The sequence below is a fragment of the Camellia sinensis genome, chromosome 11 (genome assembly GCF_055761805.1).
Source record: "Camellia sinensis isolate YWXY chromosome 11, ASM5576180v1, whole genome shotgun sequence".
Lineage (NCBI taxonomy): Eukaryota > Viridiplantae > Streptophyta > Magnoliopsida > Ericales > Theaceae > Camellia > Camellia sinensis.
The window spans coordinates 165,026,139-165,098,227 of record NC_138971.1 but is presented as its reverse complement, the minus strand read 5'-3'; the positions used below and the strand labels follow the sequence as shown (position 1 = coordinate 165,098,227).

General features: G+C 39.1%; 2 protein-coding genes and 2 pseudogenes across 9 annotated transcripts; 1 reads left to right on the top strand and 3 right to left on the bottom strand.

Moving 5' to 3' along the window:
• Positions 1–33,611: 33,611 nt before the first annotated feature.
• On the bottom strand, positions 33,612–35,309 carry LOC114324075 (flavonoid 3'-monooxygenase CYP75B137 pseudogene; annotated as a pseudogene).
• Positions 35,310–35,526: 217 nt separating this feature from the next.
• Positions 35,527–39,131, top strand: LOC114324125 (uncharacterized). 8 transcript variants are annotated; one of them, XM_028271862.2, is made up of 7 exons: positions 35,541–35,905; positions 36,246–36,369; positions 36,796–37,495; positions 37,578–38,062; positions 38,230–38,332; positions 38,407–38,556; positions 38,686–39,131. In XM_028271862.2, the coding sequence occupies exons 5-7, from the start codon at positions 38,236–38,238 to the stop codon at positions 39,063–39,065; spliced, it is 627 nt and encodes a 208-aa protein (XP_028127663.2). In that variant the 5' UTR covers positions 35,541–35,905; positions 36,246–36,369; positions 36,796–37,495; positions 37,578–38,062; positions 38,230–38,235; the 3' UTR covers positions 39,066–39,131. The 8 variants fall into 8 exon arrangements, with proteins under 8 accessions (XP_028127666.2, XP_082752135.1, XP_082752134.1 ...); XM_028271866.2 differs by having other exon boundaries at positions 35,544–35,905; positions 36,328–36,369; XM_028271864.2 differs by having other exon boundaries at positions 35,544–35,905; positions 36,282–36,369.
• A 4,486-nt stretch (positions 39,132–43,617) lies between these two features.
• LOC114292149 (serine/arginine-rich SC35-like splicing factor SCL30) lies at positions 43,618–47,433 on the bottom strand (annotated as a pseudogene).
• Positions 47,434–57,865: 10,432 nt separating this feature from the next.
• Positions 57,866–70,918, bottom strand: LOC114324124 (flavonoid 3'-monooxygenase CYP75B137). The gene is made up of 2 exons (XM_028271861.2): positions 69,796–70,918; positions 57,866–58,754 (listed from the first exon to the last, which is right to left on the bottom strand). The coding sequence occupies exons 1-2, from the start codon at positions 70,768–70,770 to the stop codon at positions 58,131–58,133; spliced, it is 1,599 nt and encodes a 532-aa protein (XP_028127662.2). The 5' UTR covers positions 70,771–70,918; the 3' UTR covers positions 57,866–58,130.
• Positions 70,919–72,089: the final 1,171 nt, after the last annotated feature.

Below are 72,089 nucleotides of genomic sequence, written 5' to 3'. Positions count from 1 at the left end.
CACTTTGTGAGGGACTGTCCAAAAACGAAGGCTGGGAAAAGTAAGAAAGATGAGAATACTTTGGGCTCCGTGCAGAAAGGTAATGCTGGGAAAGGACCAGTGAGACAAGGCAGAGTTTTTGCACTAGTACCAGGGGACACTCAAAATGCTGAGGCGGTGGTGTCAGGTACACGTTCAATTTGCTCTCAAAATGCATATGTATTGATTGATTCGGGTTCTACGCATTCATTCATTTCTGCTAAGTTTGCCGAGAAGATTAATAGGAAAGTAGAACCCCTTGATTTTGTATTATCTGTGTCTACTCCATCCGGGAGATCTATGAATGTTGCATCCATCTATCGAGCATGCGTTGTTATGATTGGGAATGTTGAACTGTTAGCTGACTTGATGCCATTGGACATGACTCATTTTGATGTTATATTGGGGATGGATTGGTTAGTGGCAAATCACGCATCCATAAATTGTGTTTCTAAGAGTGTCACGTTAAAACCCCCAAACTTAGCCGAGGTCACGTTTCAGGGAAAAGGTGTAGTATCCCCACCTTACTTAATTTCATCCATGAAAGCCTATAGGTTGATCCAAAAAAGGTGCCAAGGTTATCTGTGTATCATATTAAGTAATTTGAATGGAAGGGTTGAGTTAGCCGACGTTCCAGTGGTTAATGAATTTCCCGACGTCTTCCCAAATGATTTGCCTGGTCACTTAGTCGATAGAGAAGTAGAGTTTACTGTTGACATCACATCGGGAACCCAGCCCATCTCTAAAACACCCTATAGGGTGGCCCCTGCCGAGCTTAAGGAATTGAAACTTCAACTACAAGAGTTGCTAGATAAGGGTTTTATTAGGCCGAGCACTTCACCCTGGGGAGCACCCGTCTTGTTTGTTAAGAAGAAGGATGGCACACTTCGTCTTTGTATTGATTACCGGGAACTGAATAAGGTAACCATTAAGAATAAGTACCCATTGCCGAGGATAGACGATTTGTTCGATTAGTTGCAAGGAGCACGAGTCTTTTCCAAAATTGACCTTAGATTGGGCTACCATCAGCTTAAAGTCAAAGCCGAGGATGTTGAGAAGACCGCTTTTCGGACGAGGTATGGCCACTACGAGTTTTTAGTGATGCCTTTTGGAGTGACCAATGCCCCTACAGCCTTTATGGATTTGATGAATAGAGTCTTTAAGCCATATCTAGATGAGTTTGTGGTTGTCTTCATCGATGACATATTGATCTACTCTAAGAGTAAAGCCGAACACGAGGAGCATTTGAGACTTACCTTACAGATTTTGAGGGATCGGAAATTATATGCTAAATTTAACAAGTGTGAGTTTTGGCTTTCCACTGTTTCATTTTTGGGTCATGTAATTGATGAAGAGGGTATTTCGGTCGATCCTAGTAAAATCGAAGCCGTTGTGAATTGGCCGAGGCCGGTTAATGTGTCCGAGGTTCGTAGCTTTCTGGGATTGGCTGGTTATTACAGAAAATTTGTAAAGGATTTCTCCAAGATTGCAATCCTGTTGACGCAACTGACTAAGAAGGGAGTGGCTTATGAATGGACTAAGGATAGGGAAGCAGCTTTCCAGGAGTTGAAGACGAGGTTAGTTGCAACACCAATTCTTGTACTACCCTCCGGTAATGAAGAGTTTCATGTTTACAGTGATGCCTCGCATAAGGGTTTAGGTTGTGTATTAATGCAAAAAGGTAGGGTTATAGCATATGCATCTCGCCAGTTGAAGCCACATGAAAAGAACTATCCCACCCATGATCTAGAATTAGCAGCCGTGGTAGTTGCTTTGAAGATTTGGCGCCACTACTTGTATGGAGCTTCTTGTCAGGTTTTTACAGATCATAAAAGCTTAAAGTACTTGTTCACTCAGAAGGAATTAAATATGAGACAGAGAAGATGGCTTGAGTTGTTGAAAGATTACGACATGCATATTTAATATCACCCAGGAAAAGCTAACACCGTAGCCGACGCTCTGAACAGAAAGGTGGTTGGAAATTTGGCATGCCTAACCGCAATCTCAGTGGAGCCGACTATTGTTGAGGAGGTAAAGACAAGGCAAATGGAGGATGAATTCTTCAAGAAGGTAGCCGATGAGATTGTCGCAAAGCCGAGATCCGGGTACACCTTAGAAAATTAAATACGCAAGTTTGAAAGAAGGTTGTGTGTGGCCGACGTCCCAGAGTTGAAAAGGAAAATTTTGCAGGAGGCTCATGGTTCCAAGTTTGCTGTTCACCCCGGGAACACCAAGATGTATCAGGATGTGAAGCAGACGTTTTAGTGGCCAAATATGAAAGGAGAGATAGCTGAGTTCGTGTCCTAGTGTCTGTATTGTCAACAAGTAAAAGCGGAACATCAAAGGCCAGCAGGACTTCTTCAACCATTGCCGATTCCTGAGTGGAAGTGGGAGCACATCTCCATGGACTTCGTGGTTGGTTTACCGAAGGCATAAAAGGGTATGGATTCGATTTGGGTTATTGTGGATAGACTAACTAAGTCAGCGCACTTCTTGCCTGTTAAGGCCACCTTCAACGCCGATAAACTTGCTTCGTTATATGTGAATGAGATTGTTAGACTTCATGGAGTACCGATGTCAATTGTGTCAGACCGAGATCCGAAGTTGGTTTCCAGATTTTGGCAGAGCCTACACAGAGCTCTCGGAGCCGAGTTGAGATTTAGCACAACTTTTCATCCCCAGACTGATGGGCAAACAGAGAGGACGATTCAGACACTTAAAGATATGCTTAGACTATGTGTATTGGACCTCCAAGGAAGTTGGGGAGTACATTTGCCTTTGGTGGAATTTACCTACAACAACAGCTATCAAGCTAGCATTGGCATGACGCCATATGAGGCACTGTATGGAAGAAAGTGCAGGTCACCGATATGTTGGACCGAGGTAGGAGACAAAGCTCTGCTTGGTCCCGAGTTAATTCAAGTAACAACCGAGAAGATTAAGCTCATTCAGCAAAGAATCAAAACCGCACAGAGTCGACAGAAGAGTTATGCCGACCAGAGAAGAAGAGAGTTAGAATTTGAAGTCGGGGACCACGTGTTCCTAAAGATTTCGCCGACGAAAGGAGTTACAAGATTTGGGAAGAAGGGTAAGTTAGCACCCTATTACATCGGGCCTTTTGAAATCCTTGAGAAGATTAACCTCGCTGCCTACAGACTTGCTTTGCCGCCAGAATTGAGCCAAGTCCATAATGTATTTCATGTTTCGATGTTGAGGAAATATATTCGAGATCCACTACATGTGATCGACTATTTCGGAATTGTAATTAATGAAGATTTAGGCTACGAAGAGAAGCCGATACGGATTGTCGATAGGAAGGTGAAGCAGTTGAGAAGCAAGTCGATACCAATGGTGAAAGTTGAATGGAATGAGCATTACGGGGAGGATGCTACATGGGAAATGGAAGAGGAAATGAAAGTCCGACATCCAAAATTGTTTTTGGAACAAGGTAACTCAAGTTTGGGGACCAAACTTCTTTAAGGGGGGTAGGATGTAACAACCCTTATTTTGAATTAGTCATACTTGCATACATTTAGGGATGATCTTGTTTTAATATGTGCATTTGCAAATCTTGTCTTGTTTTGCTTGAATGATTGATTGCATGCTTTGTTCTTGACTGGTGTGTAGCCGAGGTCATCTTAAGCCTAGACACCTTCGAAACCTTTGTCACTTAGAACTATCTTGGAACCCCGTTGGTTGACATCCATCTTCACCCTGGCATATTGGCCGAGATGTCACCATCTAGGCCGAGGTGCACGTCGCCTAGGCCGAGATGTGCATCATCTGGGCCGAGATGTTAATATGTAGGCGTTCTAGATCCTCGATCCTTGCATGAGTGATTTTGTTCCTGGAATGGTATGACCTAGACCGAGGTGTGGCACATCTAGGCCAAGGTGTGGCATAGCTTAGTCAAGTGTTGTCCTTCCAAGCAGATGTCCTTGCCCCTTGGTTGCTGTAGTCTTGTTGTTAGCCGATGTCGTTACTTGCCGGTGTGTTCTTGCCGCCTAGCTTGTTGAGTACACTTTGTCTTGGTCTTGTCTTGTCAAGTCAGTCACCTTTTTGAGTTGAGCGAATCAGCCGATGCCACGTGTCCCGACATAGGGATTAAGTCAGTGATTGTCGTGAGGAACATATCATTTGTATCAAGTCTTGCCTTTTAGAGAGAGAAACCCAAGGAAGAAGAAGGAGAAGTTTGAGCTAGAGAGAGAGTGAGCTTCCAAGCTTGATCGTTGGAGCTTGAACCGTTAGATTCGAGTTTTGAGGACTTAGACTTGCCTTGACCCCGACGTTTGAAGAACTAGGTGAGTGGTATTTTTGATAAAGCTATGTTATACGTTTTGATAAAGACTTTGCTTTGCTTTGTTTTGAAAGTATTTGTTAAGCATGAATGATTGTCCTTAGTTTTGTATCTCGTATTATACTTGCTTGAATGACCTTCTCGTTTGAAAGTCCCTTGTGCTTGAGGACTCTAAACTTTCGCAGCACATCTTGTCTTGAAAGTCCCTCGTGCTGGAGGACTCTAAACTTTCGCAGCACATATTGTCTTGAAAGTCCCTCGTGCTGGAGGACTCTAAACTTTCGCAGCACCCTTGATTTGTACTCTAGTGTTAAAGGGCTACTGGCCTTTGTAACATAGGTCCCTCGTGCTAGAGGACTCTAAACTTTCGCAGCATATCTTGTCTTGAAAGTCCCTTGTGCTAGAGGACTCTAAACTTTTGTAGCACCCTTGTTTGAGATGCCCTTTTCGCTTTGTCTTGATTTGCCACGGACGGTTTACCGCGTGGACATGTTTTCCGAAATGTTATCATTTGTAATATATGTTGTTAGCATGTATCCCTTGAAACTTTGAAGATTTGCTTAATGGGCGAGGTCCATTCCTTATAGAGGTTGTCTTGTATTATTTTGAAAGGATTTCGGCTATTATTCATGCAAACCCCTTTATTATTTATACCATTCACTGAGTATCCAAGCTCACCCTCTCTATATATATATGTAGGTGATGAACAAGAAGGCGGTGACGGCTAGATGTGATTTCTGGAGCTTGTTTTAGGTTTTGAATATGTCGGCTTAACCTGCATTTATGTCGGCAGTCTTGAAAATCATGCTTCTCGACTTGTAATATTTATATTTCGAACACGTCGGCTGAGAAGCCTTTTGATCAAGATGTATGTTTTTGTATGACTGTTATGTCGGCAAAGAAGATGTCGGCAATCTGGCAGACTGTGCTCTTAGACTTGTAATTCGTACAATTTGTTCATGTCGGCCTGTGGAGCCCTTTGCTAAGATGTAAAATGTAATTTGTACTTTGCTTTGTTTGTAATTAAGTTATAACCCATATGTAAATGGTTGCTACCTCATTTGACTTCTGCACAGCTCTTATGGACTAATCTGTTGTATAAATCGCTTCCGTACTTGTTAGCCCCACATAATTTTACTCTCATGGTGTGTGGATTTTGAAAGTTGGCCTTGGTAATCTCGGATTACTGGCCATCACGGCACCAAACTACTAGGGGCGGTTTGGGGTCGTGACACGGCACACATATACTCTGCTTTACACTGACTGTATACTACACACACTGTACACTCTGCTCAATACACTGCACAATACACGGTCCTGCAATTTCTGCTTTATTTTGTGTTCTGCTTTATCTGATAACCCTTCTGGTATTGGCTCTGCAGTTGTGGGTCTACACCTACTTCTCGAGACTCGCCCCAGTGCCCGACGCAGAGACCCCTCTCGTCGTCCTATTTTCGCGTCGTTTTGACGTGAGGTGCGTGCAGAGGCCCCGGGAGACATTCATCTTTTTCCGCCGCAACTTCGACACTATTACCCCCACAGAGGTATGTTTTACTTGCAATTCATTTAAGCTTCACTTTACACTGTATTGTCAATAATAGTAGATAACAATCTGTATTTCATTTTCAGATCACCTGGCAGCCTTGGGCTCCTCTGCCAGCCGTGACTCGTGATCGGTTTGTCGGTGCAGAGGAGACTGTACATTTTCGGATTTTGCTGGAGGGCCCGGTCTGTCGGGCTTGGTACTTGGGTGAGCGTTTCCTACGCCAGACCCTGGGCTTGCCAGAGCAGATGGTTCCGGGTCCGCCTCCTACCCATATGAGGGACACCGAGAGGTTCACCGCCCAACAGATGGCCGATTACACGATTGGCTGGGACGCGGAGGACTTCAGGGGCGAGGGCCACTATAGAGAGTACGTCCAGACCTACATTATGCAGCCTCTGAACAGTGGCCGTCGAGCTGAGAGAGGGAGACCGGTGGCGTCAGCAGCTGGAGCTGGAGCTGGGGCAGGGACGTCGAGGACAGCTCGTGTCCGTGGCAGGAGCGGAGCTCGGAGGGGTCGGGGGGTTAGCTGGCCAGCGCTACCCACGATGATGACATGCCGAGGGCAGGGTGAGGCGACGTACCAGATCCCCTTTGCTCCTCCTCCGGCTGACCATGAGTTGGTCGGTTTCCATGACTTGCCTCCGGTATGTATTACTACATTTTATGCATCTTTTATTGGCATTTCATTTCAGTTTATTTTGATATTCCGTAGAATACTGATGCATTTGATACTTTTGCAGGCTTCTTCCGAGTATACCCGGGAATCCTTGGAGCTGAATGCCTCCATGATGGGAATGTTGCAGCGAACTTTCGACCTCCTGGCCCTCTACAGCATTCCGATATGTTTTTCTGATCACGACCTCAAACCATACTCATAAGTTGCTTCACATAATCTAGTGCACAACACAACATTTGATAAGTTGCTCACGTCATTCATACACTGTACTCATACACTGCATTCTGCACTGATAAACTGCTCACGGCATTCGCACACTGTACTCATACACTGCATTCTGTACTGACAAACTGCTCACGGCATTCGCACACTGTACTCGTACACTGCATTCCGCACTGATAAACTGCTCATGGCATTCGCACACTGTACTCATACACTGCATTCCGTACTGATAAACTGCTCACGGCATTCGCACACTATACTCGTACACTGCATTCCGCACTGATAAACTGCCCATGGCATTCACACACTGTACTCATACACTGCATTCCGTACTGATAAACTGCTCACGGCATACTGATGCGTTTGCCTCTTATACTTTTCAGCCTCCTTTCCAGATTCCCACTGTGGGAGGTGTTCCAGCTGGACCTTCTATTCCTACCAGAGGAGATGGCAGAGCATACCCCCGTACTAAGGCGGGGCGCACCCATGTTGGGAGTAGCTCACGGGCACCTGTCCCTGATGATGATGATGATGATGATGAGGAGTCGGAGTCGGAGGCGGAGGCAGAGTCGTCGTTGGAGGAGAACAGAGACGGCTCGGACTCGGACTCAGATGACAGCGCTGATGATGTTCCTGGACCTTCGTCCAGGAAGAGGACGAGGACGGACCCCTAGACCTACGGCCTTTTGTCATTGATCCAGTCTTTTGCTGTTTTTCTTTTTTCTTTTTCTTTTGTACTTTTTGCTGGTAGTTAGAGTACCTTGTACTGCCGCAGACAGATTTTTATTTCCAAAACTATGTACTTAAAAAAAAAGATGAAATGAAACAAACTTTTTCTGAAAAAGTGTTGCATTTGTACATTTCATATATTGTATTGCATTGCATCATGTTGTACCTCAATGTAAATGAAATTGATCCGTTGTCTGAAAATTGAACACTTGCATTGTAATAATCAGATAACGAACCAGCCAACAGCAAAACAAACCGTACCAACCACTGCACATTCTGAACACTCGGCTCATACTCTACTGGGGATTAATCTACATACAACTCATAACACAGTGCTTGGTTCATTTTGTACACAGCGGATCCTCAACAAACAGCCCAAATCTGACAAGACGGACCATAAAGGTTGAATCTACTGAAGTTGAAGCCCACTCAGATGCGATCTGAAATCCAGAAGCTTCAAAGAGGCCCAGGTTTTCCTGTCCACACTTGTCGAGGGTGGACCCTGCAGTTGTATGAAAGAACCAAATCATGTTTTTGCACAAATGTGGAGAATGGCACAGCATTCTGAGCACAAAATGATTAATTCTTGAAATTGAAGATGGTTTCTTCAAACCGGGGTATTGAGCCTACAACTGAATTCAGCGAGAAAGACTCAACAGGGAAGACAAAAGGGTAAACAACCTAAACACAACGAGACACACTCGGAAAAGACTCAAAACAAAGGTTGAGGTAAACAAAACAGAAGACACAACATACAGACACGTTAACGGAGACGGGGGACCTCAGATCACGAGGAGCCAGTTTCTCTGGGTATTGTTTCCCACCCTTTCCTCATTTGTGATTCTCACATCACTCTGGCACTCAAGCTCGGTTTTTCTCTCAAAACCCCTTTTTGCTCACTCTTTTTCTCAACTTACACCTCTCTATTCTTTATTCTCTCATTTTTTATCCCTCCCCGGGGGTGTTTAATGGATGAATGGGAAGTTGTGGGTTCATGCCCAACATGGTTAGCTCACGGCTGTTTCTTCCGGTGGCGCTTGGTTGATGCCCTAGGTAAGGGAACGAAGTACCTTGATACCTTCAGATTCGTGCTTCGCACTTGGTTCGATAACTCGTTGCTCGGAGGTTAAAAGAGCTTTCAGCCCTTTAATAACAGCTCGAGTTGTGCCCTGCTTGGCAAGTATGTTGGCGATGGTGGAAAAACAGGAAGCCCGACTCAACTGTGCCCCTAGTTCATCATTATGACCATTTTTTGTTTTGGTTTTCTACTAAAACAATTTTGACCAATATGAGAGTTAGATTAACACACTTGTTCGATTTTTGATTTGAAAATCATGCAAGTCAGGCTATGAGCACTGAAAATTCTCCTTTTTGGGTCCAAGAAAATGGTCTAGTTTTGGAAAATAAAAATGGCCAACCTCAGTAAAAATTTTCAAAAACTATTTTTGCAAATGGCTAATGCTCAACGAGCACGGAACCTACGCTTGAGATGCACAACCTCGAATCCGAAAGAAAATGGAAAATTGCCCCTTGTTCGAAGGATGCTGTATGGCAACAGAAAGTTGCCCCTGGTTTGAATGGCGACTCATGGCAACGGAAAGTTGCCCCTTGTCTGGATAACGCCGCAGCATACTGTAGTCAGTCCTCATTAGTGATGATCGCAACTGAACTCTCGGATACAGAGAAGACGAAGATGGTCAAAACCAATATATGGACGCAGTCACTTTGAAAGTGTTGGTGGCTGGACTTCAAGATGAAGTTGCCTACGTATCCCAAACATGGGAATCAAGCCTTACGTAGTTCGGGTTAAGGTATACTCGGGTATTTTAACCTTCACTTTTTAGGCTCTAACTTTTGCCAAGGCGCCCGATGCGGGTTTTCGACCTTGCGAGCTTTTCTTTCCTTTTTCTTTCTTTTTTCCCTTTCTTTTTTTTTCTTTTGTATATTTTTTTTCTTTTTGTATTTTTCTCTCTTTTGTATATTTTTTCTTCTTTTTTTTTGTATATATTTTCTTTTGCTCTAACTTTTGCCTGGGTCGCCCTTCCGGGTTTTCGGCCCAGCAAGCCGCTCAAAGGGTAAAAGTGTAACAAGTCCATGCCAAATGGTTTTAGGGTTTTGAAGCCATCCGTATCCAGGAGAGTGGCTGTTGCATTGACTTACTGAAGGACCCATCTTCGGCTCTTCGAGCAAATCAGACATTTTTGTCCCTAGTTTGGAGGGGTGCTTCTGTTCTAGCTTTACAGGCTTCTTCTGATGAGATCTAATCTTCTTGATCTGGCTTTGGTGCCTCTTGTTCGAGGGCTGCTTCCAATCTGGCCACACAGGCCTTTCTTGATGGTCGATCGTTGAACACTTCGAATTGTGGTTCAAGGCTTTAAAACAAGGGCTCGAGTCTTGAGGTTGAGAGCGATCCTAAGCTGCACAATCTCAAGAGCGATTCCACACAGGTCTTCGCAGGACTGCGCAAAACATTTTGTTTTTGAAAGTTTTTAAAGAAGCGACGAATCGCTTGTGCTGAAGATAGTGTGGAACCAGTCTGGATCAAGCCAGGGTCCTTCTCAGTACTCACGCTGACAAGCATGATTTCAATCATTAAGGGCTTAGCACGCCTCTCTTTCTCTCAATTTGATCATAGTTTGCAAAACCCGAGGAATTCTTTCCTCTTTGTTTTCACCGCAGTGTTCAAAAAGTTTTGAAAAACTTAGGTCAATGCAATGATTTTCAGGGCATAAGAGAACAGGTGGAATGTACTGCTGTTCCATTCAAGTCCCTTGGCACAACTAATTCAGAATAGTAGTAAGCATGGAAACATGATAGCCGCAGCTGTTTCATTTAGATTCCCTGGTTGCAATTGGCTCCACGATAGAGACAGACTCAAAAGAAAAGTAAAAGGATAACTACAAAACAAAACGGTGTTCGAGGCAACAGTTCCGGAATCACCCGACATTCTATACAAAAGGGACTGACTCGCTACAACAAGACAGACCCATAAGCAAAAAGACTGACTCAAGACAATGAGACAGACTCAAAACAAAACAAAAGACTGACTCGACACGCAAGCCAAGATTTACAAAACTAGTATTCGCAGATGCTCCAAAAATGCGTGTCAGACGCCACATCCAAAATACACCGAGTGCCGTCCGCAGGTGGTCCAACCCCTGATCACAAATTTGCAGATCCTCGAAGTCCAATAGCTCAGTAGTAACAGACTTTGCTGAGGTAGGCGGGAGGATGACCTCATTGTCGATCAAATCTTGCACTTTATGACGAAGGCAGAAACAACCATCGGTACTGTGACCGGATTGTTGGTGGTACGCGCAGTACAAGGTAGCATCATGCGAGAGAGGGAGATTCTTCGGAAGGGGCCGAGGCTCGAGGGGTTTAAGATGCCCCTTTTTAGCCAATATTTGAAATGCCCTAGACAAAGGCATGTAGAGGGCATGAAAGGCTCTGTGCCCTCGAGGGAGGTACTTTGAAGTTTGAGGGTTCTTGCTGGACGCACTAGCGAAAGGGTCGGCAGGCACTGCCTTGGCTCTCTGATCTTTTCCTGGTACATGGTTAGGGATGACAGGGACTGTCTTGGCATGACGGGGCCCATCCCGATTTTTCGCCCGGCTCGAATCGCCTTCGGTTGAAGCGGGGAAAGCATCATCCACAGCTTTAGTCATGACTGCGAATACTTGTTGCTTATTCATCCCCCTGGCTTTCAAAGCCTCGGCTGCCCATAGCAGTTGTTCAATGGGATCGGCATCTGCCTTCATTTTGTTCTTGTCTCTGACCTCAGCCTGATCGGGGGTTTGGGTTACTACATCAGAGCGAAGCCCGGTTGTTGCTGACACGTCGTCGCTGTAGCTGGAGGCAACCTCTGGCTAGCTGAGCTCGATCACAATTCGCCCCAGTAGTGGGGGCTCCTGTGGTATGAAATTCCCGACATACGGTGCCGCTGGTGGCGAAGCCGACATTCCATAGGCCAGATCGGCCACAGATCTCTGGAGGTCGCTTATCATTCCCATCAATTCAAACGTGGTGGGCTCACGAGCCTGATACAACTGGGGGGTCCAGACCGGGTGCGCGACAGGAGACCTGGGTGGATGCGGTACATCGACATTGGTCTCGCTTTGCAGAGTGATTCCTTGGTCTGATGCGGCCGTCATAACCACAATCTCCTCTGAATTCTGCGTCATGATAAGTTTGTTGTACTGAACGGTGACTGACGAATCAGATATCTGTCTTGTCTCAGCAAGGAGAAACACTAGCTATTCTGTATCAACTCTCTGAACCTTGAAAGAGAAAACACGCAGTATTTGGGACCAATCAGAACAGACGCTAGTATAGCTGAATAACTGTACTCTACTACTGATCACTTTTGCCCGAAATCACTGCCTCCAAAATACTGAATCGGATACCCACAGATATAACTGATTCTCATAAACTGATACTGGTGCCCTCAGGTCTGATACTCAAACTTGCAAACTGATATGTATGTTCCCTGTAGAGATGCACTCTAAAAACACATAGCAAGTAAAGAGAACCAAAACACCCCTATGGAGGGGTAGGGTTTCCCTGTCCTATTTTTGTCAGGAGCTAGGGTTTCACTATGCACGCAGCAGTTTTCAAACAACCTAACATCGGGTAAGCAACCTGTCCTAGTTTGGAATAGTCACTATGGATTTCGATATGCACTAGGTCGAATGGTCGAAAAGGGTGCCCCGGTAAAATCGGGGTTTGTGTTCCCATACTGTCAGAGCCCACAACCGGTCAGCCTTATGGCATGCTTTGAAAAAGTCAAGCCTCCGGCAAACCGTTCAGGAATGGCAGATGGCAAACACGGTGTCCTAGGCGCACCAATGCACATGCAATGCAAAGAGACACATAAATGAAATTAAAACAGGATATCACGAGTTCAAGTCAAGCTCTCTAAATCCCCAGCAGAGTCGCCAGAAACTGTAGACGCGCCCGTGGGCCTCGCTACAGTTCGGACTCAATTTGTGTCACGGTCCTTAATCTAAACCAAAGAGTCCAAATCCGGCAAATCCCTTTGAGAAACAGATTTTTGAAAAGAAGTGCCAAACATGGACTGCTTTGTCAGATACAGAGTCGCCACCTAAATATTTTTTATGGGGGAATTTAGGAAACCCTGACTCGGTGCCAAAGGCCACGTGTCCGTCATCACCAAAGTTGCCTCAGCTCGGGAGCTTGGGTACGATTGGGGAAGGTCAGCTATGAGCACCCCTTCTCGCCCGATCCGAAGATCGGCCTCTACTAACCGTGATATCCATTTTTGAAAACGTTATGTGTTCTTATTCCATTTATTAGCCTAGAATTACTAAGTTATGAGTGCAGCAAACAAGTATAGACCAAATCGCCTAAATTGGAACAAAATATTGCATATCCGTTTGTTTGGAAAACGCTTTGGAATTTGCTACTCACAAGTAGGCTAAAATACCGATTTCAACGAGTTATCCCAACTCAAACAATCCAACCTTCACCGACGGGAATTCAAGCAGTTTATATCACATAAGCATCTAGCCTCATGGTAATCATGCTATCATGTTAACGTTCACACTCATGTGAGATGCTAAAGCATAAAGAGCTCACCTAGTACTCCGTGCCAAAACAAGAACATGTTAGCAATCATGCATGATCCAAGTCCATGTTTAAATGCCTAATGCAACGCATACGGAATGTCACTAGAGTAGGCTCGGCTAGTCTATAAATGACATGTGAAAATGCACAAGTAGCACGTATTCAAGTTAGATTTGAAATACTTATGCAGTTAGTATGATGCGCCGAGCCTGGTGCATGCAAGACTAATGAATGATGCACGCATGTATAGCATAAGGTGTGCTAAAGTAAATATGTCCTAGTGCTAACCACCAAAACAGGCAAGTAAAAAGGAGAAAGAAGTGGGGGTTGGAAGACAAGCACACACGCACCCACACTTATTACAAATTCACTCTCGCTCGGAGGGACCAAAAGAATAATACAAATTAATTAACCTACAAGCTAATTAATTATTACAGACCACCTAATTAATTAAGCAAATTAACCAAGCTAAGAAAGCAGTAAAGGCCTCGGGAAGAGGATCCAATGCGCGCGTGCTCGGGTTTGCTCGGAAATCCAACGCCATGCACAAGTTTGCCTCTGCTTTGACTGTTCTGCTTCTCTGAAAATTGCACAACTCCCAAGGTTGCTTTTCTGAGTGTTTTAGAACACCACCGGCTGAGTGGGATCATCACTGGCCATTTTGAAGTGGTCATCGACCATAAATTGAACTCTTGGCCAAACATTCTTTGCCGATCGGCACTCAAAACTGCCGACCAGCCAATTCTTCCTGCTGAATCTGTTTTGACAGCAGCAGAGGACAGAACTTGACATGGCAATGTATCTCAAGCAATGTATGCACCAATCACACCTCTTATCATATTTATGACTCAAAGGGATATGATTTTCGATTCTCGGACCACCAATCGTGCATTTCCATGCATGATAGCCCAAAGCATCAAGTGTGCATTTTGATTTCAAATGAAATGCAATGCACATAAACAAGTCAAGGGGCTTTCAACCTCTATCATGGCTTGATCAAGAGGTGAAGCATGCATGCAAATGCAATGCAACCTAAGTATGTGAACTAGCATACAACATGACAATACAATGCGAATATGCAAGTATGCAAGCAAACATACAGGGTGAGCACACAATCAAGCAAAGGGGATGGACTTAAACTAATTTAGGATGGTTCGCAAGCATGCCAAAATCAGTGGCCAAAGTGCTCAAACATGAGGGCCAACACACACACACACATGCACATGTTAATGGGCCGACACTTAAACATCAAAAGGCAACTCTCAAGCACACTTGGAAGAGACTAAACATGGACTAAGGGCATGCAATGTAAGCTCTGAAAACCATGCTAATGATGGTGCTAAACCACCTTAACCAACACAAACATAGCGTGCAATTGGTCCGAGTACTTGAAGCTAGTCAAGGAGACTTAAACCATGGCCAAGCCAACCAAGCCTCACAAGGCCAAGAGGGCTTAAAACAGGTTCAAGGTAGGCCTCGACCATGCAAAGGGAACACCTAGATGGTATCCAAGTGGCTTAAACATGGAAGCATGCAAAAGAGGCTAAACATGGAGCATACAACACAAGCTTTTAAGGCATCAAAGAGGCATCAAAGGCATGCATGCAAGCATGTTATGAGAGCTGAAATAGCATGGTAAGTGGTTCCAAACCACTGAAAATGATGCAAGCAACACACACTACACACTCACACACTCACACACTTGAGGCTAACAATCCAAAATGCAAAGGGACCATGCAATGCATGTCTTGGTCGACCAAAACAGCCAAGGACAGACCTTAAGCATGGCAAGACAAACATAAAAGCTTCACAAAGCTAGGCCTAAACATGCTTGAATAAGGGCTCAAAGCATAGGACATGTTAAGGCTAAAACAAGGCATTACAAGGCATGTATGCTGAGCAAGCATGGTGTACCAAAACCAACATACAACAATGCTATATTATGACATAATAGGCATGAAAATCAGTCAAGGCATGGTCAATACACACTCAAACTATACGCTCCCTCAAGAGGCTAAAAATGGCCCTTTTCAAGGACAACAAGGAGAGAGGATGGCCCTCTCCTTCCTAGGACCTCAAGGCACGATCCTCATCACTGAAATCCCTCAAGATTTCAGTGGTGAGGAGGTCCAAACACAATGGTCCCGGAGCTCAACCGAAATGGCACAAAACAAAGGCCAAACAAGCCTTAAGAGGGGTCAAATAACCCCAAAGCTTAAAACACCCTTAACAAACTATTTGGAGCACTCAAAAACAAGACTTTTCTATGTTATATGTTAAGCTCAAAAATAGTTACAAATATGGCAAAACAAGCTATGAAAACAAGGCTTAAAAGAGGTAAAAAGCTCACCCTTGAAGCACAGCAGCAAATCAGCAACTTTTGGACCAAGAAAAGGCTTCAAATCACCCCAAAAATCACCTCCAAGGATCTCAGCTCAATAAAGGGAGTAGAGAACTAGGTGTTTGTTTGCAAAAGTGCAAAGAAAATGCACTTTTGAGCACAAACATGCCCTAAACCTTAAAGAGAGAGGCAGCAAATGTAGAGAGAGAGAGAGATTTTTTTGCTCCAAGTTGTATCTCTCCTCCTCTTCCTCTTGTATATCTCTCTCTTTTGAGAGAGCTTGATTGATATAGATATATCAATCTGCAACCCCCTCGGAAGTCCCACATCCAGGCATGGGCTGGAGTATGGCCTGGAATGACAGCTGCCAGCTGTCTACAGAAATATCTGTTGAAAATCACATTTGGCCGGCCGGCAGTCAAATTGGCCGGCCGGCCATCACATTTGGCCGATGGCAACATAACACAGCCGGTGGCCTCAAGCCATGGCCGGTGGAGTGTGGGGATGTCCCAAAAGCCATTTCCTGCCCTCCAAGGCAAAAACACAAGTGTTTGGTGCAAAACTAGACACAAAACGGTCGAGTCGAGAGATCCTGAGGCAAGGCACGTAGCCGAGGCCTCCGGGAACTCAAGATGAACACAAACATGGATGATCACCGAGTGTTCAAACGGTGATGTCCAAGTCTTGAGGACGGTCAAAAATGGGGTGTCTACAACGTTGATTCAGCGTCGCCATTATACTAGAGTCATCATTTTCCTTTTGCGGCTTTCAAAGTCGAGAAAAGCGATAATGAGGGGGATGCCGAATAAAATTAAATATATTGTATCGCTTTAACATAAATTGGGAGCAAATTATGTATTAACGATTAATTCAATAAAACATATTATCTTAAAAGTTTGCATGTTGTTTTAGTTTATGTTTAAACATGTTAAGAATCATCTTCCATCATTCAACTGTGTTGATGCTTGTTAATTAGAATATTTATGCTTGTTAATCGGAGGCTTTTACTTGGCCAATCGTGGCATCTACGAAGGGGGCTCCGAATCCGGAGGCTTATTCGGCCCAAACGTGTCATTCACGGATGGGGCTCCGAATTCGGAGGCTTTCACTTGGCCAATCGTGACATCCACGAAGGGCGCTCCGAATCCGAAGGCTTATTCGGCCTAAATGTGGCATTCACGGATAGGGCTCCGTATTCAGAGACTTTTACTTGGCCAATCATGGCATCTACGAAGGGTGCTCCGAATCTGGAGGATTATTCGGCCCAAACGTGTCATTCACGGATGGGGCTCCGAATTCGGAGGCTTTTACTTGGCCAATCATGACATCCACGATGGGCGCTCCGAATCTGGAGGCTTATTCGGCCTAAACGTGTCATTCACGAATGGGGCTCCGAAGTCGGAGGCTTGTTCGGCCCAAATGTGGCATTCACGAAAGGGGCTTCAAATTTGGAGGCTTTTACTTGGCCAATCGTGACATCCACGAAGGGCGCTCCGAATCTGGAGGCTTATTTGGCCCAAACGTGTCATTCACGGGTGGGGCTCCGAATTCAGAGGCTTTTACATCGAACTAAAATTCAATATACTGAGACAAGAAGTCTTTTTCATTATAAAAGTGAAAGCTGTACATGGCGAACATTCAAAACAAGTCATCATGCCCACATGCCGAGTTAATGATAAAATTTACGTAAATGCGTGGAATTCCAAGGACGTGGCAGACTTATCCCAGACATGTCTTTGAGCCGATATGCCCCTATACCTGCTATTAAATCAATCTGATAGGGGCCGTCCCAGTTAGGATCTAGTTTTCCGTCAGCCGGATTCTTGGCAGTCGGAAGTACTTTCTTAAGGACCAATTCTCCTAGTGCATAGCGGCGTAGCTAAACACGTTGATTATACGACTTAGCAAGCTGTTGCTGATACTGTGCCATGGACGCAAGGGCACGGTCTCGTCATTCTTCAATCAAAGCCAAATCCAAGGCCAACAGCATGTCATTTCGGCCCATGTCAAAAAATTTTGATTTCAAGGTTGGGAGGCCGATCTCCAGGGAGATGATTGCCTGGGTTCCAAAGCATAGAGCAAACGGCGTTTCCCTAGTGGATCGCCTCGGCGTAGTGCGATGAGCCCATAGCACACTCAGCAATTCCTCGACCTATCTCCCTTTAGCTTTCTCCAACCTCTTCTTGATGTCGTCCAAGATCGATTTGTTAGAAGCTTCGGCTTGACCATTGCTTTAAGGGTAAGCCGGCGTGGAGAAATAAAGTCGGATACCATACTTGCTGCACAGCTCCCGGTAGACGCCACAATCAAACTGGGTGCCGTTGTCTGAAATAAGCGCTCTTGGAATGCCGAATCGTGTTATGATATTTCTCCATACAAAGCGCTTAACATCAATATCTCTAATGTGGGTTAGTGCCTCCGCTTCAACCCATTTTGTGAAGTAGTCTGTCGCGACAATAAAAAATCGCTTGTTGCCCGAGGCATGAGGTAATGGTCCGACGATGTCAAGTTTCCACTGGGTGAACGACCAAGGGCTGGTGATAGAGCTCAATTCTTCGGCAGGCAAATGGGTTAAAGGGGAAAACTTCTGGCACTGTTCACATTTCTTGACGTAATTCTGGGCATCAACTCTCATTGTCGGCTAATAATACCCTTGTGTCACAGCTCGATGAGCCAAAGAACGCCCGCCGGAATGGGCACCACAACTACCTTCATATATTTCAGCCAGGAGTTCTTCAACTTTATCTGGATGAACGCATTCTAGATATGGACCAGAAAGGGATTTTTTGTAGAGCTTTCCTTGCGGATCCAAGTAATATCACATGGCTTTGTTTCGTAGTTTGTGTGTTTCTTTCTTTTCCGCCGGGAGCTGTTCAGAAGATAGGAATGCAATGATAGGGTCCATCCAGCTTGGACCTGATTCTATGACATTAACTTGAATTGACTCTAAGGAGGCAATGCTCAGCTCAGGGATAAATCCCACTTTAATTGTCCGTTTGATATCTGAGTTGATAGCGGAGGCTAGGCAGGCCAGGGCATCTGCATGTGTGTTTTGATCCTAGGTTATTTGATTTAGATCATGATGGTCGAATTTTTCCAGCAAAGAGTTCGTCATTTTCATGTAAGCTGCCATTCTGTCATTTTTGGCTGCGTATTCCCCTTTCAATTGGTTGATGACCAGCTTTGAATCACAAAAGATAAGCAGGCACCGAGTACCAAGGAGATGTGTATTCCGTAAGCCGGTTAACAATGCTTCGTATTCGGCTTCGTTGTTCGATGCATCGAAGCCCAGTTTGACAGCCTGCTCGATTATTGCCCTGTCGGGAGCCATGATCACTACGCCCGCCCCACTGTCGTGTTGATTGGACGTGTGAAGCCCCTGAAAAATGTATTTTCTTTAAAAACCCTTATGTTTGAATTAGTTCCTTAAAAGCCCCTCAGTTTCTTAAATTATTTCGAATCTTGCCAGTTAGCATTTTTTTTTTCGGAATAGAAATATCCTAGCCGAATTAGATTCCTTAGCCTAATTTAATTTAATTCTACATAAATAAGGTTCCAGTACATGAGTTTAATTCCAAGTCCTCACTTCTTTTATTAATTTCAAGATTTGCCCCAAACTAGTACATGTACTTTTTATGCTATAGTACCACCAAATCAATTTGTGGATCTATATATACATTGGGAATATATCCATAGCACTTATATATTGAATAAAATATACCCCGTTTCCCTTCCCCATGGCCAGCCAACCTAAGAGAGTGTGAGGGATCAATTTTCAAGGCTTGTAATCATGGCAATCTAGAAGCAAAAGTACCAAGTACCCCTAAATCTAGGGATTTTGTCCCCAACCTAGTTCCATTCCAACTAGAGACTAACTAAATCATGTCTAATCACATAATTAAGTCCATTAATCACTCCCTATTCCATTAGACTCCAAGTAAATCCAAACTTTTCAATCCAATTCCAACTAATGGGCCTTTGTGTCTTTTCACACCAAATTTGGCTATATATACAACCACCCACTTAGCATAGCATACACAAACAACACACACACACATACATTCGGCCTAGAGGAGAGAAAGGAGATCAAGAGAAAAGTCTTGAGAGGGAGAGGAAGGAAGAGGAGAGCAATCTTGTTCAACTTGGCCTAGCCTAGCAAGTAAGCCATAACACAACTCTTTCTTTCATTTTCCTTTTTCAAATACATGCTCTTAAGGGTTCTAAACATTGTTTTCAGATATGTTTTAATGATTTCCTTTAGTTAAAAATGAAAAGAGTTGAGCCATGATTCTACTCTTCTTGTAGTTTCCCTTAATCGGTACAAAACTATATTTTTCATATCAATCTCTCAAACTTTCCAAAGACACACCTTCAAGATAAATTTCTGAGTCTAATATCTATTATTTAGCATGTTTTCATCACACAAAAGAAATGAAGAAAAATTTCCCTTAGTGGATCTCTCTTCTCAGAAATCCTCTTGTTTTTTAGTATTGTGCATTAAAAATTCTGTTTTTACAACCAACTTTCAAAAATTTTAGAAAAATGTAGAAAAATATTCTGGATCTTATTTTTATGCCAAAATCTTCCTTAAGAATTTATTTTTCAAGGAAAATTGGTTTCATTGAAAAAAAAGTGAGCGGTTTGAAAGAAAATCAAATTTTCGCAACGGTCGACGAATCTGGACAGTGCTGGAGTGTTTCTTAAATAACTAAGAATCTAGAAAAGCTATCCCATTTCCGAAATATGTTCTGGAAACTAGATTAAATTCTCTACGAACCATAGGAAGGCCAGGTTTCGGTAAAAATCTAAAATAGCCCTTTTTATTTTAATCTTTAAATAGTACTGAATCTGGAAATTTAGTTTTGCATTAGTGTTTTATGCTATTGTTTTCATGAATATGCTTATTAGTTTATGATCATGTCTTGGTATGATATTGCATGTGTTATGGTTATGTTCCTTATCTTCTTCATTTTAATGATGCATGCTTACGTAGATATTACTATCTTGTTAAGTTGGTCTAACCTTAAGTTAAAACATTTAACTCAATGGAAAACTTAATTGGGATGGTATTGGGTTTTTGATCACTTGAATAATGAAGAGATGATAATGTGTTATGTATGGATTGTTGGGATGCGTTCCCTATTTGGAAGTTAAAGTCTTGCGCAAGTGGTTTTCAAAACCCTTGAACGGAGCGGTTGTATTCGGACCCTAGGTATTTGGTGTGAGAAAGGATTTGGGCAAAGCTTATTATTACCGTCTCTTTTGAGGCCCTGCGGTTGGCGCTACGCGGTACATAACCGTTGGTAGGCATCCGAGGTAAGGTCTGCAACAAAGCGGCAAAAGAAGGGGCATATCGAATAATCCGCGTCCGATTCTTGTGGTTGGGAGGACGAAATCTCTTTGGGGGATTTCTAGTTTACTAATGTCTAACTTTGTAACCCTTTGTTATTTAGTTGAAAATCATGCTTCATTACTTGTTGTCATATTTGTGTTTGTATATTGGACTGGGGAAAAGGGACGGGGTGTGTGTGCGTTTACTGGGCATTCAAAGCTCACGGCGTATCATGCCAGGTGCCGAAGAGGAGCTTATAGTTGGGGACGACAAGCCGGAAACCTTCAAAGACTTTTGGCTATCTTAAAAAAGTTAGAAATTTCCCTTTTGATATTTTGTAAGGCTCATATGAAGATTTAAATTTTCTTTTGGGATGTAATGTAATGGAACGAGCTTTTGTAATTAAGAATATCTGTGGTTATTATGTACATATATTCTAACAGCAATAAAACCCCTAACGTTGTTTATGAGACCTTGTGTCAATACCTCTTAAGATCTATCAAAAAGGTAGTGCGCTGCCTAAGAAAGCTGGACTTAGAAGGAAGGCTAATTTTACTCCTCCGGCGATCTGGGATCTTACTTGGTTATTGACCATAGGACTCATTAGTGACTTTTCCTTGACTGCAACCAATAGTGTAGATTCGAGGTGTCACAGAACAATCCATCACAGTACAATTGCCAAATGTCCCCAACATAAATTCTCCAGTTCGGCTTAGGTTGAGTTTGATCAGACTTGAAGTCGGCAAGACCCCCAGTGAATTCGGCCACAAAGTCGGTAAGAACTTGCCCCTTGATTGAGGTTTTAGGAAGAAATTGAATATCGTACTGGCCGAGTTCAAGAGCCCATTTTGAAATGCACCCTGATGCTTCTGCACTACGGAGTACTGATCGGAGGGGGTAGTGGGTTAATACCCCAATAGTATGCCCTTGAAAGTAATGCATCAGTTTTCTTGCTGCCATGACGAGGGCTAGGATGAGTTTTTCCAATGAAAGGTAACGTGTTTCGGCGTCAACCATTGCCTTGCTCACATAATACACTGGTCGCCGCTTCCCAAGCTCTTCTTTTAACAGTACGGCGCTGACGGCCCTGTCAGAAACTGCCAGATACAAAATCAGCTGATCACCTGCTAAAGGTGTTGTCAAGAGTGGAACTGATCGGAGGTAAGTCTTCAGACAGTTGAAAGCGGCTTCGCACTCAGAGGTCCATTCAAAATCTTTACCCTGCCGTAGGGTATGAAAGAATTGTCGGCAGTGATTTGTGGAATGACTGATGAACCTGTTGAGTGCGGCAACCATCCCCATTAACTTTGAACCTCCTTCATCGATCGAGGGGAGCCGAGTTCCAGGATTGCTATGATTTGCCTAGGGTTGGCTTCGATTTCTCGGTGGTTGACAATGTAGCAAGGAATTTGCCAGATCCGATCCTAAATGCTCATTTGGAAGCATTCAGCTTCATTTTGTACTTGCGTAAAATGCCGAATGTCTCTTCCAGATAGGCTAGAAGAGTTTGCTCTTCTTTGGATTTGACCACCATATCGTCAATGTACACTTTCATAGTACGGCCGAATTGCTCCTTAAACATGGCAATGACTAGTCTTTGGTAAGTTTCCCCTGCATTCTTCAGCCCAAAAGGCAGGTTCCTCTTGGGGTGAGGAATGCAATTTTTTCTTGATCCTCCGGATGCATGGCAATTTGATGGTAGCCTCTGTAGGCATCGAGGAAGCTCATACGTTGAGGACAAGTCGTGGCGTCTACGAGTTGGTCAATTCTGGGGAGAGGAAAACAATCCTTGGGGTAAACTTTATTTAAGTCCATGAAGTCCACACAGACACGCCAATTCCCATTTTTCTTCTTTACAACCACAGTATTCGACAACCATATAGGATAGGTCACTTCCCGGATTGTCCCGGCATCAAGCAACCGGTCAACTTCTTCAACAACGGCAATAGTGTGTTCTGCGGCTGACCACCAGCTTTTCTAAATAATCGGCTTACATTTGGGGTCGACATTTAAATGGTGTTGAGAAACAGATGGATCTACCCCCGGCATCTCATATGGTGACCATGTAAATACATCAAGGTTGCCAAGTAAGAAAGTAATTAGCTGCTGCCTGTCGATTTTATTCAAGGATGCGCCGACCATGAAGAACTTGTCAGGATTCTCATCAATGTCAACTCGATCCAGGGCTTCTGTGGCCTTTTCAGTTGGGAGCCGTCCAACATTGTTAAGGCTCTCTCGATCCGGCACCTCAATAGAATTCACTTCCAGCTCTTTTGATGGCTTTGCGGCAAGAAGATAACATGCTTGTGCCGATTTCTAAGAACCACGTATTTGTTCAATGTCGCGTTCAGTCGGGAAGCGGAGCAGTTGATGCTAGGTGCTTGGTACGGCGTGCATGGCATGCAGCCAAGTTCGTCTCATGATGAGATTATACGGCGAAGGCCGTTTGACAACCAAGAATTCCACATCCACTGTTCGGGAGCTCGCTCGAACTGGCAGTGTGATTTTGCCCAACGGGTATTCGGGATTAGCGTTGAAACCGAATAACGGATAATGAGCTGGAGACAGGTCCGACTCGGTGAACCCAAGTTTGATGAAGGTCTTGTAGTACATGACTTTTGAAGTACTCCCCTGGTCAATAAGAACGCGTTTAACGATGAATCGACTTACGCATAGTTCGATGACCAATGGATCGATGTGGGAGAGCGTTATGCCGATCAAATCAGAATCGTCGAAGGTAATACTCGGAGCTTCATGGGGCCATTCGGCTGGTGTGACTTGCTTTTGGGGGTCAGGATTCCACTGAATTATATGAATCGCGGATGCCGTCGGCAGGCTGTATATCATATGGATTACGCCAAGTGGAGGTGAATCCTACCTTAAAGCTATTGTTTTGGTTGCGTTGTCTTTGCGGACGTATTGCTTAAGTCGACTGTCTTGTACCAATTCCTTAAGGTGATCCTTCAACGCATAACAGCTCTCGGTATCATGACCGTGGTCCTTATGGTATTCGCACCGCCTATCCCGTCTCCTCGCGTCGGGAGGTCCCACCATTTTGGATGGCCATTTGAAGAACGAAAGGTGTTGAACTTTAGACATAATCATGCCAATCGACTCAGACAGCTCTGTATATTTCTTTTCCGCGTGCCTGCCATCCACTTGAAGTTGTTCATTAGCTCAGTGGGAACATTGGTCATCTGATCAGCGCGAATCTTGCCTTTTGTCTTGTTTAGTCTGATTTCATGGTTTAGGGCTCCGCGATGGTACAGAATTTATCGGCTGAACAATTTCTAATGAGGCCGTCTTATTGGCCTTGTTCCCGACTTTAACCCGCAGGGCGTCATCTTCCACTTTGCAGTATTCCTCGACTTTCTTCATTAACGACCAGACTGTTTTGGGAGGCCTTCTGGTCAAGAAACTGCAGAGGGCACTATCAGGATGCAACCCCATTTTAAAGGCGATGATGGCCATGGAGTCGTTGCAGGCATCATCCACAAGATTAAAGCATTCCCAATAATGCCGAATATGCTCGTAAGGTTTCCCCTGGTTAGATTTGCATTGCCTAGAGAGAGTTGGTTTGCTTCGGCTGGACCTCATTGGTGATGAATCTTGCCTTGAAGGATTTCTGTAATTGATGGAAGCCCTTAATCGACGCTGGTTCCAACTTATAATACCATCTGACAGCCAATGGTCCCAAACTGCTCAGAAATATCCGACACATGAAAGCCTCGTCTTCTGCATGCAGCGTTATGGCTTGCTTATAATAACGAATATGGTTAGTGGGATCCGATTTTCCGTCGTATAGGGTGAACGATGGAGCCTTGAACTTTTTGGATACTACTGCCCTTGCGATCCGTTACACAAAGGGGTCGTGTTGGTCCTCTTCGTCTGAATCATTTCTTTTTCTCTTACTCCGTGCACGCGGACTTCATTTAGAAGAACTAGAGATTTTGACGCGCCCCTTCTTTTTGGGTTTTGGGGATGAGGAGTCAAAATCACTGCCACTATCTTGTCTTCGAACTCGAGGTCATCGACCATCTTTTCTTAGAGGTTGTGGAAGATCTTGGTGCGTGGTTTGTTGGGATTTTGCCACCTCCAAGGCCAAATCCTGTCGAAGGCGCTCGTTCTCAACCATCATGTTCTCCAACCTCTGTTCATTTTGTTTTGCCTGATCCATTATCGCTTGCATTGTTTCATCAGCTGAATCGAAGTTCAAGGCTCTTCGTGCAGTAATGTTTTCTGGTCCTAACATGGTGCTTGGAGTGGTATCGACTAGTGGCATAAGGTTGTCAGCGACTGTTGAAGGATCTTCCATCACGCTCGCCATGGATGTGCTAGAGTATTTCCACAAACGGCGCCAATTGTAGAGAAGTGGTTTGTAAATACTCTTTGGATCCAATAGAACGCTCGAGATCCTCAACTAGCAACTTGAAAATGAGTGAACACTCCGATTGGGGGTGCCGGAATTAGCACTCCAACGGATAAGTCAGTGTATACTCTCTTGGTTGCTTGAATCTTAAGTTAAACATACTAATTCTTTCATACCTTGTGTTAGCTGATACTCTGCTTATTTATAGTCGTCCTAGATGTTGACGGTTGGTCCCACCTTTCTTCTTTCATTCGACTAACTCTTCGTACTTCGGCCTGGTCTACAGTTGACTATTCGGCTGATCTGGTTACTCGGCCTCTGTCCCTTCGTGATGGAGCCATATAATTCACAACTTGGTTTCTCTCTTCAATCTATTCGGCCTCCGAATATATTTAATTTTATTCGGCCCCCACAATGATATATATAATATGGGAACTAACATCACTCAACCCACAATATATAACCTCATACCACTTGGCAATAGATAGATAGCACACAATATGTAACCTTACAACACTCAACCCACATATATGGTCTCCACCATGCACTGGGAAACTGATTAGACACCTGCAAAAACAATAAGAAATATATATATACAGATATATGTAAACATTAGAAGATTCTCTCGCTTTGGATAACAGAAGGGATGGTAGTTATTCCTCACAAACTCAACTCACAGTGGTATATAGCAATCCTCACACCAATTACGAAGAAACTGCAACAATAACAAATAATTAGAATCACACAATATATACTCACTTCCACTTAACCCACATTTTCTGAACTCATAACACTCAAGCACCATCTGCATCCACCATGGAACAAAAAAAATGATATGAGATAGACACAGCCAGCAGCACGGCACAATTCTCAATCTTTGATCACGGCACGGGGTTACAATAGGATATGGTCACAACAGTGACACATTGCTAATATAGATGGATCCAGAGTACTAGTTTTGGAGGGCTAAAACACATGTAATTAGGTGTGTTTGGTTTGAGTTTTTTGGATTAAATTTTTTGAAAATTGAATTTTTTGATTTTTGTGTTTGTTGGTTTTTAGTGAATATTTTTTAAATTTTTAACATTTTTTTTTACTTTTTTAGATGCATCTTATTTAGATGGATCTAAAAAGTAAAAAATTTGTGAAAAATATTTTAAAAAATTAAAAAATACATAAAAATATAAAAAAATGTACTGAATTTTCATATTTATTTTTATATTTTTAGTATTTAGTGAATTTTTAAAAAGTTTTTTTACAAATTTTTTACTTTTTAGCTATATTTATGTTACGTATGTCTAAAAAATAAAAATAAAAAATTGCTTAAAATATTTTAAAAATTCAGTAAAAACAAAAAAATACGAAAAACAAAAAATAGAATTTTCTAAAAAGTGTTTTTGAAAAACTCTGACCAAGCAAATTTTTTTTTTAAATTGTTGAAAAAGTATTAAATATAAGAAAAAAATTAGTGATAAATTTAATTTAAAGAGAGTGTAAGATATTAAGTCCAGTGCATAGTTTTTTTTGTTGATGAGAAGTTTACACTTTATGAAATAATTTGATGAGGAGTCCTAAATGATATTTTGTTTATAATTTTACCCCCTAACTTTTTTTTTTATCTATCTGACTTTTCGTTGGCGATCTATTCAAATTTATATCTATTTGTTTAAATTTTTTTTGTCTATTTGTTCAAATTTATATTTATCTGTTCAATTTTTTTCCCGATCTGTTAATTTTTCTCCTAAATTTTATCTATCTATTTAATTTTTTTCTTAAATTCTATCTGTCTGTTTAATTTTTTCCTATCTATTGAAAATATGTGTCAAATTTTTTGTTTATCTATTGCAATCATCATCATCAACATCAAATATTTTTTTTCCCTCTTTAGATCTGTTCATACATAAAATGTGAAACATTAACGAATATATCTATTAAATTTCCAACGATGTCCCAATATCAAATTATTTTCTAGCACCCACCAAATTACTAAAACAAACATCAATATCACAATTACGATGCCCCAATATCAAATCATTTTCTAGCCCGAGTATCAAATCATTTTATAGCACCCACCAAACTACCAAAACAAACATCAATGTCACAATTACAATGCCCCAATATCAAATCATTTTCTAGTATCCACCAAATTACCAAAACAAACATCAATGTCACAATTACAATGGCAATATTAGAGAGAAGACATTGCAGGGTTACAACATAATCACGATTCATAACAATTTAGTGTTTTTCCATATCCGAAATCAACATATAGAAAAGCAAGCTCAAAATATTCTCCAAATATTTAACTCACGAATCACAATTTAGCTCATTTGGAAATCAGCATAAATGTTCTCCAAATATTCTCTACAAATTAAAAACCATCAAAAATACAAAATTTAAGGGAAAAAATTCTCATCCATCTATTTAAAAAATACAAAATCTCATCTATCTGTTTAAAATTTCACAAATTTGTTTTATATCTATTGGAATTATCTACTGCAACAACGCAGCAACAAATCACACAAAGACAAACACAAGCAGATATATCTTTTTGAACTTATCTGCCAATACACACACAAACAGATACATATATATATATATATATATATATATATATATATATATATCAATATATTCTTTAGAGCCATTGAGCTTTCCAGGTCTTGGAGTTCCAGGAGACAAAGATAGCACTAGATGTAAAAAAAATATCCAAACATTTAGATTTTTTGACGATCTAGATGTAAAGCTAACACAATTATAATTTAAACGGATTGAACAAGTAAAGGTCTAAATGTAAAGGTCTAGCTGTGAAGATTTTGCAAAGATGTACTCAATTTGTCATCAAATGCTTGAACAAGTAAAGATCTAGATGTAAAAGCTAACAAATGCTTGGAAAATCTTTAGAAACTGATCAAATGCTTCAAGATTGTCATCAAAATCAATCATACATCTAAGATCTTTGCATCTTTAAAGATTTTCCAAGCATCTAGGTCAATTAGATGAGATCTATCAATTAGATGTCGTCGTCGGTCGTCAGAGGAAGAGGAGAGATCTGAATCTAGATTTAACGTCAGCGGAAGCGGAGAGCGGCGTAGCTCTGACGGCGGTGGTGATGGAAGAGAGAGAGAGATGGGGGGCGAGGCAGCAGTGGCGAAGCCGCGGGGAGCCCGGCGGCGCTTCTTTCTTCACTCCTCCCTGTTGTCTCCGCCGGCCGCGAAGTCGACCTCAATATTGAATCGGATCAATATCATGAATAACAATATCAGAGCTATCAAATCAATTCATCATCGAGAATTGAATAGTATACCCTAGGAAGATCTTTTGTCCATACCAAATCCAAAAGTGGATTCCTGATCCAACCAAGAATTCTTTTTTTTTATTATTCTGTTCCGTTCTTTTTTATAACCTACCCTACGCCTTCTTTGTATCATCATCTGATTCTGATGAAGTATCATCTGACCACCGTTCCACTTCCATTAGTCACAAACCCAAATAAAAAATAGAAGTGAAATGGAAAAAGAAAGAAGTTAAACTCCGTTTTTTAATGATCTAATTTTCTTGGAAGACAAAGAAGTGGGATAAACGGATGCGAAACCACAACGGCGGCGCCACCGCTGATCGGCGAAAACGAATAGGAAAGAGAGGGAGGGCCAGAGTGCGAAATCGCCGACGGTGATGAGCGGCTACGGGCGGCGACGAACGCGAGAGAGAGAGAGAGAGTAGAGGGAAGAAAAAGAGAGGAGTGAGATTGTAAGGGTCACTGGTCTGTATATTATACATATATATGACTATTTTGGTCATCCCATTTAAGTTTGTTTTTATGAACAATATATTTTAGAGCGTACATTTTTAGCCAAAAAATATAAAGGGAGTTTTTTGATAAATCCATTTTCTAAGAGTTTTATCCCATCCAATCCATAATCTTTTTTACTATTCCATTAGGTCCAATTTGAGATAAGAAGACCAAAATACCCTTTTCATCTACTTATATTCCATTTAGTTCACATTATTTTCTTATATTTCAATAAGTCCTATGGGTGACATAATTACCAAAATACCCTTAATGTGAATGTTCACACCGTCAACGTAAATGTTCATATCGTCAACGTGTAGGGGCCCGGCCCATGTCGATCCTCGTGGGTGCCTGGAAAAATTCGAGTCGGGCCGGGCCGGCCCACAGGCCAAAAAAATAGGCCCGGCTCGGCCTGTTGATAATATGAATATTCACATTGACAAGTTAACATTCACATTGATAGGGGTGTAAAATTGGCCTGCGGCCCGTGGACGGCCCGAAACCAGCCCGCCGCCCGGGGCGGGCCCGGACCGGCCCGTTCACAATGTGAATATTCACATTGACATATTAACGTTAACAATAACATTGACAAGAGTGTAAAATTGGCCCATGACCCGTGGGCAGCCCGAAGCCCGGGCCCGGGTCGGGGCGGGCCCGGCACGGCCTGTTGACAATGTGAATATTCACATTGATATGTTAACATTCACATTGATAGGAGCGTAAAATTAGCCCGTGGTTGTGGCCTTCCCGAAACTCGCCCGCGACTCGTGGGCTGCCCTGGGCGGGCCCGGCCCGACCCGTTGATAATGTGAATATTCACATTGACATGTTAACATTCACATTGATAAGAGTATGAAATTAGCCCGCGCCCCGTGGCTGCTCGAAACTAGCCCACGGCCCGTGGGTGGCCCGGGGTGGGCCCGGCCCGGCCTATTGACAATGTGAATATTCACATTGACATGTTAATATTCACATTGATAAGAGTGTAAAATTGACTCGCGTCCCATGGGCGGCACGAAGCCTGTGGGCGGCGCGGGGCGAGCCCGGTCCGGCCCGTTGACAATGTGAATATTCACATTGACATATTAACATTCACATTGATAGGAGTGTAAAATTGGCCCGTGGCCGATGGGCGGCCCGAAACCCGCCCACTGCCCAAGGAGGGCCCGGCCCGGCTCGTTGACAATGTGAATATTCACATTGACATATTAACATTAACATTGATAAGAGTGTAAAATTGGCCCGTGACCCGTGAGCAGCCCGAAGCCCGGCCCCGGGCTGGGGTGGGCTCGGCCCGTTGACAACGTGAATATTCACATTGACATATTAACATTCACATTGATAAGAGTGTAACATTAGCCCGTGCCCCGTGGCTGCTTGAAATACGCCCACGGCCCGTGGACAGCCCGAGGCGGGCCCGGCCCGGCCTGTTGACAATGTGAATATTCACATTGACATGTTAACATTCACATTGATAAGAGTATAAAATTGACTCGCGTCCCACGGGCGGCCTGAAGCCCGTGGGCGGCCCGGGTTTGGGTCCGGGCCTACCCCGGGCCGCGGGCAAGCTTCGGGCAGCAGACAAATTTTACACTCCTATCAATGTTAATGTTAACATGTCAATGTGAATATTCACATTGTCACGGGTCGGGCCAAGCCCGCCTCGGGCTGCGATCAGGCTTCGAGCCGCCCACGGGCTGTGGGCCAATTTTACACTCCTATCAATGTGAATGTTAACATGTCAATGTGAATATTCACATTGCCAACGAGCCGGGTCCGCCCCCGCCTAAGGTCAGGCTTCGGGCTGCACACGGGTCACGGGCCAATTGTACACACTTATCAATGTGAATGTTAACATGTCAATGTGAATATTCACATTGTCAACAGGCCGGGCCGGGCCCGCCCCGGGCCACCCACGGGCCGTGGGCGGGTTTCGGGCAGCCACAGGGCGCGGGCTAATTTTACACTCCTATCAATGTGCATGTTAACATGTCAATATGAATATTCACATTGTCACGAGTCGGCCAAGCCCGCCTCGGGCTGCGGTCAGGCTTCGGGCCGCCCACGGGCTGCGGGCCAATTTTACACTCTTATCAATGTGAATGTTAACATGTCAATGTGAATATTCACATTGTCAACAGGCCGGGCCGGGCCGGGCCCGCTCCAGGCAGCGGGCGGGCTTTTGGCCGTCCATGGGCCGCGGGCCAATTTTATACTCTTATAAATGTGAATGTTAACATGTCAATGTGAATATTCACATTGTCAACGGGCCGGACCGGGCCCGCCCCAGGCCGGACCGGGCCCGCCCCAGGCCGCCCATGGGCCGCGGGCGGGTTTCGCGCTACCACGGGACGGGGGCCAATTTTACACTCCTATTAATATGAATGTTAACATGTCAATGTGAATATTCACATTATCAACGGGCCGGGCCGGGTCGATCCGCCCTGGACTACTGTCCAGTTTTATACTCTTATCAATGTGAATGTTAACATGTCAATGTGAACATTCACATTGTCAACAGGCAGGACCGGGCCCGCCCACGGCCCGTGGGCGGGTTTTGGGCAGCCATGAGGTGCGGGCTAATTTTACACTCCTATCAATGTGAATGTTAACATGTCAATGTGAATATTCACATTGTCAACGGGCCGGGCCGGGCCCACCCCGGGCCGCAGCGGGGCTTTTGGCCGCCCATGGGCCGCGGCCCAATTTTATACTCTTATCAATGTGAATGTTAACATGTCAATGTGAATATTCACATTGTCAATGGGCCGGACCGGGCCCGCCCCGGGCTGCCCATGGGCCGCGGGCGAGTTTCGCGCCGTCACGGGACGGGGGCCAATTTTACACTCTTATTAATGTGAATGTTAACATGTCAATGTGAATATTTACATTGTCAACGGGCCGGGCCGAGCTGGGTCGGGCCCGCCCTGGGCTGCTGTCCAGTTTTATACTCTTATTAATGTGAATGTTAACATGTCAATGTGAACATTCACATTGTCAACAGGCCGGGCCCGCCCACGGGCCGTGGGCGGGTTTTGGGCAGCCACGAGGCGCGGGCTAATTTTATACTCCTATCAATGTGAATGTTAACATGTCAATGTGAATATTCACATTGTCAACGGGCCGGGCCGGGCCCGCCCCGGGCCGCGAGTGTGCTTTTGGCCGCCCATAGGCCGCGGCCCAATTTTATGCTCTTATCAATGTGAATGTTAACATGTCAATGTGAATATTCACATTGTCGACGGGCAGGACCGGGACCGCCCCGGGCCGGCCATGGGTCGCGGGCCGGTCTCGCGCTGCCACGGGATGGAGGTCAATTTTACACTTCTTTTAATGTGAATGTTAATACGTCAATGTGAATATTCACATTGTCAACGGGCTGGGTCCGCCCCGGCTCGCGGCCGGGTTTCGGGCCTCCCACGGGCCAATTTTACATTCCTACCAATGTGAATTTTAAAATATGAATGTTCACATCATTAAATTGCTAATCGTTCAAAAAATATTTATAAGGGTATCAAAATTAAATATAAGGGCGTAAGTGTCCAAGAAAATAGTGTAAATCAAGAAAATGGACTTTATGGAATAAAACTATACATACATGGGACTAAATGGGTTAAAAAATTCCTTCATGGACTTCTTGGGTTAAAACACTTCTAAATTGGACTTATCAATAAAAATCCCAAATATAAATTTAGATTTATAATTTGAGTGTCCTAAATATAATACTATCAACTTTTACGAAAATATAATGAAAAATGGCAAGTCTTACTTTCTAAACTTATTTTTTAAACTTAATGATTTGTAAATGATATGATTGGTTGAAGATTAGAAATGATAGTATGAAAGAGTATTGCCTTTAATATCCTAATTAATTGTCACATATCAATGAGTTTAAAAATTAAATCTAATTTTTAACCTTGAATAATAATACTAAAATATAATTATATATTTGAATTTGTTCTGGTTTATGCATTAATTTACACATTCTCACCTCGCCACTTGTTAAGGGAATTAATTCATTAGTATGTGTTAATTGTCACGTGTAAGTTCATTAATTTTTTTTTAAATGTAATGACCAGTTAAAAATTATAAGGAAAAAAAGTCTTTGAAAGCAAATGAAATAGTCCTTTCAATGGGTCGATTTCTTTTGGCATTTTCATATTTTCGAAAGCACTGGCTCAAAAAAAAATATATATATATATATATATATATCTGCAATGTTTGTATTCAATTTTGTCCCTAGTCTAAGTTCACGAACCCAATAAAACTAAACAAATGAGCTAGTTTTGATTTCTTTTGGCCTTATTTTCACTTTGAAAGATATATATCGAAGTGCCTTTTCTTATCAAAAAAGAAAAAAAGAAAAATATCAGAGACACCAAAAAATTGATGGCCAAGAGAACACAGTGCTTTGTTTTGGTAACAATGTTGAAAAAATAATAATGACAAACAAGATAACGCTATTATATTTTAATTTTTAATTAAAGTATAGCATTATTACAAAAAGAATAGCATTACATTTTTAAAGTGCAACCAATATTACAATATATCATTGTTACTTTGCTAGTAGGTTGAATTCATTTATTTCACTCTCTTTGTCGGTCCCATATTCCTCTAATCTTTGTTTTTAGTTACATGGGTAATATGTGATAGAGATGAGACAAAGAGTGAAACAAACAGATGATCGATGGTCGTTTCTTGCTTATTCGTAAAGTGTAGGGTTGGATAGTCTGGGTGTTGGGATTGCCATGAGAGGCACTTTTTTCTTCAACACAATCTCAAACTTCTTTGAAAGGTCTAATTTCTCTCCCTCGGGTAATTTCTAATCAAATGAGTGCAAAATTGAAGCCAATGAGAACAAGAACATTCTCTCAGCCATTGCTATGCCTGCACACATTCTTCTCCCAGACCCAAATGGGAAATAATTAAAATCAGCTCCTCTGTACCCCATTTTTCATCCAAAAACCTCTCTGGACGAAACTCCAATGGGTTTTCCCAAATCGAAGGGTCCCTATGAATTGCCTATACATTGATGAAAACCCGAGCGCCTTTTGGAATTGTGTAGCCACCGATAATGCAAGTTTGGCTCGGGCAGTGAGGCACCATGAGAGAGAGGACAGGGTGCAATCGGAGGATCTCTTTTAGTATGGCCGGTAAATAGGGGAGGTTGTTTATGTGAGACTCTTCTACTATGCCGTCTTTGCCTACTACTGTCTCTAACTCTTGTTGTGCTTTTTTCATGACCTCTGGCTTGTTCATCATCTTTGCCATGGCAAATTCTATAGCACTAAAGGTTGTTTCGGTTCTATCCAAGACCATATCCTATGCTCACAAATTGACATTTTGTTATAACGCAAAAGAAATTAGCTATTATTTTGTATTACTGAATGAATTTCATGACAGGCCATAAAGAATTTAAATTGGAAGAGACTAAAACATACCATGAACAAGACCTTGAGATGGGTCATGGTGAGAGGTGTTTTGGCATCTCCTTCATTCTTCAGCTGCAACAAAACCTGTAAAAAAATCCTTGGTCTGTCTACCACCCTCTAATCTTGGTCCTTTATTAGTTATTGCATCAAAAATCCTATTGAATCTCATAACTATCCCCAACAATTGCTTCTTCATCCCTTGCAAATCAAACCAGGCCAAACCCAGGAAAAATCTGACAAATTGGGCTTCCCCAAAAGCTCCATTGAATCTGCCACCATAACCTGGAAATCCGCTCCAATGCTAGCCCCTTCTTGCCCCTGATCGTCACACCCCACAACAGGCTTGTTATTGCATTCAGAGTAGTCAGAAACATCTGTTGACCCACATGAACTGGAGACCCGACCCTGCTGTAGAGATATTTAACCGTATTTCAGGTCTCTCGTCGGTGGAGTTAGTAGACTGAGTCAAGGGTGGCGCTGTCGAGCACCTCCCGGACGCAGACCTTCCTCAGCATCTGCCACCCGGGCCCATGCGGGCTAAAAACTATATCCAAATCACCTTTTGCCACCGCAGTACTGGCCAACTCTGGGACTTCACGGTTGGCGAAAGTGATGTCATGGTCCCGAAGCATTTCCTGTGCTGCAGATGGCGAACTGACCACGATTCCCACCTTTGTGCCCATCGGGAGCCTCATGATCGGACCATAAGTCTGACTGAGGCTCGCGAAACACGAGTGGAGCTCGAGGTCAAAGAATGTGAGTATTCCAACCACGGGTAGGCTGCGTGGGCCTGGTGGCAATGGTGGCTGATTCTTTTTGCTATTGTTTATAAAGATCCATGCGTACCATGCGATTGCAAGGACGATAAGAGTGAATGGAAAAAGTACATTACTAGTGTCACACCACCATGACCAAGCACCATAGAAGAGGGTACATAGTTTGTTGAAGAAATAGGTGGTGAGAAACATTGTAAATGAGCATTCTTGAAGTTGCCATTGTTGGATTGTTTTGAGCTTATAGTAGTGTGCACAAATCTATTTTCACTACAAGAAAAATGGGTAGTGTGCACAAACGTTTATTAATATTTAACGACGTTTTACAAATACGTCGCATATTCTTGTAATAAAACGGTATCGTTTTGGAATAGGAGGCATTTTAAACGCCTCCAAATATGTTGTGCCTCACGCGCCTATTTTAAATCTGAGAATACTTGTTAAAGCTTTGTAAACCCTATTTTGATTCCTCACGCCTCTCTCTTGCTCACCCCTAATTGCTTCTAAACCCTTGAGAGCAATTTCGTCAGAATGATTTCGATTTGAAGCTTTGAAGCTCCACTGTCTCTCTCTCTCTCGATTCATCCTTTGTTCTCTGCGATATCGATCTGAAGCTCTGGGAGATTGCGAAGAGAGAAGAGGGGTTGGTTTCGATCGCAGAGGAAGTGATCTCAGGAGAGGCTGTGCTTGATTTCTCAAATTGGTCTCAGAGCGATTTCAATTTTGAGATTCATCCCAGAGCGATTTCGATTTGGAAGTACTCTCTCTCGATTTTGAAGCTTCACCGTGAGGTATTGATTTCTCTCTCTCTCTCTCTCTCTCTCTCTCTCAAGCTCTTCCTTCCCGTCTCTTTCGACTTGGTTTTTGAGATCTATTGCTTATTTGTGTTGTTTGTGTGTGTGTGTGTGTGCGTGTGTGTATACATATATATAAATGTTTGGTTTCTTCATTTTTTTCCCCCCACTATGTCATTGTTTAGCTTACCTGAAATCTTAGTTACATTTTTTCTAACCTTTTGATATGTAAAGTTTTTATTTCCTCAAACTCCTTATTTATCACCTCTACGTGCTTAGCATTTTTTTTTCCCATGAAGATATGATTGATTGGAAATCTAACAGTATAGATGTTCAGTGTTACAATATTATTCTTAACAGTATAGATGTTCAGTATTCCAGAAAGAAGTTGATAATATTTGCTCAGAAATTATTTCCAGGCATCGCTGAATTGCTCTCTTTGTTGAGCCCTCTCCCTTTGCGTGAGTATCTAATTCTACTTCTAGATTAGTTTACACAAGAATCTTTGTGTGTGTATTTTAATCCAAAGTTGAATCTATGGTATGGATTAGATTTGGAATAAAGCTGTAAAGTTTGTAACATTTTGTGCAAAAATCTTGGTGGGATCTATAGATTAGGATTGCTTAAATTGGATTTGTTTCTTATAATGAAAGTCTGGCAATGTGCTCTAGTATGGGGTTTAGTTATAATTTGTTTGTTTCTCCAATTACATTGGTAGCTTAAGGTCATTTAACAGTAAATTGTAGTCGTGTACGTGACTTGGTCAGCTTTCTAACTTAGTTGTTGTTTGATGTGTGGAGTTATAACATCAACTATAACTCTGATAGGTCTTTTGTAGCCTGACTTGGTTTCATTAACCTCTCTCCTGCTTTCTGTTGAATTTGCAGTTACGTGTCCGAGTATAAAACTCGATTCCAGAATTTTATTAGATATCTATGAGAAATGGGAGATGAGGTAAATTCCAGAGGTTCTGATAGTGTGGAAGTGAATGATTGTAGTAGAGGTGATTACCCACCTCTAGTTGTGGACTTGTCTGATAATTCAGCCTCTGACTGTGCTGCTGTGGAAGAAATTAGAGTGCCAACAAGGAGATCTTTGAGGAATCAAGAGGTACTTGGCACTCTAATTTCTGATAGAATAGATAGAACTGCTAATAACACTAGAAAGAATATGGCATGGAAGAGGAGAAAAAACCCGATTCTTGAAGAGACTGCGGTGACTGAGGGTGCTTCCTTTTTTGAAGAACCTCCCACATGGTCTAAACATAATGTTGAAACTACAGATTTTGAAGAAGCCAGGGCTCTCAAAATGGCGAATTCAGTGGAGATTCTAGCTACCAAGTCTGTGAAGTTGCAGAATGATCCCATAGAGAAAGAAACTTTGTTTTCTGTTAATCTGAGGTTGACTAAGAGAATCCCCTTCAAGATGATATTAGTAGGGTCAATGAGGATGATTTAGCACTACACTCCAGCAAAAGAAGTACAGAATTTGAGTCCAATAATTTGTTTTGAACCTGAGGAAGACTTGAAAGTGTCTATGGATGCAGGCGTCCCTCAAGCCACATCAGGAGATGATTGCTACTCACTGGTTGAGCGAATTATTTGCCTTTCACTGAGTTGTTTTGTTCTCTATTTATGCAGTTTCTAACAGTGTATTTCACACTTTGCAGCTAAACATTCTGAGGACTTAGATCTAGTGAAGGAAAGGGAAAGAGATGAAGACCCCACCACAACAGGCAAATACATAGACTCAAGTTGTGTTGTGGCCCATAATGGAGTTGATGATGACAAAGCTTCTGTTTTTGCAAGGCAGAACTTACTAGAGTTTGAAGATGGTGACAGCCCTGGTGAATTAAAGAACCTGGTGTTGGTTGTTGAGGACTATTTAGCTGAATCTAATGAATGCAGTAGTTCAATGAAAACCTCTGAAAATGTATATGTGGAAGCTGGGAAAATTAGCATTGTTGATCTCTCTGAGATGGAAAGAATCAGGCCCACTACAGATTCTGGATTGTCTGAGAGAGAAGTTGCAGACAGTGCCGGCAATCCAGCTTTGAGCAGCAGTTAGAAAGTTTCTGAAGATACTTACATAAGAAGACAGGAATCTAGCAGCAATTCCTGTTCTGAAGATACTTACATAAGAAGATATTGACTTGTATGATAGCAGCAATTCACATGATTGTCTCTTCAATCTTCTACATACCCAATATTAATTTTATGATATTTATTGGAAAATGATATTGACTTGTATTCTTTTTTTTTTTTTGGTATGAGTTTAGCATTTTCAACAAACAAAATTCACTTTATGAATATACAATGCAGAACTAAATGGTGAATCTCATGTACACCAAGGTGGCCTCAGCTCTGGTGCCAGAAGGAAGAGAGGCAACTGAAGTTGATCAAGTCAACCTGTTTGATGATCATGGTTTGAAAGTTTCCTATCTCGTTTCTATTGACTGCAACAGCAAACAAAATTCACTTTATGAATATACAATGCAGAACAAAATAGTGAATCTCATGTACACCAAGGTGGCCTCAGCTCTGGTGCAGAAGGAAGGGAGGCAACTGAAGTTGATCAAGTCGACCTGTTTGATGATCATGGTTTGACAGTTTCCTCTCTTGTTCCTATTGACTGCAATGAAGACAGAGGTATAAACTTCTGGTTTTGGAGTTGTTATTCCATTTCCTGAGCTTGTTAACTTTATACACCCCAAATGAGAAAGTCAGCTTTTCACATTGTTTCATGTTTTACATTGTGTTTACTTCACTGTTTTATAGGCAATGGTCCTGCTTCTTTGGACAAGTCTTTCGGGGAGGATAAATATGTAGCAAAGGAGAAGGTTGTAGGTGGCATGATGGATAATCTTTCAATTGACGCTACAGATGGCTCCAACGTTGGAGAAAATGTTTTTAGTGAACAAAAATTTTCTGACACGCAACTGGTTGGCCAAGATGTGCTGGAGGAAGATGCCTTTGTGAGTGGCGTTGGTGGTTTGGCATTAAACAATTTGTATCCAGTCTATGATTTTCGTGCAGTTCAAATTATCAACTCCAAGAGAAACTACAAGAAAAATGTGCTATATATTGTTAATTACTGGTTCACTACATTAACATATAAAACTATAAGTATACAATATCTTCAGTTTCAGAAAATATGATTAGACTCTGTAGCATTCTTAGTTTGTAATATCTTTTACAAATCAATTCTGCATGTATATTGAGAAGTGCTGTAGCATTCTTGGTAGGCTGTCTCTGGTGCAGGTAGAAGGTTAAGTAACTCAATAACCAATAATACCAGTACATGATGTTAACAAGTTAGGTATTGAATGACGGAATTTTTTTGTCTCGAAAGACCTAATTTCGTCACTATAGATATTTGTGACGAAATATTTTCGTTACCAGTTTCGTCATTGAATGTTTGTCATTAAAAACCACCGTGATGAAAAATAATTTCGTCACCAATGAAATTAGTTCAGTGACGAAATTTTGTCACCAATAAAACAGGATTTTGTCGCAAAAAATTCTCATTTTCGTCACCAAATAATTATTCAGTACCATATTTATAATTTTTGTTAACGAATAAATTTGTCACAAATGTTGATCATTGATGAGGAAATAATTTCGTCACAGTAAGATGTAAAGGTGACGAAATTTTTCGTCTCCAAAAGTCATACATGGGTGACGAAATATATTTCGTCGCAAATATATTTATATATGTGACGAAATTTATTTTGTCACAAATATATTTATATACGTAATGAAATATATTTGGTCGCAAATATATATATTTCGTCACCAAACAACAAAATCAATGAAAACTTTTATATATGCACTGCAATAAATTTTGTCACAAAAAATGTTTATTAACGATGAATAATCACTTTGTCATAATAACAAATACAAATGACAAAATAAATTCGTCACTAAACCTGTTCCATATTTTATATTTCAATTTCAATTATTATTTCACAAATATTCCTGCTCATATCTCAATAGCCTTTTAATTGTACTAAGAAATCTACTAGCTATTATACATCACTCCACAAAAAAATTCAGTAAACAAGTTATATTATAAATCAAAATATATCCATCCAACAACTTTAATAATATAAACCATTAAGTATAACAAAAAAACCATCAAAGCAAATCTCAAAATAAACTAACGTGGAATCCACACAAAAAATCAACACTCAATCTTTGTGAGAACCCGAATATAAAAATTAAGTAAATAATTAAATAATAATATTACAATCTCAAATGTTTTGGTGGTAAATTCTAAGGTGTAAATTAAATATTATTGGAGGATCCTTTAATTAATTTTTAAACCTAAAATAAATTTATGGTGAAAGTCATTGATTTAGAAGCAAGATTTATTATTAAAAAAAAAAAAAAATTAGAGAAGAGGGTGTGACTTGAACTCTAGACCATAAAATTAATAAGTTAGGCTCTTACCATTTGAGTTGCATGTAACTTATATATGTATTTTGTATATTTATCTATCTATTTGACCTAAGTGTGCCCACCACTAGTATAAAATAAAATAAACACAAACCCTAACTCTTGTTATAATTGTTTTCCACAACACTAGCAGCCCTAGCAGCCGTGGGTTTATGAAGGAAAGAGAGGGGTTTTTCAATCATCAAGATTATTGTTGTAGCCAAGAAGGAGAGCTTTGGGTGTGTTGTGCTGTGTGGCCTCCTAGGTTTTCTTCTCTTCTTTCTTTGTTCTTCATCCTTATTCTATTATTATTTTATTCATTCATGGAGGTTGTAGGTTTATATATTTTGTATATATATATATTGTTAAGAAATTTGGGGAGTTAAATTCATGTATAAAGATTGGGTATTATTCTTAGTTAAAAAATTCTGCGCATAATCACGAACTTTAAAAATCAAGAAACCATATCTAATGGATGAATTTTAATCTGAAATTTTTACAATGAATCAATTACATATTGAATTACATATCTGAATTTTTTCATAATTTTTGGGAATCAAAATCCATTTAAATTGAGGTATTCAAATCTGTCCAGGAAACCAGTCCGAAACAGTAAATTCGGGAGTGTTGTTCTCTTTGGGTATAAATCCAAAAATTATCAAATTGGTATCATTAGAACCGGTTACGAGTCTAGTTTCGTACGTTTTTGGCCTTGCATTGATTGCTCTTGTATATTAAGAGAACCGTCAATTTCTTTAAAGTGCTGCAGAAAACAACCTGTTTGGATATAATAAATTGTAGATAATTATTTTGATAAGAAAATCAAGTGAAACCAATTGGGTTTTAAACTTACGATATATTAGTTGATATCTGGAGGTTTTGGAATTTTTTGAATAGTGTGGAGTGGGTTTTGTAATTTTCAAAGTTAGCGAATAGGTTGGGAAGGCTTGTTTGAAATTCTGTTTTATCCTAAAGTCACAATTAATTAAGTTATGACCGGAACCCATGTCTTGGGTGATTTTAAACCTTGAAGAACATGAACTTAGGTAATATTTAAGAGTAACGGTGAGTTGGGTTGAGCCGTGTTAGTGCGCTTTAGTTGAGGTTACTTAGTTCTTATTTTTTAGTATTTTTAAATTAGTTGTGACGCGTAGTTTTTATACTTGGTTCAAGGCACTAGTTGAACTTTTACACTCTATTCGATTCAAGGAATATATTATTTCGTTTTCAGGTGAGTAGTTTCATGCTACATATTTTTATAAATGTTCCCTTACCCTGAACTGTTGGAAAATTAAATTGTTGTTTCATGAGTAAACTGTTTTGATAAATTATTATATTATCAATTGAATCAAATTATTTCTGAAACATGTGTGAACTTGGCATACTGTAAACTATTTGTTTTGGTCTCATGTTTATAATGATGAACTACCATGTTTTGCGAAACTGATGTGTATTGATTATTGGGACCATGTGTGTATTTAGTCCAGGGAAATTATTCCACTGTGTGTGGTGACTCTGGCCACTAGGGAACAGATCCGGGTTGGGCCGTGATGACTCTAGTGCTCAACGATTGTAAGGAAAAGACCTTTAAAAACAACTAGGTGACCTTCAATCGGATCGTCTTTGAGAAAAGGCCCAGGTGCCACCCTGAGGATGACTCTTAGTTCGGTATTGGATCCAACGGGGCTTATAGCCTGAGAAATGTGTGGCAGATTATTTGTTTTTATTGGTACCCAAAAAAATATTGGTGTTCGTGTTATAATCTGTTTTAAGTGAAAAATGTCGTTTATCATGTTCTCGCGAGACATGAGTATTTTAAGTGTTGAACTGTGGAACCTTCTTTTTGAAACAGATTGTATTTACCAAACTGTATGCCAATCTAGTTTCTGTGATATATATCTTATTTTGGAATTGAATCCTGTTTTCAAAACTGTATTTACTATCCATGTTGCTACTCACTGAGCTATCAGCTGACTTAGTTGTTTACCATTTCCAGGTGTTAGAAGGACTTAGAGTCGACTCATGGCGTAGCGGAGACTCAATTGCATGGACCTCTAGGGCATTTATTTAATTTGTTTTAGGTTGCTTGTCGAGTTTTGTGCATACATTGTGGTTGAGTTTTATTTAGAATTATTTTATGTTGTGGGCGGTTTGTGTCCCATTTAGTATATATATATTTTTAGGAAGTTGGTTATGACTTGTTTTTCAATTGTGGCATGTCACTGGATTGAGTTTTGATTTATTTATTTCTGGGCTATCATCACATTTATTCTTTGTGGTTTTGGGTTCATGTTTAGGCTTACGTATGCCTTGGGCTAAGTCCCTGTGGGCCACGACCGGTCATGCCCAGATTTGGGGTGTGACAATCTTGATTTGCAACTACAACTAAGTATTAGTTCAAGAAACAAAATTCAATAGTTGATCTTCATTTGCAAGTATACTTCCTAACGTTATCAAAAACCAATCTGCAAAGAAAACAAACAAAGAAAACATTAATATATTATCAATTACATCTAAACTCATATAAATAATTTTATTTTATAAACCAATTTAGTAGAAATGCATCTAACAAATCAAAACTTCAAAGAGTTAAGGTGATCCTTGATGATAAAGCAACACGGATAACATAAGATGCCAAAGATTGCAAGAATACCATATATCACTATCACTAATGGTAGAATATATATATATATATATAATAGCTCCAAACTATAACGTAGCATTGAGGTACATTTGATTCACGACAATGGGCTATATTCATTCATTTGGTCACTCGCATAATAATAATGCAGAAGCACTTGCCTCTGGAGGCTCAATTAAATTAATAAATAAAGCGAAAATGAAAACATAATTTTCCAGTGGAACAAAATGAGGCAAATCAAAAGACCAGCATTTACATACTTGCCAAAGTACAACTTTTTGATAACGTATGCACAGAGTAATCCAATCTGCAAGAACAAGTAAAATGGCTTACAGATTTGCACAAATATTTTCTTTTTGTCAGCAAGAGACAACTCATAAGCAGTATACATTAAGTTTTGAGTGGAAGCAGCAGAAGCCATGACAGCTTTAAGAGCACATCTATGAGGCCCAAAGAAAACTTTTTCCTGGGGCGTATGCAGTCACAAACCACTCTAATAAGCTAAGAGTGTGTTCTCTGTCATATCAAAGTCTCTGTTATATCAACATCAATTGCTTTCTAGCAACTACTTCAAACCCTGCACTCAAGAGGTTTCAGAAGCAAATCCAAAACAAATTTACCTTGACTTTCATTTATCTGCTGCGCCTGGGTGACAAATCAGCAGACCTAGATCTAGATCCAGAAGGTGATCTTAAAGCTTGTCCAGGTGAAGAAGTCCTCCAGTGAGCTCATGCTTCATCAAACTCGTAGAAAGCTTTCCTACAAAGTTGTATCTAATAAATTCACATGCAACAAACCTAAAAGGAAAAGCTATAAAAAGAAATGCACATGAACATCAATTCCAGACAGTTTCAAATCCCCAAAATGAAAAGAGGTAAAAAAAACAAAAAAAAATCCAAACCAAACGTCCACCAAGAGTCCAAGGATCACCCTGCCCCAAAATCTGGATCCTCTCCAGCACTTATTTTGTCCAGCCATCATCAAACACTTGATCCAAAGGCTACAATTCAAGAGATAGTCATTATCATATTTTGTGGCTTTTGGATCAAATGATTGCTGGACCAAGAGTCCCCAGACACAGGTAATATACTTCATCACCCTGCCTCAAAATAGTAGGTCCAAACAAGAGAGCATACTTGAATTGAAGTCAACCCTAATAGAACCTCACATACATCATAAATGCTTAATTTGACCAGCACTCATTATCACTACCAGATAATAGACAAAAACACTGCCCTTCAGAGAAAAAAGATTTTTTTTTCTTTTTTTCTTTGCGGGAAGGAAGATAGAGGACAGGACTAGGCTTGCGGCCAGGCTGGGTGGTTGATGCACATCATAGAACTAGGAAGGAGAACCAAGGTGCCCTATAGAAGAAAACTGTGGATTTCACTATTTACAATGATGTCACAATCCATTATAGAAATCATGATTTCTATCAGGAATCCCATATAACTTGAGGATTTTCAAACATGTCTCTATAAAATTTTAAAAAAATCCAATCCTTCAATTAGTAAAATTGTACCATTGATAGAACTATATGGTATAGTTGTACTTTCACTTACTCCTTATACCCATTGCCATTTGGATTTTGGTCAGCATCATTCTCATAACCTGGAGAATATGGCCTGCGACTGCGGTCACTATATCGCTCTTTTGGGGGTTCTCTTGCTGATCATGGGTGTTCTGCATGCCTTGCACTTGGGGAGATAGAGTAGTCAACTCGACGTTTTGGCGCAGGAGAATAAGACCCTACATCAATAAAATGCAAGCTTGTTCACCTAATTTAATAGCATTCAAATGAGATATCAGTAGCTTGTAACCATAGGAACTTACCTTGAACGATGACGACTTCGAGAACCAGAATGGTAACGAGGAGAAGGAGAACGTGATACTGAATGAGACCGAGATCGTCCTAAAGCATATCAGATACAGAACAAAAAAAAAAAATTTAAAAAAAAAAAGGAAAAATAAGAAAAGAAAAGAAAATAGGTATTGCTTATCACACCCAAGATAAATTAAAACAAACTCCCCAAAAATAATGTCACTAAACATTAAAGTTCAAATTTATCAAGAACATAAACTTTACATTTCCTAATTATTTGATGACAGAAACTATTACTTTAATCCAAATTACTTCAATTGAGAGGCTGGGACTCATCAAAGTTACACTACAATATTTTACCTTCATATCCTAAGTCTCAACTTCAAAGCTTACTCATACAACAACAGAAGTCTAACCAATCTAATTTTCTGACTCACCCACATCAACAGGCCAGAAGGTGACAGGAAACTCCAAACTTAAAACTGTTAGTGTACTGCAAACTCACCAGCTGAATTACTAGACATCTTCAGAAAAATGATACTCCAGGGAAAAGACTATCACTAAAAAAAACTACAATTCGACGGAAGGGCAGAACTAGTTTGGAATGGCAACAAATGAAAAGGTCAACTGGGCCCTCCAAACAGCGAGCCATCCTAGAATAAGGGTGCAATACAACATAGAAAGAAGATTCTCATTAGCATATAAACCAAGCTCTTTTAATCTTCTTTTAGTGAGTTTTATTTATTTATTGGAAGGGAAGCTGATGGATTCTTGCAAGGAAAATCAGAAAGTTCCCGTCATCGAAAATGTATTGTTAGTTAGCAATTGAAATGTCCAATACAGCATACTGTAATGGGATCGCCGACCTCCATATCCTGATGGTTCTTTGTATTACAATAGATCATAGGAAAGTCAGAAATGATGAATTGTAGTCATTTAAAATTTAAAAATAACAAAATAAATAAAGATATTACCTGACTCTAGTTCTACGACGCATATCTTCAAGTCTTTTCTTGGTCTCTGCAGCAACAACCACAGATATCTCCCTCCCAGAAAATATCTGCCTATTCATGTGACACCGAGCCTCTGCCGCATCATAAGCGTCCACAAATTGCACAAATGCAAAGTCGAGAGGTTCCCTGCATGGGAGAAAAACAAAAGATTTATCGAAAGTGTTTTAAGTTTGCATATGAGCGCAATCACATATAGCAAAAGATCACCAACCAAAAATAACATATAGCAATACAACAACGCCATTACTCATTTTACCTGTCTCCTGATATATACAAGTATCAGCTTCAGCGCACTTATACACTGAAGTGGAAACAAAATATACATAAAAGTAGCTAGAATCCAAGCTTAGTGGCTGACCTTTTCCTCTAAATTCAAGAATGACAGGCAACTTCTAAAGATGCAATTGACGTGAAAAATCTTCACATTGCTTGTAAATATATGAGGCATTTGAAATCAACCGTGTCGCAAAGTTAAAATCTTCTTATGTAGTCTTCAATTGTTCAACAACCAACCTTCTTCCTCATCAAACTTCTATTGATTGTGTAGTTATATAATTTCCCTTCATAAAGGAACATTCTTCAATTGGAACATTACTCTAACACCCTTGGGGGACCAATAATGTTCAGGAATGTTAAACAGTAGGGCTTCATCAAATATGGGGCCTGGGCTTGTTTTAACTTCAAACCAACAGACCCCCTGACAAACCAGTTCAAAACATAACTAACCATGAAAAGAGAAGGATAAAAACCTTTATAAATAGTTCAACAAAAACAAAACAAAAATCAACAAACTGTTCAATACCTAATGTTTTAATATCCTACTTACTACAAGGAGGATACTAATAAGAAACTGAAGTAGACACCAAAAAAAAAAGAAGAGGTCTACAAGATTAGAACTTTGAAACTTGGCGTGTACCATGTCCATGCTTCTTAGCCTAGTACAGTTTGTCCATAAATGAATCAACAAAGATGTAATGATATGAAAAATTGAATTTAGCTAAAGCAACAATGGAAACATACATGGTTTTCTCAATTATTGGTAGGAACAACTCACCCTGTGTAATAGTTCTTTGGAATATAAACATCCCTAACTACTCCAAATCTTTCAAATGGAACTCGAAGTTCTTCTGGTCTACAAACACCAATAAAGATTTATGTGACAAGCATATAGAAAACTCAACAAGAACAAGGGAAAGACTGTGGTTTTAAATAACAGCAATGGGGTACGTATTGATATCAGATATACAATCATATATTAGCCAATATCAGATAATACTGGCCAATAAATCAATGAAGCGCAACTACTTCAAACCCTGTACTTATGGCTTGTTATTGCAGTTAGTACTCTGATTTTCTCTTTACTCCACTATATACGAAGGCAATGCTGTTTGAATCTTGTATGCTTGGACTTACGACTCTTGCAGGTCTCCTTAGGCTGTGGGTGCTTGTTGGTTGGAGCTGCTACTTATTTCCTGTAATGAGCTTCTTTGCAGGTCTTGCTGGTACCTCTTCAGGGATGCCAAAGCAGCAACCAAAAACAACACCACGGCAGCCAAACAGCAGGCCAAACCAACCATAGCAGCAGCCAAGCAACCCCACCAAAGACAGGACATCTAAAAATAAGTAGAAGGACCAACTAAAGACCTATTTTCCTACATCCAACAGTTAGCACATCCAGGAAATCAAGGCAAATGGGTAGCAGCAAATAAGCAGCTTGAACTAGCAATGCCATGGACATGGATTACCTAATGGAAGATGGGCTATGAACATGCCTAACAGAAGCAGAAATTAACAAACTAATTCCACGTGCAGCTCACATGCATTCATGGGTTCTTATATGGTTGGAACTTGAAACACACAGCAATAAAGGTTCAATTATCACTGATATATTGTAGTTGATATACTCCCCTCCCCCCCCCTTTTTCTTTCTTCTTTATTTTCCTGAGAAAATGTTCCACCCCCCCCCCCCTCCTTTTTTTTTCTTTCTTTCTTCTTTATTTTCCTGTGAAAATGTTCTAACACAATCCAAAGTATTGACAAATAAACAGTACATCATTTAGAGTGCTAGCCTAGCATTATCACCTAATAAAGCCATTATGTATATATATTTTTATGACCAATGTCCGGACACGCACCTCAAATAATATCATGAGAAGTACCTAACTTGAGCTAATCACATTGTGGTTGTAGAATTCAGTTCTTATCAGTTGTGTAGAACATGTTCGGATCCTCTAGAGTCCACACTCTGCAATTTCCGTGGAATAGTTCAAAACAACATCATTTCACTTGAACGGCAAAAAAGAAAAAAGAAAAAAGAGGAGACAGAGGAAGACCAAGAAGAAAATGAGCAGAGATAAAGACTGGAGAAAGCTCTGCATTCAAACTGAAATGAATCTCTCAAACTTATCCTAAAGAAACATATAAATCATGGAATGGGTACAGAACAACACATTATTCAGTTATTTATTTTTATTTTTAAATTATTCAATCATTCCATCTTCTTATTCTAGAAAATGGATCTCTTTTAATCTTTTCTCTGTTCATCTTCACATACAGCTTTCCAATTAAGCTCCATTCCAGAAAACGTAATATGTAATGGGTACAAAACTATATCAACAATTTGAAAAAAAAAAAAAATTACACAATCTGAAAAAAAATAAAAAAATAAAGATAAGATGCCCGCAGCCATCTAAAATAAAAGTAAGAAATAATGGTAGTAGCAGAGCATCAGGCATGTAAAAGGATCCTTAAATTGCCAGGCATGGTATCCAAGAAAAATCAGGAGGATGATCACAGAAGCAAAGGAATTGATCAATATCATAATGTAAGTAATCAAATTTTTTTTTTTTTAATAACCTAAGTAGAAAAACCTATAAAATAAACAGATATTAAACAAACATTCAAATATAGAGAGGAGTTGAACCCTAATTTTATTAAAAATGCAGACAAACAATCTAAATCATATAAAATATTCACATTTAGTCAAGGGCTTTTACTAAATTTAAACTGTTAATTATAATCAATATGACATTCATCCTCAAGTTTATAACATAAACAAGCAAAAGACATTGAGGATGGCCAAGTTTACAATTTACACATTCACAATTTATTGAAGAGAAACCTTGCTGGAAAGAATAAAATACAGCATTAATTCTGAAAATTAATTTCGAAAATTAGGGAAAACATTAGTTTTGAAAATTAGGAAAAACAGAGATAGAAAAATAGAGAAATTGCGTGAGAGAGAGAGAGGGAGAGAGAGAAGAGGACCCATACCTGATGGAAGAGAACACACAGCAGTAAAGGAGATACGACGTCTGTGGCGACACTGAAGGAGGAGAACAGGGACGGCGCTGGAGAAGAACACACAACACTCGTGTTTTGAGAGGGAGAGTGAGAGGGGGAGAGATAGAGATTGATAGGAAAACTGATTCGTCAATAAACAAAACACCCAGCAATTGTGTTTTGTTTTGAGAGGGAGAGACGGATAGGGATAGAGACTGATACCAAGATTAATCAAAAAAAAAAAAAAAAAAAAAAACAACAACAACAACAACAACAACAACAACAACAAAAAAAAGGGAGGGAAAAATAATCTAGGAAAACTGATCCAAAAAAAAAAAGGAGGAAGGAAAAAATAATGTACTATTTTTTTATTACCGCTTAATATGTCAAAATTTTTCTTTCAAAATTAGTGACAAAATAATTTTCTCATTAAAAACCCTACAAATATTAAAAATTATTAGTGACGAAAATATATTTCTCACCAAATGGTCTTAAAATATTTAAAATCAAGTTTTTCAAAAAAAAAAAAAAAAAATAGATTATTGGTGACGCAAATATATTTCTCGTTAATAATTTTTTAATTGTTGAAAAAAAAATTTCTCACCAAAAGTTTCGAAATTTTGGCACCATCAAAAAAAAATAGTGGGAAAAATTTAGGTGACGAAACTTATTTTTTTTCTCACCTAAAAATAAGTATTTATTGATGGAAATAAATTTCGTCACCTATTATTTTTATTTTTTTATTATACATGACAAAATTTATAATTCCTCACGGATTATTCTTATTTAGTGACGAAATTTGTTTTCTTCACTAATTTTCGTCACCATACCAAAACAGAGAATAAAAGAAAGAGACACCAGAAAAAGAGCAAAGAGAAATCACGTACCAAATCACCAAGCAAAGAAGATATGGCGATTACCGACAAGGCTACTAGTGGCAGCGACGATCGGCAAAGCTAATAGAGGCGACGATGGCGATCGGCGTGGTGGAGGAGCAAGAGCTAAGACAAATTAATACCCTATTTTGAGAGAGAGAGAGAGAGAGAGGATAAACAGAAAAAGGGTTAAAAAAATTAATAACCCTTTTTTTCTTATTGCCGCTCAATATATCAAAAATTTTCCACCAAAATTGGTGACAATATTATTTCCTCACCAAAAGATATCAAAAATATTAAAATGTTTTGGTGACAAAAATATATTCCTCACAAATAATTTTATAATCAGTGATAAATTTTTTTTCTCACCAAAAGTCCCAAACTTTTGGCGCCACCCAAAAAAAATAGCGGGAAATTTTTTTGTGACAAAATTTAATTTTTTCTCACTTAAAATGAAGTATTTATTGACGAAATTTTTTTTTGTCACCTATCATTTTTATTTTTTTATTATATGTGACAAAATTTATCAATTCCTCACGAATTATTTTTATTTAGTGACGAATTTTATTTTCTTCATTAGTTTTTGTCACCATAGGTTATTTTGTTGTAGTGACACTAGAAAAACTAGAATAATTCTTTATGTTGGGGATAGAGTACTAACATCAGAGGGGAGGAGAGTTGAGCAAGGGACAAAAATGGCGACCGACTCTACAAGAAGGCTATTTCAGAGGTCAACATCGTCCGCTAAAGCCTTCTTGTGTCGCAAAAGTCAAACCCAATCGCCATCTAACCTCGGTGGACTCGCACCCTTCTCAAATTCTGCTCCTCCCTCACGCGTCTCTCGCCGCCACCGTTCCTTCTTCTCCACCAGGTACACATTTGTATATGTGAATGGGGGGGTGGTTGTTTTTTGAAGAGGGTTTTTGGTAATTATGTAACTGATCATAGATTTGGGGCTGTCAATGGTCAATGTAGTAGGTTGCCAGTGGAGTTGGGTTGTGGAGAGTCATTGATGCCGCTTCACTCTGCTATTGCTTCTTCCTTGCTCAATTATGTGTTGTCTTCAAAGGTTGGCCAATGGGGTTGTCTCTGTGAAGGTACTAATTAATTACCAAAAGTCTTTCCCATTTTGTTTATTTCTCTGAGTTGTTCAATTCATATTGAAGAATGTTTATGGTCGTTGGTCATACTATTTGTGTTGCCATTTGTTTTTAGAAAGTGGTGTTTTATGAATAATAATCTCTTGTTATAAATGGTTTTGCACTTGTTGACATTGATGAAACTGGATGGAACCAAATTGCATTCGCTTCTATTTGAACTTCATGTTTATCGTTCAAACAAACTCAAGATAGAACCTTAAAAGGACATTATATTTTTTGGTGGGTTATGTAAGGGTATGCATTTATTAATTTCATATGTATATATATGTATAGCTTGTGGTTAGCAATAATAAGAAGAATACAGAGAAGGTAAGATTTCAATGGTAATTTTAATTTTCTATTAAAATTATTGTAATTTCTTGACTTAGGTGAGGATTATATATGCCATAGACATGTTGCATCAGTATTCATTTGATGCCCAATTTGTGGGACCACAAAATGTTGTAACTTGATGATGATTTTTATTTGAATATTGTTGTGGCAACACTGAAGCTTTTGTCATTTGATTAGAAGAAACAAAGGCATATAAAACTTGAACATTCTTGAACTGAATGTTATCCATGTATGTGAATCTGCTTTATTTTCAAGCAATGGAATTAGCACCGGCCTAACCTATCAAATCAATACCTTGGGCCAGTTCAATAATAGTCTGATCATTTAACATGTTGCAGGAACAAATTGATCGTATCTTCTATTATCTATGAGAGGCTTCTCCATAAATTGAGCTTGGTTTGTTGTCAATTAAAGGTCTAGATTTGTTCATCATAGACCTGTTTAACATTGGCCCTGATTTTTGGTTGGATTCAAATTTGAATTTGTATGTGATGGCAAATCTCAATTTGATAAGGTTACACACATTCTAAAAGAAAAAATATGTTAAAGACCCTTCAGAAGTCTTGCCTAATTTGACATACATTGGTACAACATGCTACAAATCAATTTATTTATTTATTTGGGAGAGATACAAATCAATAGCTTTTTTATTTTTATTTTTTCTTTATATGTATTTAGTGCTTCTTGGTATGTGATAAAATTGTTACAATTGATGTATTATTGATTGATATATGTTGTTGTATATATTACAATTACAAGGATTCCTATTATATAGGAGTGTGTTTGGGAGTAGGTGGAGAGTAGGTGAAGTGGAGGTGGTAGTGGTGTAGTGGAGTAGGTGAGGTGGTAGTGGTGGTAGTTTTAGTGGAGTAGGTGAGGTGGTAGTGGTGGTAGGTTTATGGTAAATTCTAACAGCCCCTCGCAAACTCAAGGAGGATAGAAACTAACCAACTTGAGTTTGAAGAGAGTAACAAAACAAGAAAATACATAAAAATAAAAGAGGATAAGAGACATTGTATGGTCGTGTCAGACCATTGGTGAAGACACTGGATGGTGGTGTCACAACGTTGTAGAGGACACTGTATGGGGGTGTCATAACCATGTAGAGGACACTGTATGGTGGTGTCATAACGGTGTAGAGGACACTGGATGGCGGTGTCAGACCGATGTAGAAGACAGTTTATGGGGTCATGTCGGACCGTTGTAGCAGACACTGTGTGGTCGTGTCAGACCGATGTAGAAGACAGTTTATGGGGTCATGTCGGACCGATGTAGAAGACAGTTTACGGGGTCATGTCGGACCGTTGTAACAGACACTGTTGTGACAGTTTACGGAGTCTTGCTGGACCCTTGTAGAAACTAATCGGAATCAATGTCGGGACAGTTTACTGAGTCTTGTCGGACCCTTGAAGGAGCTAACCGGAATCAATGTCGGGACAGTTTACAGAGTCTTGTCGGACCCCTGAAGGAGCTAACCGGAATCAATGTCGGGACAGTTTACAGAGTCTTGTCGGACCCATGAAGGAGCTAACCGGAATCAATGTCGGGACAGTTTACAGAGTCTTGTCGGACCCTTAAAAAGTCTCACCCTCAAAAGGTGTGCCCAATCTATCAAAAGGCGTGCCATCAAAAGGCGTGCCCAATCCATCAAAAGGCGTGCCATCAAAAGACGTGCCATCAAAAGGCGCGCCCAAGTTGTCGGCGAGCACCGAGAGGCGCATGATGCGCGTGTCTGCCTCTTCATCATGGTCTTTATAAACCGAAGCGGAGGCTGAGGCTTGGAAGCATAACAAACCAGTTGAAACCTCTTCGTTCTCTGAGAGCTTGTCGCTAAGAGCTGCAAATCTTGAAACACTCTGTAAACACTTAACCAACCCTTCTCTGAAACACTCAGCAACCCATAACATGGCCTCGTCTTCCCGTTCAGCTACCCAGAATATGGCCTCTTCGTCCCGTGGTATGCTCACTCTCTTTCCCGACCTCAACGAGTCAACAAGAGAGATAACCAGTGCGGTGGCCAGTGAACCTCAACCAAACACCTCTGGTTTTGCTCCGTTGAACTTTCCGATGCGGTCTGTGGAGCAAAAAATGGCGGTGCAAACTGATATTGAGGCCAATCAGTATACTTTGAAGTCATGCGTGGAAACCATGACTGCGGTCACAAACTTGTCGCACCGGCTGCAGAGTAGGACAAATGAGGTGCAGCAGTTAAACGCCCAACTGGCTCTGCTCCAGCGCATGTATAAGGATGCGCGAGCAGAGATAAGTGTGCTAAAGGCGGAAAATAAGGAGCTGAAGCGGAAGGACACCGTGATGTTCCGATTTGGAGGGCCGCCATATGCTGCAGTGGAGGAGCAGGGAGTAGTGATCATGCCCAGTGGAGTGGGAAACACGGAGGCAACACCGGCAAGGGCCGCCCAGGACGGAGGCAAAAAGAAGAGACCGGCGGCAGAGTAGTGGAAGTGAGGTCGGTGGGTGGCCGTCTGCAGAAAAGAAAACAAAACTGTTGTGGTTGTGGGGTTGGATTTGCGGTTTTTTTTGTTTTTTTTTTTGTTTTTGTTTTTGTTTGTTTTTTTTGTTTTGTGTGGAGAACTGTGATCAGGGTGGATCCTTAATATAAATAAAACAAAGTTGTTGTGCAAATCTGTATTTTTTTTTTTTTTTTTTTTTTTGTGTGTGTTTGGAAAATAATAATAATAAAAATAAAGAAAATGAAGTGTAGGAAGCCCGTGGAAGGAATAAAACGAGTTGGTTTGTTTTGTTTGTGTTTGTGTTTGTTTTGTTTTTTTTTTTTTGTTTTTTTTTTTTTGGGTGCAAAGAATAATAAGAAGAATAAAAATAAGAATAATAAAAAAATGTATGAATGGGGGAATAAAGTAAGGCAAATGAGGGAGATGATTAAAGTGGTTCTGGGGGAGAGAAAAAGGAACCAGAGAGAGAGGGAGTGGGGTGATTAAAAAAATAAAAAAAAAAATTTTGCATCAGAAAGTGCATGTGTGTCTGTCAATGGCGTGGGTGTGTGGCAGGCTTCGTCTTTTTTTGTTTTGTTTTTTTTTTTTTTTATGTTATTTATTTTTGTACTCCAATAGTAAACACTCAATCTGGTCGAAGAACCCACTTTGCAAATTCCATCAGCAATGAGGCAGCAACATCTTGCATCATTGTGTGCAAGTGAAAGTCCTGGGGTTGCCGATCAGCAGGAGGAAACAGAACGAAAGTACCCCCTTGTCTGCTAGGATCCTCTAGCGGAGAATCACCGGGACAGAAAGCGAAACAGCGCTGGACGAGCGAAGAAGAGTAGCTCTGACACGCATTAGAGAACTGTTCGATGACAGATGCGAGATCGGGAGATGAAGGACAAAGACAAATACCGAGAACAGCGAAGAGCTTCCGATGGGATTGGAAGTCCTTCCAGGGACTTGCCGCCGATCCACCGACCATGAATAGGAACCGAAAGCTCAAGGAGAGAAGACGTGGTCGGTCTGACCGTAGCGGAGAACAGTGAGGTCGCCGCCGGGATGGCGCATGTTAGCAGCCACAGCAAGACGAATCTCCAAAATGATGAGAGTGAGAGACCATGCCCGAGGGAGGGGCTAGGACAGTGACTGAGATAGAGGAAGCTAGGGTATGTGTAGAGGACCGGCGGGCGGCCAAGGCGAGGCTGCCACCCGCCGGTGAAGCAGAATGACCAGGTTCTTAACCTTGCTCTGATACCATGTTACAATTGATGTATTATTGATTGATATATGTTGTTGTATATATTACAATTACAAGGATTCCTATTATATAGGAGTGTGTTTGGGAGTAGGTGGAGAGTAGGTGAAGTGGAGGTGGTAGTGGTGTAGTGGAGTAGGTGAGGTGGTAGTGGTGGTAGGTTTAGTGGAGTAGGTGAGGTGGTAGTGGTGGTAGGTTTATGGTAAATTCTAACAGCCCCTCGCAAACTCAAGGAGGATAGAAACTAACCAACTTGAGTTTGAAGAGAGTAACAAAACAAGAAAATACATAAAAATAAAAGAGGATAAGAGACATTGTATGGTCGTGTCAGACCATTGGTGAAGACACTGGATGGTGGTGTCACAACGTTGTAGAGGACACTGTATGGGGGTGTCATAACCATGTAGAGGACACTGTATGGTGGTGTCATAACGGTGTAGAGGACACTGGATGGCGGTGTCAGACCGATGTAGAAGACAGTTTATGGGGTCATGTCGGATGGTATATTCTTGTTAGTGCTTCTTCAAGTTTTAAGTACTGTTTATAAGTATTGGGTACAAATTCTTCAATTTGTGTTTATTTTGGTGAATCTGATTGCAGTTTATGTTCTGATGCAGGCATGTAGACCAGTGAAGACTACAACTTTAATGCTAAGACATGATTTTTGAATATATGTTAGTTTGTGGTTAATGTTAAGACATGATTTTTTGATATATGTTAGTTTGTGGTTAATGTTAAAACATGATTTTTGGATTTTGGATATGTTAATTTTGTGGGTAATGGTGATTGGATATTAATTGAATGAGAAAGTGAATTAATGCTTCATTACAGCTATTTGAATGGAAGTTATTATTTTATATTAGTGCTATTATAGATAATTTTTTTAGTTCAATCAAATAAAATTAGCACAATTTCAAAAAAAAAAAAGGATATGACGGCGTTTCTACAAACGCCTCTTAAACCCTACATACTAACGGTCATATTTTTAAAAAAAGATATGACGGCGTTTTTCCAAAACGTTGCTAAATATTGTCAGTGACGTCAGCGTGTGTTTAGGAGGACATTTGGCGGCGTTTTTATACTAATATCACGACGTTTTTAAAACGTCATAAAGCTAAAGCGACGGCCGCGTCCTCGGCGTTTGGTGCTAAGCATCACAAAAAGAATTGGCGGTGTTTTGACACTTTTAGCGGCGTTTTTTAAACGCCACTAAAAGTTGAATTTCCTGCAGTGTTTACTAGACCACTGGTAACGACTCTCACAATTTTTCGTAACATTTTTATTAATGTGTGATTATAGCTTATTAAATCAAGTTTGGCATTGAGTTACAATATGAATTCAATTGTATTGGTTAGCAAGGGATCCTCTGATCTCCCCTCTTCTTTGTACTAACGCACTTTTCTATTATACGATTATATAATCGAGTCAAAGACATTCTCCGTGTGGTAAAAAATAAAAATAAAAAGATCACACAAACAAAGGTATGAGGTTATTAGGTTATCTTCAGATGAAGTGCTATTTATTTAAAAATAAAAAGATTCTAAGATCCCATAAATCAATCATAAAACTATAATTTTTTCACATATTTTGTGGATCTCACACCTAGGTACAATAGGTTGTATTTAATTCTGTAATTAATTTATGTACAAATAGAAAAACTATTTATGAGTAAGGCTAGAGACACTAAGAGATTTATCAGTATTTCTATTAAATGTGTTATATGTATGTGGGTCCCACATAGGTGTGAACCCTCCACCATTATAAGACAAAGAAATGTTAGTAATAAATTTTTTGAGATCCTTAACAATTTTCATCTTATTATTACGGTGTAGGTGTTGTGGCCGATTAAATTAAATCACCAAAGAATGAATTCTGATATCTTGTAAAAAAATTTAAAAACATAAAATTCAAAACCAAATGATAATGAGTGAACAAAATAAATGGAACAGACCATGCGAAAGGTATGTTCAGGTATGATTTATTTCCCTCCTTGGCTTACCAGTTCCAAATTGTTCAACATATGATAATACTCACTAACATTACATCTTGGCCCTATAATTGGTTCCATGTTTTAAAATGGATAATAACAGGCCATGTTGATTAAGAACATTAATGTGTCCAAAAAGATAATAACCCATGATGTATATGCCAAGCACATATGACACAAAAAAAAATAAATAAAATAAAATACCTGTGTTGATTGCGATCATCTACTAGCGTAGTTTGCATTTGAGCTAGTAATGTATTTGTCAACATCAAAATCATCATAAATTGCATTGGCATTCCGTAATAATTTTCTAGATGGAATCTTTATAATGAATCAATTGCTTCTCATTTTTTCCTTTTGTAATTTTTAAAACTTCCCATGTCAAGACAAGTTTGAATACATATTCTATCAAAAAAATATATTATATGAGATGAGAAAAATAGACTCAAATTGAGAATTATCTTAAGAGCACCCTAGATCTAATTTTGATACAAAATATTTGGAGATGTTCAATCCCAAAACCAATCGGTAATAATAGATGGAAAGACCTCTGAACCAAGTTTAGATGGTTTCAAGAAAACAATGTGCAACAAGCTTGTCCTGAAACTGATTAGATTGACTTTACACAAATTTCAAGTTTTATTATTATTTTTTGAACAAACTAATGTGACATGGTCTAACAAAATAACAACACTTTTGTATTTGAAATGCACATTAATTTGAAAGAAAAGTCTGTTTACATTACATAGGCATTGGACAATCAGCAATTCATTTAGAAAAATGAAAATTCAAGTGTAAAAATGAACATGAAGTTCTCAACTTTTGGGTAATTAGCACAACATGCAATTGCATCGTCCTGGGACCTTCATTCCAAACATGGAACCTACATCAAGCACCAGAACCCTTCGCTCTTATTTTCTTTCATTTTTCTTATTTTTAGTAACAATCTTCTCTGGATTTCACTCATATAGCGCTGGGTCAGATAACCTCGGCGTTGGGATTGCAACAAGAGGTACCTTCTTCTTCAGCACAATACCAAACTTCTCTTCCAAATCCAATTTCTCTCCTTCAGGCAATTTCCAATCAAAAGAGTGCACAAGCGAAGCAAGCGAAAACATGAACATCCTCTCTGCCATTGCAGTCCCTGCACAAATTCTTCTACCGGACCCAAATGGGAAATAATTGAAGTCATTCCCACTATAATCCCACTTAGAATCCCCCAAAAACCGCTCTGGATCAAACTCCAATGGGTTTGTCCAAACCGAAGGGTCTCTATGCACAGCCCACACATTAACAAAAACACGAGCACCTTTGGGAACAGTGTAGCCTCCGACAATGCAGGACTCAGTGGGGCAGTGAGGCACCAAGAGCGGCAGGGCGGGGTGGAGGCGCAGAGTCTCTTTCATCACCGCGTATAAGTAGGGTAATTTATGAATGTGCGATTCTTCCACTATGTTGTCTTTGCCAACTACTGTCTCAACTTCTTGTTGGGCTTTTCTCAGAACTTGTGACTTGTTCATCATCTCGGCCAAGGCAAACTCAACTGTGTTTGAGGTTGTGTCTGTTCCTCCGACAACCATGTCCTGTCCAAAAAAAACATACCACATTTCAAAAATATACTAAATTTAGAACAATTGTGACAATCATGTCGTTCATGTCTGAACTGAATTGATGATTACTTTCAATATAATAACAATACAATTTTTTTTTTTTTTTAAAAAAATGAAAAAGAAAAAAAGACGCACATAATGTGCATTCATTTTGGATGGGGTTCATAGTCTGCCAAGATGAATACAATGCTAACAACACTTTATTATATTGTTTTAAAAGATTTTGCATTTGTGTTTCAATGATAAACATGTGAACTTAGGCAGAAACATTTACAACTACTTTTCTGCTCACAATTAATTTAAAATTTCAACAACATACCAATAAACTATAGTTTCTCACACTGATGATGGACTCCATTCCATCATCACATGTTATGGGATTGGTGTATCTAAACTAATCTTTGCTTAAAACTTATGTTTGAATTTTTCTATGCCTACACTATTTTCTATTCATTTTCTATCGGCTACCCACAATGACATCGAGACGTATATCATAATTCTGAGTAGATAGTAAAAAAAAATCATAAAAAATAAAGGGTCTAAATTTTAGGAAAATTTATCCATAAGTCCTAGTTTTTGAAACGTTGAACCATTTAGTCCTAAAAGTTTTCTTATGCTCCATTTAGTCCCATTTTTACATCAACATGATGTGAATGATGTAAATGATCTGATGTTTCATTCTATAATTTCAAAATTTATTGAAATCTGATGAACATTAGATGTTTTTCATCCTATATTTTCAAACATTATTGAAATTTGATTAACATTAGATGTTTGAAATCCAATGTTTGTAACATGACTCTGATGTTATTAACATTGTATCTGATGTTATTAACATTGTAATGGGACCTTTCAGTCTATAAGAAAACTTTTAGGACTAAACAGTGCATAAGTTATTAATTTGGGATTTATTGGTGCATCCCCCTAAATTTTATTCTCTATATTTCTTTTGACAATAATAGAATAATGACACGTCATTGTAGTTAAATAAATGAAATTAAACTGAATTGCACATAATCATTCACTATATATATGGGTTAATTACATTTTATCCCTTGTGATTTAACTCAAAAACACATTACCCCCTTCAAGTTTAAAAATATACACAAACTCCTCATGATTTGGAGTAAAATGTAAAACTAACAGAAATTGTTACAAATAACAATGTGTGTAACTCAACATTGGAGGTGTTTGGTGGAGCTTTTTTGAGCCAACTTATGCCTTCTAGCTTTTAAAAAAGTTATTTCGGACTGTTTGCTTAAACTTATTTCAAACAGCTTCTGATTCTAACAACTTATTTTTAGTCAAAAAAGCTGATTCTGAGAAACTGCTCACCCCTTACTTCTGATTATCAGTTTCTGCTGTGAACATGTTAATTTACGGTTATACTCTTAAATTTTTTTATTTTTTATTTTTTATTTTTTTAAAAATAGAAAAAAACCCAAATGGATTATAAAATATTATTATTATTTTTTATGAGAAATGTAGACAAATAGTGAATAATAAAAAATAAAAATTAATTGAAAAAGTTACTTCACAGCTTATTTAACAAACATTACTCAGCAACTTAAATCTATAATCCAACAGTTATACCAAACAGATTAACAGCTTCTGATTAAAGTCATAATCTATAATCTGTTAAGCTATAATCTATAATCTGTTTTAACAGCTATACCAAACAGCACCATTGATTAAGATGCGTGGTAACAATGTTTAGGATATAATTTGCAATCAACATTATTGTAATGCCCTCATCTCCTTGTTATCTCACCAACAACTTATTATTTATTACCCATCATCATGAAGAACCCAACCCAGAACCACCATTGCTCTTAACACCACCGCCACACAACCGTTGGCCACATCCCCTCTCATCGAAGCACTACTGTCATCACTTCTCATGATTTCCTTTTGATTTGGTAAAGGTCACTACAATTGCCGAAATTAGGACAATGAGTTTAATGTATTTCAGGCAGATTCTCAAAGTTGAATTGCCGAAATTCGAACAAGTTTGTGTCTGTTCGAACTTCCATCTTGAAGCCTCTAAATACCTCACTCATCCAGGAGTTGAATTGAATTTGAATTATCAAAAAAATTAATTTTGAAATTAGAATCGATTTAGAGTCAAATTCTTCGGAATTTTGCTCTGTTTTCAGGTTCCCACTTCTTCATTGTTCTTAGTATTGCATATATTGTCTGTAAGTTCTTAATTTTTGTTGTGTACAAATTATAATTTGTTAAATTATTTTTGAATCATTCAAATTTTCAGACCAAACAGAATACCTCCGCATCATCATATATTTCTAACAGTATTTTAGTCAAGGCTTCATAATGCAAATAGCAAAATAATTTGACAAAATTAATAGCATCAATAGGTTTACCGGAAGGAAAAAAAATTATATACACACACACAAATTTGTATATAAATATCTATATAATAAAACAAGATGATTTTTGAATTTGTCCTACACACATTTGTCCTACTAGGACATATGGACGGCTTAGATCTATTCAAATCATAAAACAATGGCTAAGATATATTTTTCAAAAAATATCCTACATATACATTTTCTATTTTTCCGCTTCTCTCTCTTACTTTTTCCTTTTCTCACACATCCTTCCATGATCTCATGATCTCTCTCTCTTTTCTTTTTATTTATTTTTTTTATTTTCTCCCATTTTTATTTTTTTCTCTATTCGTTTTTTTTTTCTCTTTTTTGTTCACTTATTTTTATTCGTATTATATGTTAAAGTCTACGATCCCTGAATTAGGAGCCAGATTTTATTGTGTATAGTGGAGATTAAATTAATGAATTTTATAATCCACAAATTTAACGAATTTGAATAATTAATTATTATTTTTAAATATATTGAATACCTGATAAATTTCATAAATTTAGAACTTATATAAATCTTCAATATCTATATAATAAAGCATGATGGTTTTTGAATTTGTCTTACACGCATTTGTCCTACTAGGATATTGAACTGTTCAGATCTATTCAAATTATAAAACAACGGCTGAGATATATTTTTCAAAAAATATCCTACATGTACATTTTCTATTTTCTCGCTTCTCTCTCTTACTTTTTCCTTTTCTCACATATCTTTATATGGAATCAAGATCCCCTCCTTACATTTTCTACTAGCAAGCCTATTGGGCCCACTTTTAGGCTCAATTTTGATAATCCGAACCGGTCATAGTTTAAGACTTGTTCAGTATATCATACCTGTAAAAAATCAAGTTAATCGGATATCAGAAAACATGTGTTCGAAAAATTGTTTATTAAATTCTTTAAAAAAATAGTTTTTAGTTCAAGTTTTCCGAACACATGCTTTCTGATATCCGATCAACTTGATTTTTTACAGGTAAGATATACTGAACAAATCTTAAAATATGTACGGTTCGAATTATCAAAATTGGGCCTAAAAGTGGGCCCAATGGGCTTGCAAGTAGGAAATGCAAGGAGGGGATCCTGATTCCCTTATATAATCCCATGATCCCACCTTCCTTTCTCTTTTCTCTTTATTTTTTTTTTATTTTCTATCATTTTTATTTTTCTCTCTATTTGTTTTTTTCTCCTTTTTGATCACTTATTTTTATTTTTATTATATGAAAAAGTCTGCAATCTCAGAATTAGGATCCAAATTTTGCTGTGTAGTGGAGATTATTTTTAGTGCACAAATTAAATAAATTTGAACAATTAATTATTATTTTTAAATATATTGAATACTTGATATACTTCGTAAATTTAGATCTCATATAAATTTTCAACATGTATATAATAAAGCAAGATAATTTTTGAATTTGTCCTACTAGGACATTTGGACGACTCAGATCTATTCAAATTATAAAACAACGGCTGAGATATATTTTTCAAAAAATATCCTACATGTATATTTTTCTATTTTCGTACTTCTCTCTTACTTTTTCCTTTTCTCATCTATCCTTCTATGATCCCATGATCCTACATTCCTCTCTCTTTTCTTTTTATTTTTTTTTATTTTCTATCATTTTTATTTTTCTCTCTATTTTTTTTTCTCATTTTTGATCACTTATTTTTATTTATATTATATAAAAAAGTCTGCGATCCTAGAATTAGGAGCTAAATTTTACTGTGGGTAGTAGCGATTATATTAATTAATTTTTTAGTGCACAAATTAAATGAATTTGAACAATTAATTATTAATTTTAAATATATTGAATACATGATATACTTCGTAAATTTAGACCTCATATGAATCTTCAACATATTTTAATAAAGCAAGACGGTTTTTGAATCTTCAAAATATTTTTGTCCTATTAAGAAATATGGAAGGCTCAGATCTGTTCAAATTATAAAACGATAGCTGAGATATATTTTCCAAAAAATGTTCTAAATATACATTTTCTACTTTCTTGCTTTTCGCTCTTATTTTTTCCTTTTCTCACACCCCTCCTTCCATAATCTCATGATTCCGCCTTTCTCTCTCTCTTTTTTTATTTTATTTTCTCCCGTTTTTTTTTTTCTCTCTATTTTTTTTTTATTTTCTCCTTTTTGTTCAATATATTTTACACATATTTTTATATAATGTATGTATGCCCGTAATACACTAGGGCATTACGGACATACATACAATTTACATATGATTATATAAGTAAAAGCAGTATTGTATGTATGTTCGTGAAAATTATATATATACTAGGCACATTTATCTATTTAGCTATATATTATATAAGCAAAAACGCGTTTTGTGAGGAGTTTTGTGAGAATTTCAAAATTTTATAATAAATTTGAGATTTTATCAAATTAAAAAATAAATTTAAATAGTATTTGAATTACAATTATATTATAATCTTAATATTATTTATTGTGTTTTCAGACACGAACATACGCTAGTATATATATATATATATATATATATCACAAGTTGGTGGTGATGGCTACTGTTAATATATAATTGTTAATTTATAATTGTTAATTAGCTTTAGCTTTAGTATATAAATTGTATAGCTTTAGCTTTATTCCTTTTGTTGCTTTCGGTGATAGTGGGTCTTGTTGGTATCCAATGTTTCATTCTTCTCTCTATAAAGAGAGAGTTCCTTCTCTTTGTAATTATCACATACAATACAGAAACACAACAATCTTGTAATATATCAATCAATAATATACATCAACTTATCTTACATGGTATCAGAGCTAGGTTAAGAACCTAGTAATTTCGTTCCACCGGCGGGCGGCAATCTCGCCCCTGGCCGCCCGCCGGACAAACCCAAATTTTCCTAATTTCTTCTTCAATGGCAGATTCTTCAACAACACTTCACCACCGCAGCACCAGATCCGATCACATAGTTCATTGCCCTCACTGTCTCTTCGATCGGCGTCGACAAATCAGGACGATGACAATAGATCACATCCACATAGTCCATCTCATCTCAAGCCTCTTGAGCGAGGCTTTGGTGCCTTCGATGATGTGTTCTCTGTACAAGCCTTTGTCGTTGGGTCCAGACCCGCCCCAGCAGATCTTGGTGGACACGACGATGTCGGATCGCTTCCAACCCAGTTCGCGGATCGCCTGACCCATGATCTCCTCGGCTCGGCCGTTGGCGTCGACCTCGGCGTTGTCGAAGAAATTGACGTCGTTGTCTCTGCAGCGTTGGAGGAGGGACTTGGCTTCCTTCATCATCTCTCGGCAACTCTCTCTGCTCAAGGATCTCGGCCGTTGGAGAGATGAGACGAGGCACTGGAAAGCCTCCAAAAACTAAGACAAGATAACATATCCAGATTATGAATCATAATCAGAATCAGAATCAGAATGAGTACATGAGCATGTTATCTGCAGAAGCCATGATGGGTTGATTCACGTAAAGCAAATTCCACGGGTTCAAGAAATCATCACCATCGTTGATCATCCGATCATAAGACCCTTCAAACACTCCATTGTTGTTGTTGGAGCTCAAGCATTCCATGATCTCATTGAGAGAGTCCAACCTGTGAGTCAACTCAGCCACCTGAGCTCTTAGAACCGAGTTCTCAGCTTCAAAATTCATGCACAGCTGAGTCATCCCAGTCACCCTCGTAAAAACACAACTATTCTCTTCCCTGAGTCGACCCAGTTCAGCCATGAGATCGTTCACGTGCTTCTGTTTCCTCATCTGATTGCAGTCCCGCCATACTGAATCTCCTAAATTTTCCGTAAAGCAACAATCACTTGTTTCTTCAAACCCTACAAATTGTTCATCGGGAAGAGAGAGAAAGAGAGCAACTCCTTTCTATATCTCTCTTTATCTCTCTGATTTTGGCCCCTCTCCTCTCTCGGTCTCCGATCACATCCAGCAGCCACACGAGGCCCTCTCCCTCTCTCTGGTTATCTATCTCTAGCACACAGTCACTTCATGCACCTCATATACACACCCAAAAAAAAAAAAAAAAAACAAAAACAAAAAAAAAAAAAAAAAAAAAAACAAAAAAAAAAAAATGTTCAAAGCTGCTACGGTCTCTCTCTTTCTCTGGTAGATGGTAGAGACCTGGGCTCTTCTCTCCTCACCCATGTGACCCACTCCACAAAAGTATCTCTTTTGCAGGGCACTACCCTAACCTGCACTCTTTTTTTTTTTTAACTCTATCATCATTTCCTTTTATTTTATTTTTAATTCCATCATCATCATTATGTTTCCACTTCTCGTATCCTTTTCTCTCCACCACCATTCTTTTCTTTATCACACCTCTCTTTATATCTTTTATATGCAACTCTCACTAGCACATATGGTTTCTACCTTAATATATTATTATTATTATTATTATTATTATTATTATTAAAAAAAAAAAAAAAAAAAAAAAAAAAAAAAACATCTCCAAACACCATTGTTGTTTTTCCCATATCCGTGTGATAACGATTTGCACACCAAACCTTCCCTTATTTTATTCATCTCCGGGATTCACCCCGCTCACCATTCTACACCACAAAAAAAAACAACAACAACAACAACACCAAAAAAAAAAAAAAAAAAAAAAAAAAAAAAAAAAAAAATTTACAACACAACCACACCCACAGCGGGATTTTTTCTTCTCTACTCTGCCGCAGGTCTTTTCTTCTTGCCTCCATCATGGGCGGCCCTTGCCGGTGTTGCCTCCGTGTTTCCCACTCCACTGGGCATGACCACTTTTCCTTGCTCCTCCACTGCAGCATATGGCGGCCCTCCAAATCGGAACATCACGGTGGCCTTCCGCTTCAGCTCCTTGTTTTCTGCCCTTAGCAAGCTCATCTCTGCTCGCGCATCCTTATACATGCGTTGGAGCAGAGCCAGCTGGGAGTTTAACTGCTGCACCTCATTTGTCCTACTCTGTAGCCGGTGCGACAGATTTGTGACCGCCGTCATGGACTCCACACATGCCTTCAACGTATACTGATTGGCTTCCACATCCGACTGCACCGCCATTTTTTGCTCCACAGACCGCATCGGAAAGTTCAGCGGAGCAAACCCAGCAGTGTTTGGTTGAGGTTCACTGGCCACCGCACCAGTTCTCTCTCCTGTGGACTCGTTGAGGTCGGGAAAGAGGGTAAGCAGCCCGCGGGAAGACGAAGCCATTTTTTCTGGGCAACAGAGTGTTATAGAGAGTGTTACAGAGTATCTTCTCAGCAAAACCTTCTCAGCAAAACGAAGAGTTTTTCAGAGGATTTTCGCCAATTGTTTGTCTTCGCCTCTGCCTCAGCTCTGTCTTGGTTAAATAGCCGAGGCAGCCACGCGCATCGCGCGCCTCTTCTCGCCGACAAACTGGCACGCCTTTTCATGGCACGCCTTTTGATGCCTCGGACACGCCTTTTGATGACACGCCTTTTGAGGGTCCGGGCACACCTTTTGAGGGCACGACTTTTGAGGGCTCGATATCTACATCCATGTATATTTTTTTTTGGGCAGCCTATCTACACACTCATACAGTGTCTTCTACACCGGTCAGCTTTATCAATCCCTTTGTTTCAACCTCAAATAGGTTTCTATCTTTACACCTATTTGAGTTTGAGGGGGGGTTATACACAGTATCATGTATAAGTCGCTCATGGCGCACTCCCTAAGTCGCCCCCTTGGTGCACCACCACAACCTCTTCTACAACGGTCCGACATGACCCCGTAAACTGTCTGCTACAACGGTCCGACATGACCCCGTAAACTGTCTTCTACAACGGTCCGACATGACCCCGTAAACTGTCCTGCTACATCGGTCCGACATGACCCCGTAAACTGTCTTCTACAACGGTCCGACATGACCCCGTAAACTGTCCTGCTACATCGGTCCGACATGACCCCGTAAACTGTCTTCTACAACGGTCCGACATGACCCCGTAAACTGTCTGCTACAACGGTCCGACATGACCCCGTAAACTGTCCTGCTACATCGGTCCGACATGACCCCGTAAACTGTCTTCTACAACGGTCCGACATGACCCCGTAAACTGTCCTGCTACATCGGTCCGACATGACCCCGTAAACTGTCTTCTACAACGGTCCGACATGACCCCGTAAACTGTCTTCTACAACGGTCCGACATGACCCCGTAAACTGTCCTGCTACAACGGTCCGACATGACCCCATAAACTGTCTTCTACAACGGTCCGACATGACCCCGTAAACTGTTCTGCTACAACGGTCCGACATGACCCCGTAAAATGTCTGCTACAACGGTCTGACACGACCATACCGTGTCTCCTATCCTGTTTTATTTATCAGTTTACTTTCCTGTTTTGTTACTCTCTTCAAACTCAAGTTGGCTAGTACCTATCCTCCTTGAGTTTGAGGGGGGCTGTTAATATATAATTGTTAATTTATAATTGTTAATTAGCTTTAGCTTTAGTATATAAATTGTATAGCTTTAGCTTTATTCCTTTTGTTGCTTTCGGTGATAGTGGGTCTTGTTGGTATCCAATGTTTCATTCTTCTCTCTATAAAGAGAGAGTTCCTTCTCTTTGTAATTATCACATACAATACAGAAACACAACAATCTTGTAATATATCAATCAATAATATACATCAACTTATCTTACAGCTACTTTGGAGTGAATGTCTTGCGTGAGAAGAGAAACATTGTTAAAGGGAATGGATTGTTGTGAGAAGTAATTGGTGCCTTGTAATGACCGAGAAGATGATGTAGTGTTGTTGGGAGGGGTGGGTAGGTAAGTCCAATTTGAGAGAGAGAAAGTTATGATAGTAGTGGCATGGTAAGAAAATTGAAAATAAAAACGACGGTAATATTGACTTGGTGCAAAAATTATTAACAGAGTTAAATTGTGCACCTTACCTCAAAATACAAGGAGGTTATGTATATATTTTTAAACTTGAAAAGAGTAATGTGTTTTAAAATTAAATTATAAGGGTTAAAATGTAATTAATCCTATATATATTCAATTTATTTTGTAAACATTATATTTTAAATTATTTGTTTTCAAATATGACAATCATAAATATTTACATAGATAGTGATTAAAAAGTAATTTTCAAAAAGATAGTAAGATAACAACAATTTTCTTCGATGAGTTGCCCATATGCAATCAATAATAATGGTGAATAGACATGTCAAAATAATTGAAGCTAGAGTAAAGGAAAAGGTTGGCTTGCGGACTGGAGACTGATCTTGTTGGGGGCTCGCCATCTCACTATAGGTTCTACACTTACTGTATCTCAAGCTTATCCACAAAAAAAATTCAGTAAATTATAATTATATTTTACTACTTGATATTTTAGAAATTATAATTCCATCCTTTGTGTTTAATAATCTCATTTCACAATTCTGTTTATATAAAAGACAATATAACTCTTAATAGAAAAATAGAAAAAATTACATTAAAAAAAAAAATAAAGCAAAGGAAAAGAAAAAAAAAACAAAGATAAAACAAAGTAAGAAAAAAGAGAATAGATGAGTTCAATATTTTCATTCTATCTAAAATATTATAATGACAAGAAATTAATGTAATTTTTCAAATGTCAAGAGATGATATGTATCTAAACCGTCAAAAAATAAAATAAATAAAAATAGATAGTTTTAGTTTTTTTTTTAATTATTAATAAAATTAGCTAATTAAGTGAAGTGATCTAAATACGACAAACTAAAAAATAAATTGATTAAACCATCAAAATAGGGCCATAGTGGACCCACCCACGGGCTTTGAAGAAAGAATCAACGAAATTTGTCCATAGTTCTGTATTTTTTATTATTGTTTCATTTCAGTTTTATAATTTTAATTAAGTTGATTTTGATTTTAGATTTATAATGTGTCTTAATTTTGTTTAATTAATTATAATTGTTATTTTTTTCGTCTTAAAATATTAATTTTTTATTTTATTTTTTATTATTTTAAAATATTAATTTATTTTCAAAAATTAAAGAATAAAATAATATAAATTTATATGTTGTCATTTTTTAAAATTTATTAATAACACAAAAAGTACCATTATGACCATTGATATTCTCAAAAAAAAATACTATCAAAATTTAATTTTGAAAAATTAATATTTTTAAAATGTAATAATTATACTATTAAAAAAATTAAATTCTTCAAAATGAATTATTATTTTGGGATGAAATGAGTAATATTTTTTAATAAAAAATACGTACATAAATTATGTGATCGTTTGGGATGTTCCATTGGGACTAAAATAGTTATATAAGACAAAATAAGTTATTTTAGTCAAATATGACAAAATATCACATTTAATATATAATCATTTTATTTTTTTTCTCATAAAAATTAAAAAAAAAATAAAAAATTTATCCTAAACAAGACTTTTTAACTCTAAATTAAAATAATTAAAAAATCAAAAAATCAACTCCCATTCTAAACGAACACTATATATATTATGATTTTTAGAAATAATATTATAAGTTTATTCAATTCCGTGAGTTTAACATAACTAATTCAGCAAAAAAAAATTATAAAAAAATAAAAATAAACAATAATACATTATCAGATGAATCAAACTAACATAAAATTTAAAATTAATAATTAAAATTGAGTTAATTGAAACCGAAAACTAACATACCATTAGCAAGGCTTTGAGGTGGGTGATGGTGAGAGGCGTTTTGGCGTCTCCGTCGTCTTTCAGCTTCAACAAAAACTGCAAAAAATCGGCACTCTCCTCGGCGGTTCCACTTCCATGACCGTCCATTTTCAGCCTTTGATCAATTATATTCTCGAAAATCCGATCAAACTTCTTCGCCAACCCCTTCATCTGCTTCTGTACCCCCTGCAAATCAAACCGGGCCAAACCCGGAAAAAAGTCTGACAAATTGGGCTTCCCCAACAGCTCCGTCATCTCAGCCACCACCTGCCGGAACTCCGCCCCCATCTTCCCCCTCTCCTCCCCCTTCACCGTCCCTCCCCACAACATATTCGTTATCACATTCATCACCGTCAAAAACATCTGCTCCCCAACGTTGACCCGCGATCCGACCCGACTATAAAAGTACTGGATAGTCCGCCGGAGCTCGCGGCGGCGGAGGCCGTAGACGGAGTCTAAGGTGGCGTTGCTGAGCATTTCGCGGACGCAGACTTTTCTCAGCATCCGCCACTCGGGTCCGTACGGAGTCCAGACGATGTCGGAACCGCCGTACGCCGCCTCACGGCCGGCGACGGGGACGTCACGGTTGGCAAAGGTAACGTCATGGTCTTTGAGGATTTGGCGGGAGATGGAAGGGGAGGAGATTACGATGCCGATTTTGGTGCCGAGGCGGAGAGTGAGGATGGGGCCGTGGGTTTGAGAGAGGGTGGAGAAGTGGGTGTGGAGTTCTGGGTCGAGGAATGGGAGGCTGCCGAGGATTGGGAGGCCGAGAGGGCCTGGTGGGAGTGGGGGGTCAGGGGTTGTGGGTTTGAGGTATAAGAACCAGGAGAGGGAGAGGAGGAGGAGGAAGGTGGTGGTGAGGAGGAGGAAGGGGAGGGAGGAGGTGGTGGTGGTGGTGGTGGTTTGAAACCACCATGAATAGGGTTCAGAGAAGAGGGTGGTTAGCTTTTGAAGCATGGTGTGGGATGATAGGAATGGTTGGTTGTGTTTGTGGTGGCTTGTACTTGAATGAACATCATCAGACTATAATATACTATTGGGAAATTTGATTGATTGGTTACGCTGTAGTCAGTCGAGCGATTTAGATTTCGTTTGAAAATAGTTTACTTTAGTAATTTTTTTTGGTTTTGTTTTTAATAAAATGATAATGAATAAATAGAGAGAGCAATGTGATAGTAAAAAATGTTAAAAATTTTAAAAAATTTATCAAATTTTAAAAAATTTATCAAATTTTTTATTAAATATCTCATATGATGTGGGTCCCACGTGGGTGTCACACCACATGAGACATTTGGTAAAATTTTTGATAAAATTTTTGGTTCTCTAACATTCTAACTTTTTGTATAATTTTTGGTTCTCTAACATTACTCTGTCGTAATTTATAGTGACTTTATGATATTTTAGCTAAAAGTGATGGCCGTCAAATGAGACCTTAAAAAGGAATTTTAAAATGAAAAGGAAAAAAAAGTAGGGATTTGAATTCACACACCTTTTTTTTCTTTTTCTTTTTCTCTTTTTTTTTTTTTTTTTTTTTTTGAAATTTCCCAGCCAAATACAGTGTTAGGCTCTTCTCTTTTTTCATTTCTCAATATAACCAAACATAGTTTTGTAATTGAAATCCTATCAACTTGTTTTGTTATAGTTTTCAGAAAACAGTTTTCAGAAAATTTTATTTTTTATTTTCTGTACTTTAATGTTTTAATGAATTTTTTTAATATTTTAACCAATTTTTTTAATTTTTAGACACACTGAACATAAATACACTTAAAAAGCATAATATTTGTGAATTTTTTTTTACAAAATACACTAAATACCAAAAAATTATATATATAAAAAAATAAAAATTCAGTACATTTTTTGTATTTTTGTGTATTTATTAATTTTTTAAAATATTTTTTCATAAATATTTTACTATTTAGATACATCTAAGGAAGATGCATCTAAAAAAGTAAAAAAATTAATTAAAATCTAAAAAATATTCACTAAAAATAAAAAAACAAGAAAAATAAAAATCTTGATTTTCAGAAAACTGAATTCAAAAAACTGAAACTAAATACACTGATTAACTCTTTCCACTTTTCTTTCTATTTCATGTTCCCTTTCCATTTCTTTCATTAAATCTTTCAACCAAACACAACATTAACATAATATATTTCATGGGGAAAAGAATAATTTAGAACTAGAAATTTTGTTTTGAAAATCTTATCCAAAAGAAAAGTTATAATTTTAAAGCACTAGTTTGGCATAGTGGGTGTTTGAGAGATTGTTATTTTAGT

Coding starts and splice junctions, on each gene's coding strand:
- LOC114324125 (XM_028271865.2), top strand. CDS start 38,236: ATGGTGAATCTCATGTACACCAAGGTGGCCTCAGCTCTGGTGCCAGAA. Junction 38,333..38,406: donor CAACCTGTTTGATGATCATG/GTTTGAAAGTTT, acceptor TATACAATGCAG/AACAAAATAGTGAATCTCAT. Junction 38,557..38,685: donor TGACTGCAATGAAGACAGAG/GTATAAACTTCT, acceptor ACTGTTTTATAG/GCAATGGTCCTGCTTCTTTG.
- LOC114324124 (XM_028271861.2), bottom strand. CDS start 70,770: ATGCTTCAAAAGCTAACCACCCTCTTCTCTGAACCCTATTCATGGTGG. Junction 58,755..69,795: donor ACCTCAAAGCCTTGCTAATG/GTATGTTAGTTT, acceptor TTTTTTGGACAG/GACATGGTTGTCGGAGGAAC.